General features: G+C 35.5%; 1 long non-coding RNA gene across 2 annotated transcripts; it reads right to left on the bottom strand.

Moving 5' to 3' along the window:
* Window positions 1-42,089: 42,089 nt before the first annotated feature.
* Window positions 42,090-62,168, bottom strand: LOC105375488 (uncharacterized). 2 transcript variants are annotated; one of them, XR_927935.1, is made up of 4 exons: window positions 62,126-62,168; window positions 49,024-49,105; window positions 44,515-44,587; window positions 42,090-42,163 (listed from the first exon to the last, which is right to left on the bottom strand). It is a non-coding gene; the product is annotated as an uncharacterized LOC105375488 (long non-coding RNA). The 2 variants fall into 2 exon arrangements; XR_927934.2 differs by lacking the exon at window positions 62,126-62,168 and adding an exon at window positions 61,855-62,005.
* Window positions 62,169-72,089: the final 9,921 nt, after the last annotated feature.

Here is a 72,089-nt window from a genome sequence, read left to right as displayed (position 1 = left end):
AGATTTTCTAGTTCATCTGCATAGAGGTGTTTATAGTATTCTCTGATGGTAGCTTGTATTTCTTTGGGATCAGCGATGATATCCCCTTTATTATTTTTTATTGTGTCTATTTGATTCTTCTCTGTTTTCTTCTTTATGAATCTAGCTAGTGATCTATATATTTTCTTAATTAAAAAAATACTTGCTCCTGGATTCATTGATATTTTTGAAGGGTTTTCCATGTCTCTGTCTCCTTCAATTCTTCTCTGATCTTAGTTATTTCTTGTCTTCTGCTGGCTTTTGGGTTAGTTTGTTCTTGCCTCTCTAACTCTTTTAATTCTGATGTTAGTGTGTCAATTTGAGGTCTTTCAAGCTTTCTGATGTCAGCATTTAGTGCTATAAATTTCCCTCTTAACACTGCTTTTGCTGTGTCCCAAAGATACGTTGTCTCTTTATTCTCATTGGTTTCAAATAACTTCTTGATTTCTGCCTTGATTTCATTATTTACCCAGGAGTCATTCAAGAGCAGGTTGTTCAATTTCCATGTAATTGTGTGGTTTTGAGTGAGTTTCTTAATATTGAGTTCTAATTTGATTGCACTGTGGTCTGAGAGACTGTTATGATTTCACTTCTTTTGCATTTGCTGAGGAGTGTTTTACTTCCAATTATGTGGTTGACTTTAGAATAAGGCCATGTGGCCTTGAGAACAATGTATATCCTGTTGATTTGGTGTAGAGAATTCTGTAGATGTCTACTAGTTCCACTTGATCCAGAGCTTAGTTCAAGTCCTGAATATCCTTGCTAATTTTCTGTCTCGTTTTCTGTCTAATACTGAGAATGGGGTGTTAAAGTCTCCCACTATTATTATGTGGGAGTCTAAGTCTCTTTGTAGATCTCTAAGAACTTGTTTTTATGAATCTGGGTGCTCCTGTATTGTGTGCTTATACATTTAGAGTAGTTAGCTCTTCTTATTGAATTGTTTCCTTTACCATTACATAATGCCCTTTTTTGATCTATATTGGTTTAAAGTCTGTTTTGTCAGAGACTAGGATTGCAACCCCTGCTTTTTTTTTGCTTTCCATTTGCTTTGTAAATTTTCCTCCATCCTTTTATTTTGAGCCTATGTGTGTCTTTGCACATGAGATGGATCTCCTGAATACAGCACACCCATAGGTCTTGACTCTATTCAATTTGCCACTCTGTGTCTTTTAATTGGAGTATTTAGCCCATTCACATTTAAGGTTAGTATTGTTATGTGTGAATTTGATCCTGTCATCATGCTGCTATTTGGTTATTTTGCACACTAGTTGATACAGTTTCTTCATAGTGTCATTGGTCCTTATATTTTGGTGTGTTTTTGCAGTGGCTGGTACCGGCTTTTCCTTACCATGTTTAGTACTTCTTTCAGGAGCTCTTGCAGGCCAGGCCTGCTGGTAATGAAATCCCTCAGCATTTGCTTGTCTGTAAAGGATTTTATTTTCTTTCACTTATGAAGTTTAGTTTGGCTGGATATGAAATTCTGGGTTGAAAATTGTTTTCTTTAACAATGTTGAATATTGTCCCTCAATCTCTTCTGGCTTGTAGAGTTACTGCTGAGAGGTCCACTGTTAGTCTGATGGTCTTCCCTTTGTAGGGGACCAGACCTTTCTCTCTGGCTGCCCTTAACAGTTTTTCCTTCATTTTGACCTTGGATAATCTGAGGATTACGTGTGTTGGGTTGATCTTCTCATGGAGTATCTTAATGGTGTTCTCTGTATTTCCTGAATTTGCATGTTGACCTGTCTTGCTAGGTTGGGGAAGTTCTCCTGGATAATATCATGAAGTGTGTTTTCCAGCTTGTATTTTCAGTCTCCCTGTCTCCTTTTGGTACTCCAATCAATCGTAGTTTTGGTCTTTTTATGAAGTGCCATATTTCTTGGAGGCTTTATTCATTCATTTTCATTCTTTTTTCTCTATTCTTGTCTGCATGCCTTATTAAGGCAAGGTGATTTCAAACTTTGATATCCTTTCTTCTGCTTGGTCGATTCAGCTATTGATACTTGTGTATGCTTCGTGAAATTCTCATGCTGTGTTTTTCAGCTCCACCAGGTCATTTATGTTCCTCTCTAAACTGTTTATTCTAGTTAGCAATTCCTCTAACCTTTTATCAAGGTTCTTAGCTTCTTTGCATTGGGTTAGAACATTCTCCTTTAGCTCAGCGTAGTTTTTTATCACCCATCTTCTGAAGCCTACTTCTGTCAATCCGTCTATCTGATCCTCCATCTAATTCTGTGCCCTTGATGGACAGACATTGTAATCATTTGGAGAAGAGGCACTCTGGCTTTTTGGGTTTTCAGCAATTTTTCATTGATTCTTTCTCCTCTTCATAAGTTTGTCTAGTTTTGGTCTTTGAGGCTGCTGACCTTTAGATGGGATTTTTTGGTGGCTTTTTTGTCATTGTTGATGCTGTTGTTGTTGCTTTCTGCTTGTTTGTTTCTCTTTCAATGGTCGGGTCCCTCCTCTGAAGGGCTGCTGCAGTTTTCTGGGGATTCAATTCAGGCCCTATTCATCTGATTTACTCCTGCACCTGGAGATGCCACTCAAGGGGGCTGGAGAGAAGCAAAGATGGGTGCCTGCTCCTTCTTCTGGGACCTCTGACGTCAAAGGGCACCAACCTGATGCCAGTAGGGTTGCTCCTGTATAAGGTGTCTGACAATCCCTGTTGGAGTGTCTCATCCAGTTGGGTGGCATGGGGAACAGGGCCCATTTAACAAAGCACTTTGTCGCTTGGTGGAGGGGGTGTGCCTCACTGGGAGGAAATCTACTTGTCTGGGCTGCCTGGACTCCTCAGAGCTACCAGGAGGAAAGACTAAGTCTACTGGTCTGCAGAGACTGTGGCCAACTCTCCTCCTGGGGGGTCAGACCCAGGGGGATCTGGATTCTGTCTCCGAGTCTGTGGCTGGAGTTGTTGGAGTTCCTGCAGGGAAGCCCCACCCAATGAGGAAGGATGGGTCAGAGTCAGGCCTAAAGAAGCACTCTGGCCGCAGACTGCCACCGCTGGTGTGTTGGGCTGTGGGGGACAAGTTTTGGGACCAAGCCGTCCAGCCTCCCTGGCTCCAGCAGGGGAAAAGCACAGCCTGGGGCTTTAGAGATGGGTGCTGCCCTTCCCCCACCCAGGGAGCTTAGCGTGTTAGGCAGTAGTGAGTTCCAGTGCTGGCTGCTGTCCCTCTCCCAAGTAGTTCAAATGGTTTAGACAGTGGGCAGCTGCAGCCATGGTGCTGGTTGCCCCTTCCTCCAGGAGTTCAGTAGGCTTAAGCAGATTCCAGCTGAGAGACTGTTAAGAATCAGCACCTTCTGGGGTTGGGACATTAGGCCTCGGTGGCATGGGTTTGTGAGAGGGAACTTCCGATCCGTGGGTTGCACAGTTCTGTGGAAAAAGCATGGTTTCCCCAGCTAGGTAGCACACTCACTCACTGCCTCCCTTGGCTGGGGGAAGGGGGCTCCTCTGCCCGTGTGGCTCTTAGGTGGCCTGCCACACCACATTGTTCTTCCTTCTCTCTATGGGTCATTCCAGCCTCCTAGTCTGTTCTGATGAGAGAACCTGGATACCCTGATTGCTAGTGAAGGATTCACACGTTTATTATGGTTTTTCTGATGGGAGCCTCCGAAGGCCACTGTTTCTAGTTGGCCATCTTGGCCCCACCCTCCCATTTTTCTTATTTTCATTTTTTTTTTTTCTGAGGCAAAATGGTGAAAAGAGGAACAAATAATAATGGCACATTACAGAAGCCACAACACTTCTGCTTGCATTTTTGTTTGATTTTAGTTGACCCTCGAGGTAAAACTGTCTGTCATGGGGAAGACATTTAAAAAAAATGTATGATTTTGAAATTTATATCCAAGAAAATATAGCACTTAAAGATTCTCAATCCATGGTAGTTTCCATGCCCACCTCAAACATAATTTGAAAGATATTGTGAAATGGTAAAATAGTAAAGGTTTTGCTCTATGAAAGACCTGGGGTTGAATCCTTATTGATCTACCTACTTCTCTGTGATACTTTGACAGTTTCTGCATCTGTATTAAGGAACCAATAAATTCTGAATGTAGAAAAGAGAGTGATAGAATTTAAACACACAGTGGCTTCTCAATAATTATTTGTTACCTCCCATTAAACACATAGGAGCACGACCTCTAATCTTCATGTTCTTCAAATTAAGGAATGAATTATAATATTTATTGAACATTCCCTATGTTCAAGGCACTAGACTAAGTGCTTTCATACATTAATTCATTTAATACTTATAGCAACTTTATTAATTAAGAACTATTATGATCTTATTTTGTGGTCAAGGAAAATGAGGCATGTAGAGTTGCAATAATTTGTCTGAGGTTTCACAACCAGCAGTCTCATTTTCCCATCTTATCTGTGCTGTTATCCACCAGACTACAAACTTAATCACTAAACCATCCAATCCAAACATTTATTTCAAATCAATATATAAAACTTAGGTAAATATTTGCCTCCCAAATAATAAGGCAGTTAATTAAAATATTTTAATCCTCTTCATCATTTGAATGTATTAAAGGATAAAGTTTAATTCAAGAGACAGATGAAAAATCATAAATTCCAATGCCAACACTAAAACTAGGTTGATCTTCAGATTACCAAATGTTATCTAGTCCATCCAGTTCCCTGCAGAACAGACACCAACATGGTCATCTCTGGAATGGGACATGCTTGATTATTGAAGTTAATCTCAGTAATCCCAAATTATCTTGATATAAATAAGTGAGAAATTTTATTTTTTTATTTTTTTTATTTTTATTTTTTTGAGACAGAGTCTCGCTCTGTCCCCCAGGCTGGAGTGCAGTGGCACAACGTTGGCTCACTGCAAGTTCCACCTCCCGGGTTCACGCCATTTTCCTGCCTCAGCCTCCCGAGTAGCTGGGACTACAGGCGCCCGCCACTGTGCCCGGCTATTGTTTTGTATTTTTTAGTAGAGACGGGGTTTCACCGTGTTAGTCAGGATGGTCTCGATTTCCTGACCTCGTGATCCGCCCGCCTCGGCCTCCCAAAGTGCTGGGATTACAGGCGTGAGCCACTGCGCCCGGCCGAGAAATTTTATTTAGAAGGATGCTAAACACATATGTATCTCATTAAGATTTAAAGATAATTAGGAATAGCTGAAAAGAAGGCATAAATATCTTGTTATTTCTAATAAGACATTTAAGTATATTAAAAAAATCTAAAAGTAGATGACAATTCAAATATATCAATTCTTTAGCAGTGGAGGGCAGATAATTATTTACTCTAAATGGTTTAGCCTTCACCTTCCTTTAGTTGGAGGTGTGTATGTCTCTCTCTCTCTCCCTCTCTATGTGTGTGTGTGTTTGTGTGTGTGTGTGTGTGTGTGTGTGTGTGATTGTTGGAGGTGAGATGGATGGTTAAAACTCTATAGGCCCACTCAGGTCTAGTAATTCTCTCAAGCTTCTTCAGCCATTGGTCTGAAGAAATTTCTCTGTGACCTAAGGCTGATGAATCTGATGACTGATTATACTTCTGCCTAGTAAGCTACCAGAGGTGAGAGATATGAGTATCCCTGAAACCCTTATCATCTTACACTCTATAGCTTTCCTGTATTTCTGGCACCGATATTGTACTTTGGCTCTTCAATCATCACCTTCACCTTCACATTCAAAACTCTTACTGGAGGGTTTCAAAATGTCACAAAGTTAAGAAACATGAATGCGTGGAGGAAATAGAGAATCCTCAGTTCTGTTTGTATTCACACTAATCCTTTCAATAAGAAGACATTGACACATATTACTTTCTGGCTGGCTAACTACAGCAAAGGGGGAATTTGGCAAAGGAACAGCTTTTTTTTTTTTTTTTTTTTTTTCGCCAGAAGAATAACGGATTTAAGCTTTTGAGAAATACCTCCTTTGTATGTGTGTGTAATAAATCCCAATAAATCCTAATTATAACAGAATATTGGTTTGTTGGTTGATTATCTAATTTACCAAAAAATTCTTAATATACTCTACTTAAAAAGAAATATTATTTTTAAGACGGGCTGATTTTGTTTCACTGTAGCACATATATTTCAGTATAGGTAACACTTTCTAGTTTTATTGTCAAGTGGATGTTAAGTAACACTTTTTGTGATGTGTATAAAATAGTTTAGACCAGATTATCTCTAAATTATCTTGGCAGGATTCATGTATCTTTGTGGAACTGGGCAACCAAAAGAAGGAAATTCAGAGGCTGGTCTGATTTTCCCATCGTTTGTCATGGTGGTTGTGGCATTTTTTCTTCATTTGACGTGGACATTGCTTTCTTCAAACTTCCAGGAGCCATCCTCAAAACATGTTTTGGATATCTTTGAGGATCTTTGTCAGGATGTAAAATCCTCCACTGGGAGAGTATTTCCAACTTGATAAACTCTTTCTTGTCTAACTTTCTGTTCTTCTCTCTTTCTGAATCTAGCACCTTCAGAATTCTGTCCCATTTATACTCTCATGACCCCTGCCCTTACAAGTTGGTTAGGCCCTGCAGCTTCTTCATTATCTAGTCCCATTCCTCCCTTAGCTGATTGCTCTTATCTCTGGACACCCTATATTGTTTCTCAACCACCTTATACATGTTACCCATCAGCACATTGCATTTCATTAGTATTCCATCTTAGCGTAACATTAGTGAAAAATGTGAAGTTAGATCACTACCTGGTTCCAAGGTGTATCTGTTCTCCATCTATCACCGCTGATGAGGTCTTCATTGCTAGGCAGGCTACAGGTGATCCAGGTCCAAAATTCTATCTTAGAATCTGCCTTCTTTAACCACATTATTTATTACCAACCAATGTAGCTTGGGGTTCTAGGAAAACAGACTTCAAGACATACATTAGCATGCAGGAGATTTATTGATGTGAGTTCTTGGAATCAATACCTACGATAAATGGAATAGAGCAAGAATGGGCAGATTAGAAATTGGGTGGAAGTGCAGTAAAAACAAAGCCTTAGCTAACCCATGGGAACCTTGAAACTGAATTAGCCTCTAGAGTTGACCTGATAGAGCAAGAAGAAGGCTAAATCAACCAGTCTTCTTGCATGAATGCAGCCTGCCTCTAGGATGAGCATGTTTCTTTGAAGAAGGTGACTCTTTTCAGCAGAGGGAAATTAGCAGAGAGGACTGATTTATATGATCTATTAGCCAGCAGCTAGAGGGATATATCCTTTAGTTTTAAGAAGAATCTGGGTAGCACAGAGAGTATTCACTGATCCATACTGTTTAAGTAGGAAATCTACAATTAACTTCTCTAATTTTGATTATTACATCTGTAAAGACTTTCTCTCTTTTTATCTCCATATTGCACACTCAATATCATTTTCACAAACTGCCAGGTTTTCTTTTCATTGAATAATATCACATTTTTTTCCCACTTTAGTCATACTGTGACTTCAGGGACACTTCATAACTTCAAGGACACTTCATGTCTGTATGAACACACATATTGAGAACTGATAGCATGGAGCAGTGTGTCAGTTCTACAGTGTTTTCTATAGAAATTACAAGTATAGGCACATTTTGGCTACTTGAGAGTTAGAATTGAGGAAGTCCTTTTGCACTCCCCAATTAAGAGACAGAAACCCAGAGTGAAATCTTCTTTTGTGGTCATTTCTTCTGTGTTGTTCTCCTGAATTAAGTTATGCTATTTAGCGAATAGTGTGCTGATTAAATTTTGCGATGTCTTTTTCTTACACAATTTTGTCTTCACCCTTTTCCTATTTTGATTCTAGTTTATGTAATTTTAATAGTCATCTGTTTTGTGGATGCCAACATGGTTAAGTATTCTAGTTATATCTCCATGGTGCCAAAAGATATTACCAAAAGCTTACAGTACAAAAGCTCAGAAAGAGAAGAAAAAATACAAACACTATGGTTTAATCACAGTCTCTGTGTCTATTTCACTCAACACGTGGACACACACACACAGAATTGCCCACATCTAATATATGCTTATTGATTAAAGATTATCCTGGTAGTTGGGATCTTGACTTATCTGAAGATAATAACCAAGAATAGATTTTTATTTGCGGATTTATTGATTTATTTTATATTTACATTTTTAATTATTATAAGATTTTCTATTTTAAAAAATTATAATTATTTAGCTATAGTTTTTATTTATTAAATCATTGATCAAAGCCTAGATTACAACAGTAACAATGTTATAATGTATATTTTTGACAAAAGTAATGAATGAAGGTCATCTGTCTCCTGTGCCCCAAATTAAATGATATTAAGAAAATATGTTTCTGACTACCACTTGGGGCTCATCTTTACAAAACTTTTTATTTTGATATATCACATTTATAAAAAGTTATAATATTACTAAGATTTCCCATGGATACTTTAAGTGAATTTCCCAGATGTTAACATTTTATAATATTTGTAGTATCTTTTCTCTCACCTACTTTCTCTTTATTATGTATAACTATCTTTTTCTGAACTATTTGAGAATAACTTCCAGACATGCTTCCTCTTTACTTCTAAATCCTTTAGTGTATCTTCCTATAAACTAGTACATTCTTTCATATAACCTCAGTGCAATTATAAAAGGTAGGAAATTAATATCGATACACCCATAGCACATGTGAATGGTAAATTTTCCTGACTGTCACAAAGGTGAGTTCATCTGTGTCTGTCCGAGGTACCTAGAGCATGCTAGTAGTTGAGTGAAGAGGGTATAGTCAATCAAATAAAAGGTCAGAGCTCTCATTCAGGAGACTTCACAAACCACAAGTGCTCGATACATTTTAGTTAAATAAATGATATTTGTATTGTCACTGATGTTCCACATTGGTTTGTATTTGGTATAGAAAAAATATAAATATCAATACGAACACTCCTAATTATGTTAAACATCTGAGGTGACATGCAGTTGCAATTACATGAATAGAAATAGAAAATGTCAAAAAGACTTCATAGAGTTGACCTCAATAGTTTTATTTATAAGAAATAAAAAAAATTCTTCAAAAGAATTGATTTTTTTCTATTTATTTTGTTAGTTTCTTTATATCAACAGAAATTTCATTTTTGTTTTTGGCCCAACTTACATTAAAGTGAAAATACGCATTTTGAGTCTGTGATCTGCATGCAAATGCAAACTTCTCTCAGGTTTTGTGAATATCTTCCAGCTGCTTTGTGATAGGAAGCCAATTATGTACAACATACCATAAAGAGGAAGCAATTATGTTCATTTTCTTGTGCACTGAGAAATTTGATAAGGTTGACACTTGGCACATTGAGCTGTGATAACGGTTAATTTTTTTAAAGGCATGAAATAAGGCCAGTTGAATTGAAGTCAGTTGTTTTTAAATTGCTGGAAATTACATTACCTTAGATGCTTTTAGATGATAAAGGGGGTGAAAAAATTAATTTAGAAAACATTCTACATGCAGAATGAGTACTAGGCTCACCCAATTAAAACAAAATCCTTCATTCCAAGAATAAAACAATTCCTAGAATCTTACAATAGCTTCAGATGGGGCTGGACCTTTGAAAAACTGTGAAGTCTTGTCTTTGGGCCTAATGCTTTTCAGAACTCTTATTTACTAATTAATATTTTATGTATAACTGATACATAATAATTGTATATATTTATACAGCATGATGTTCCAATGCGTGCATACACTGTATAATGGTCTGGACAATTACCATATCCATCACTTTCAACATTTATAATTTCTTTCTAATGATAACATTCAAAATCTTCTAACTGTCTTCAGATATACACTATATTGTTATTTGCTGTAGTCACCCTACTTTACAATAGAACACCAGAATTTATTCTTACTGTCTAACTGCAACTTTGTACACATTGAGAAACTTATCTTATTTCCCCTTTACCTCTTCCCTCCCTAGCCTCTGGTAATCACCATTCTACTCTATGTTTTAGTGAAATTAACTTTCTTAGATTCTGAATATAAGTGAGATCATGTGATGTTTGCCTTTCTATGTCTGCTTTATTTCATTAACATAAAGTGCTCCAGATTCATTCAGGTTGCTACAAGTGACAGGACTTCATTTTCTCTTATGGATGAATAGTATTCCATTGTGTGTATGTGTGTGTGTGTATAGATATTTCACATTTTCTTTATTCATCTGTAGATGGGCATTTAAACTGATTCCATATCTTGGCTATTGCGAATAGTGTTAAAATAAACATGGGGGTGCAGATATCTCTTTGACATACTGATTTCATTTTCTTTGGATACATACCCAGCAATGGAATTGCTGGATCATATGGTAGTTCTATTTTTCACTTTTTGAGGAAAGTTCCATATTGTTTTCCATAGTGGAAGTACTAATTTCCACCAACGGTGCATGGGAGTTCCTACTTTAACATAACTTCTTTTCCTTTGTCTGCAAGGCATACAATACCCACATTTCTTCTCTTCATTAAACTATTTCCCCAGTGAGACCAGCAACATTTGTTAATAATTTGAGATTAATGACTCGCACTTCTAAGTGCATGAGGTATGTTTCCATCCATTTATTTATTGGGCATCTTTAAGGGACAAATGATATACTTTACAATATATTCACCACACCATGTGTATGTTGAGAGGTCATGCATTAAGCACAGAAGTGGCACAGAAAGGGCTTGAAGCAAATTTGTCACACATGTGTGTTAAAATGAGGGGTGCGGTTCAGCCGAAGGGAGTAGCAGGATCAATGACATAGAGATGGGAACAGTGTGATGCATTCAGGGTATTATAAGTGATTCATGTCGGCTGGAAAAAGACACAATGTCCTGATCTTTCTGGGATCATCATTGTTTATACCTGTTGACCTCAGGAACATAGTTAATAAGAGTAGTCACTTTTTCTCCCAATATTTAGGTTTGGACACTATATTATATGATCACTTTGAGCATAGAAAAAAATTTGAGCAAGATGGATGATGAAGTTAAAGAGCCAGGCAAGGACTGTATTGTGGGTACATAATATGTCAAAGTAAAGTATTTGGGCTTATTTGAAGATAGCAGATAGCTTCTCTTTCATTTAAACTAAAACAAAATGAACTAAAAAAAGAAAATGACACATCTCATAGTGAGGTGTCAGGCATTAATAAAATGATGTAGGCATTTTATTGAAAGATCACTTCCTGACAACATCAGTGCATGCCACATAAATAACCTCTCATTTCAAATACTGATTTTCCTATAGTTATTTCTATCTTCACATACAAACATTAAATAAAGCCTTGCAACTTGGTTGTTGGCTTTCTTATTTTAAATGCTAAGTGTTTAAAATTTTCTTGGAATAAATAAGAAACAATTTTTTGTGTGTTGTTTTCTGGTATATTACGTATGGAAAGTACATGTCAGTGAATTGTTAAAGAACATTAACATTGATTTAAACAGCAATGGAGTATTGTATTCAATTCATCTTAATAAATATTTAAAATAAAGAGAAAAATTACAAATCATTTTCAGTATTTCCTTATCTTTCTCTAACATGAAGTTCACAGGTCCCCTGTAATCAGGTCTCCTTGGTTGCCTTGGTTGAGACTCATCTTGTTTTGGATTTCATTAAGGCTCTGCTGTGAAAAATATCTCCTTTCCAGTGAATGCAGAGAGTTCAGTGGACGCTGTACAAAATGAATAGGATAAAGACTGAGTAGCACTGACCATTTTATAATAACAATTCCAATGATGTCTTACTGACTTGACACTGGCATTTACTAAATACGGTCTGCTGACCCATGACAAGAATTTTGCTGCAACAGCAGCAAATTACACCTACGTGTACAGAAAACCAAATACAGTGGGTATATTATAAAACCACAGACATATTTACATGTGAAGAAATTTAGAGATCATAATTAGATGTAATGGTAGGACTGATCTGTGTCTTATTTGAGTCTTATACGACTTTGTTTGTTCTCTCAGGCATATATGTTTTTAGATTCTTCCATAAAATTCATATTATCATTTGTTTTCTTCACATAAATTATTTGCAATGAGATAAAGAAGAATGTTATTTTGAGATTATTTCTGTCTATTCCTTCAATAGAAGAAAGGAAATGAAGGGGGAGGCAGGATAATGGTGATCCACAGTGTAATTTGGAGATCTGAGTTTATCCACTGAACATTTCTTAGAGGTAGGTTGAACTGTGCCTTCAAATTTGTCCATTGTCAAGCTTTATTAGCCTATATTCACCCATGAGCATTCTTTTTTTGTAGACATTTTATTTACCATTATATACTTAGGTCTGCAGTAAAAGTAGCTTGCGTGGCATGAATTCGATAGAATACAAATGGGGCTTAAAATATAAAGACATGAATTTTAACATGTAGGGACAATGTCAACAAATGCCACAAAATAACACTGAAACTAACACAGATCTGCACTCTGTGATTAGAATTTACTATCCTCACAAATGTAGAATGAATTACTCATTCTACAATGTTCAGATGCAATGATGATGACTTTCTTTCTTTGGGGCAGCCATATTTAAAACCTAATCAATAGCAAGTACATATTAAATTATTACAAATGTTAAATACAGTAAAAGTAATATTTGAACTATTTGATATTAACATTTGAAGTAAATATTGAATGTTTACTTTTAGATGGGATCGGGTGTGTTCAGAGTGATACGGCCGTAGACCACATTTACTTTTAGATAGTGTATGTTACTTTTAGATAGTGAAAAAGTAATAAAACTTAGCAGAGCACAAACACCTCAACAGAAAAAGAGTCTAGACCGAAATAAGAAAAAAAAAAACAACAAATTACTAACAAATATCCAAAATATGATAAACAGTTGAAAGAAAATCAATTGAAAACAATAAAATACTAGTTTTCATTCATGAAGTCAGAAAAACCCAGAAAAATAAAAACAATGATCCTCAATTCCGGTAAAGGTATAGTGAATTGGACACTTTTGTACATTGCAACAAGCAGTATGAAATAGTACAACTTTCATATAATAATAAAAAAAGATTTTAAAAAATGGGCATATCCTTAATACCTGTAATTATATCCCTAAGAATCAAATAGTGATCTGAGATGTGTACAAATATAAATATAAAAAGACCACTGTATTATGTAGATATGAAATTTCTTCTCAACAAAAATAAACAATAAAAAAATCCTCAAAGAATGGTCTTTTCATTTAATAAGAAGCTTATGCTGACATTATGCATGCTGTTCATAAAAAAATTTTGGCATGAGAAATACTCAGAAAAAGTGTTAAAATAAAAATAGCAAACTATAATATAACATATAAAGTATAAATAAAGCACTAACAAATACAAAAGAGAGGAAATATGTCAAATTTTGAAATTTTTTTATGTTGGTTAAAGAAGCATAAATTGTTTAAATATTCTACTTGAAATTTGTGTATTTTTTTAGTTTTTGACAATGTGAATGTTTTCTTCATAACATAAAAATTTGATTAAAATATAAAGTACAGTCTTGAAATTGAAATAAAATATGTTGAAATTAATGATTAGAGGAAATAGTTGAGAGGACTGTTGTAGGGAATAGCTGGAATTATTAATAGATGTTCCTGGAAGCCCATAGACTTCTGAAAAGTATATCTAAATTTAGAAGGAAGAAAAATTAATGGTAATTTTATCAATGCTACTTAACTTTACACTTCTCTAGTTGTTTCTTCCATTTCTCTTTCTTACAAGACCACATGCTTTCTATGTCATAGGTAATTCAGAATTTGGCATGAGCTTTTGAGCTGTAATAAGTGCTTTACATTTTTGACTTACTGTACTAAACAAAATTGTCTACATTTCTGATTCTTCTTGTAGTTTTGAATTCCTTTAATTTCTGACACATTTTCAGATATGTTTCAAGACTCTAAGTCATTACTAGATACTTAGTTTGGTGTTTCAGGATAATATTCATTTTACTCTTCAGAGTCACTATTTTCTGAATTTCATTCAGAACCCATAGGGTTACATCAACTAAGTTATGGAAGAGCATAACTTGAGTTTTTGAACTATACATGGTAGAGTCAAAGATAATGATAAAGACTATTGTTAATAAAAATAAATTTGTAGATTTTATTGCCAAAAGTGAAAGGTCTTAAACAAATTAAAAAAAGCAGGGTTTGCAATCCTAGTCTCTGATAAAACAGACTTTAAACCACAAAGATCAAGAGAGACAAAGAAGGCCATTACATAATGGTAAAGAGATCAATTCAACAAGAAGAGCTAACTATCCTAAATATATATACACCCAATACAGAAGCACCCAGATTCATAAAGCAAGTCCTCAGAGACCTTCAAAGAGACTTAGACTCCCACACAATAATAATGGGAGTCTTTAACACCCCACTGTCAATATTAGACAGATCAATGAGACAGAAGGTTAACAAGGATATCCAGGGCTTGAACTCAGCTCTGCACTAAGCAGATCTAATAGGCATCTACAGAACTCTCCACTCCAAATCAACAGAATATATATTCTTCTCAGCACCACCTCACACTTATTCTAAAATTGACCACATAATTGGAAGTAAAGCACTCCTCAGCAAATGTAAAAGAACAGAAATCATAACAAACTGTCTCTCAGACCACAGTACAATCAAATTAGACCTCAGGATTAAGAAACTCATTCAAAACCACACAACTACATGGAAGCTGAACAACCTGCTCCTGAATGACTACTGGGTAAATAATGAAATGAAGGCAGAAATAAAGATGTTCTTTGAAACCAATGAGAAAAAAGACACAATGTATCAGAATCTCTAGGACACATTTAAAGCAGTGAGTAGAGGAAAATTCATAGCACTAAATGCCCACAAGAGAAAGCAGGAATGATCTAAAATTGACACCCTAACTTCACAATTAAAAGAACTACAGAAGCAAGAGCAAACACATTCAAAAGCTAGCAGAAGGCAAGAAATAACTAAGAGCAGAGCAGAACTGAAGGAGATAGAGACACAAAAAACCCTTCACAAAATCAACGAATCCAGGAGCTGGTTTTTTGAAACAATCAACAAAATTGATAGACCGCTAGCAAGACTAACAAAGAAGAAAAGAGAGAAGAATCAAATAGACACAATAAAAAATGATAAAGGGGATATCACCACCAATCCCACAGAAATACAAGCTACCATCAGAGAATACTATAAACACCTCTATGCAGATAAACTAGAAAATATAGAAGAAATGGATAAATTCCTGGACACATACACCCTCCCAAGACTAAACCAGGAAGAAGTTGAATCTCTGAATAGACCAATAACTGGCTCTGAAATTGAGGCAGTAATTAATAGCCTACCAACCAAAAAAGTCCATAACCAGATGGATTCACAGCTGAATTTTACCACAGGTACAAAGAAGAGCTGGTACCATTCCTTCTGAAACTATTCCAATCAATAGAAAAAGAGGGAATCCTCCCTAACTCATTTTATGAGGCCAGCATTATCCTGATACCAAAGCCTGCCAGAGACACAACAAAAAAAGAGAATTTTAGACCAATATCCCTGATGAATATTGCTGTGAAAATTCTCAATAAAATACTGGCAAACCAAATCCAGAAGCACATCAAAAAGCTTATCCACCATGATCAAGCTGGCTTCATCCCAGGGATGCAAGGTTGGTTGAACATATACAAATCAATAAACATAATCCATCACATAAACAGAACCAAAGACAAAAACCACATGATTTTCTCAATAGATGCAGAAAAGGCCTTTGACAAAATTCAACAGCCCTTCATGCTAAAAACTCTCAATAAATTAGGTATTGATGGGACATATCTCAAAATAATAAGAGCTATTTATGACAAACCCATGGCCAACATCATACTGAATGGGCAGAAACTGGAAGCATTCCCTTTGAAAACTGGCACAAGACAAGGATGCCCTCTTTCACCACTCCTACTCAAAATAGTGTTGGAAGTTCTGGCCAGGGCAATCCGTCAAGAGAAAGAAATAAAGGGTATTCAATTAGTAAAAGAGGAAGTCAAATTGTCCCTGTTTGCAGATGGCATGATGGTATATTTAGAAGACCCCATCGTCTCAACCTGAAATCTCCTTAAGCTGATAAGCAACTTCAGCAAAGTCTCAGGATACAAAATCAATGTGCAAAAATCACACGCATTCCTATACACCAATAACAGACAAACAGAGAGCCAAATCAGCTCTGAAGAGAGCAGTGGTTCTCCCAGCATGGTGACTGTGCTCTGAGAATGGACAGACTGCCTCCTCAAGTGGGTGCCTGACCCCCGTGTAGACTAACTGGGAGACACCTCCCAGTAGGGGTGACAGACACCTCATACAAGTGGGTGTCCCTCTGGGACACAGCTTCCAGAGGAAGGATCAGGCAGCAATATTTGCTGTTCTGCAATATTTGGTGTGCTGCAGCCTCCGCTGATGATACCCAGGCAAATAGGGTCTGGAGTGGATCTCCAGCAAACTCCAACAGACCTGCAGCTGAGGGACCTGACTGTTAGAAGGAAAACTAACAAACAGAAAGGAATAGCATCAACATCAACAAAAAGGACATTCACTCAAAAACCCCATCGGTAGGTCACCAACATCAAAGACCAAAGTTAGATAAAACCACAAAGATGGGTAGAAACCAGAGCAGAAAAGCTGAAAATTCTAAAAATTAGAGTGCGTCTTCTCCTCCAAACGATTGCAGCTCCTCGCCAGCAATGGAACAAAGCTGGATGGAGAATGAATTTGATGAGCTGACAGAAGTAGGCTTCAGAAGGCTGGTAATAACAAACTTCTCCAACCTAAGGAAGCATGTTCTAACCCATGACAAGGAAGCTAAAAACCTTGAAAAAAGGTTAGACAAATGGCCAACCAGTATGAACAGTGTAGAGAAGACCTTAAATGACCTCATGGAGCTGAAAACCATGGCACAAGAACTTTGTGACGCATACACAAGCTTCAACAGTTGATTCTAAAGTGGAAGAAAGGATATCAGTGATTGCAGATCAAATTAATGAAATAAAGCAATAAGAAAAGTTTAGAGAAAAAAAGAGTGAAAATAAATGAACAAAGGAATGAATGAAGCCTCCAAGAAATATGAGACTATGTGAAAGAACAAATCTAAGTTTGATTGGTGTCCCTGAAAGTGACGGGGAGAATGGTACCAAGTTGGAAAACACTCTTCAGGATATTATCCAGGAGAACTTCTCCAATCTAGCAAATCAGGCCAAAGTTCAAATTCAGGAAATACAGAGAATACCACAAAGATACTCCTCAAGAAGAGCAACCCCAAGATACATAATTATCAGATTCACCAAGGTTGAAATGAAGGAAAAAATGTTTATTTCATATCCAGCCAAACTAAGCTTCAAAAGTGAAGGAGAAATAAAATCCTTTACAGACAAGCAAATGCTGAGAGATTTTGTCACCATCAGCCCTGCCTTACAAGAGCTCCTGAAGGAAGCACTAGACATGGAAAGGAATAACCTGTACCAGCCACTGCAAAAACATGCCAAATTGTAAAGACCACCGATACTATGAAGAAACTGCATCAATTAACTTGCAAAATAACCAGCTAACATCATAATGACAGGATAAATTTCACACATAACAATATTAACCTTAAATGTAAATGGGCTAAATGCCCCAATTAAAAGACACACACTGGCAAATTGGATAAAGAGTCAAGACCCATCAGTGTGCTGTATTCAGGAGGCCCATCTCACGTGCAGACACACATAGACTCAAAATAAAGGGATGGAGGAAGATCTACCAAGCAAATAAAAAAATTCTTAATTATTTAAAGGAGATGAGGAGTCACAAAAGTATTAATACGAGGGGAAAATATTATAATGTCTATTAATATGAAAAGAATATCATGGAAAAAGGACTATAAATGACTAGTACCTTTTATAAAAAAAAAATTCTGAGGGTAAATAACCTATTCACCATCCTATTGAATCTTGAAGAATACCTTTAGTAATACTAGATCTCTCTTGTTCTGATTCCACATTCATAATAGAATTATGATTCAACCTAATTTGGGGTTTTGTTCGAACTGTCCATCAGAAAGAGCCATGTGCAAGTGGTAATATCTAAGTTTGCTGGCAAGTTTAATATGCCTTATCATCAGCTGGATCACAAATCAATTTTTTATGAGCCTTCTTATAATCAGGTAGCCTCTCGTGACCTCTTCAAGCAGGTATATCCTGATACAGTCAAACACAATATTGTGGTTAAGAGCATAGGCCCTTGAGTCTGATTTTCTGTGTTAATAGTCTATTTACTAGTTAAGTGAGCTTAAGAAAAATAATAAACTATTTATCTGAGAGAGATAACAATATAATAATACATACTTTAAGAGATTGTTGTGAGAATTACATAACAGAAGACATAACTTAGTACACATAAAATTTGTAGAAAGGTATCTGGCACATAGTAAGAGCTCAGTAAATATGAAACTGCTGCTATTTTATAAATGCTATGTTATCATCTAAATCTGCTTCTGTATTTACTATAACCAGAAATAAATAGCTTTGATTGTTCTCTGCTTAAATAGCCTGTTAGTTTTACCAACACATTAATAAGTGGAATTTGGGATGGAATGAGATCTACACTTTAGTAAAACCATTCTATGTGAGGTTTTGCTCTTTATATAGTTATTAAAGTAGCTGGCTGGAATTAGGTTTAAAAATCATATATATTGGCACATTCATATTTTAGTTTAGCTTTTAATCATTTAATGATAAGCTTTGGGTTCTATAACCTATGATTTGTTTTTTGGCATTGATATGGTTTGACTGTGTCCTCACCCACATTCTCATCTTGAAATGTAATCCTCATAATTCTCATAATGCCCATGTATCAAGGGTGGGACCAAGGGTAGAAGTGATTGGATCAGGGGGGTGGTTTCCCCCATGCTGTTCTTGTGATAGTGAGTGAGTCTCATGAGATCTGATGGTTCAATAAGCATCTGGCATTTCCCCTGCTTGTACTCACTCTGTCCTGCCATCCTGTGAAGAAGGTGCCTGTTTCTCCTTTGCCTTCTGCCATAATTATAAGTTTCCTGAGGCTTCTGCAGCCATGCATAACTGTGAGTGAATTAAACCTTTTTCCTTTATAAATTACCCAGTCTCTGTCTCTGGTATTTCTTCATAGCAGTGTGAGAACAGACTAATAAATTGTTACCAGAAGTGGGGTGCTGCTATAAATATATCCAAAAAGGTGGAAGCAACTTTAGAACTGGGAAACAGGCAGAGGTTGGAGCAGCTTGGAAGGCTCAGAAAAAGAGAGGCAAAGTTTGGGACTTCCTGGAGACTTGTTGAATGGCTTTGACCAAAATGCTCATAATGATATGGACAATGAAGTCCAAGCTGAGGTGCTGTCAGATGGAGATGAGAAACTTGTTGGGAACTAGAGTAAAGGTGACTCTTGCTATGCTTTAGCAAAGAGACTGGTGACATTTTGCCCCTGCCCTAGAGATCTGTGGAACTTTGAACTTGAGAGAATGATTTAGGGTATCCGGTGGAAGATATTTCTAAGCCAGAAAGTGTTCAAGAGAGGAAGCAGAGCATAAAAGTTTGAAAAATTTGCAGCCTGATGATGTGACAGAAAAAACAAACAAACATTTTCTAATGAGAAATTCAAGTAGGTGGCAGAAATTTGCATAAGTAACTAGGAGCCAAATGTTAATTGACAAGACAATAGGGAAAATGTCTCCAGGGCATATCAGAGGCTTTCATGACAGTCCCTCCCATCACAGGCCCAGAGACCTAGGAGCAAAAAATGGTTTCATGGGCTAGGCCCAGGGCTTTGCTGCTTTGTGCAGTCTTAGGACTTGGTGCTCTACATCCCAGCCACAGCTAAAAGGGGAAAACATATATCTCAGGCCATTGTTTCAGGTGGTGCAAGCCCCAAGGCTTGGTGGCTTATACATGGTGTTGGACCTGCAGGTGCACAGAAGTCATGAATTGAGATTTGGGAACCTCTGCCTAGATTTCAGAGGATGTATGGAAAGGCCTGGATGTTCAGACAGAAGTTTGCTGCAGAGTTGGAGACCTCATGGAGAAACTCTGCTAGAGCAGTGCAAAGGGGACATGTGGGGTCAGAGCCCCCACACAGAGTCCCCTTTGTGGCACTGCCTAGGGGAGCTGTGAGAAGAGGACCACTGTCCTCCAGACCCCAGAACTGTAGATCCACCAACAGCTTACACTGTGCACCTGGAAAAGATGCAAGCATTCAACACTGGCTCATGAAAGCAGCGGGAGGGGTGCTGTATCCTGCAAAGCCACAAGGGTGGAGCTCTCCAAGGCTGTGGGAGCCCACCTATTGGCTTAGTGTCACTTGGATATGAGTGATGAAGTCAAAGGAGATTATTTCGGAGGTTTAAGATTTGACTGCTTCACTGTATTTTGGAATTGCATGGAGCCTATAGCTCCTTCATTTTGGCCAATTTCTCCCATTTGAAATGGGTATATTTACTCAATGCCTGTACCCTCATTGTATCTAGGAAGTTACTGCTTGCTTTTGGTTTTACAGGCTTGTAGGTGGAAGGGACTTGCTTTGTCTCAGTTGAGACTTTGGACTTGGACATTTGGGTTAATGCTGGAATAATTTAAGACTTTGGGGGACTGTTAGAAAGGCTTGATTGTGTTTTGAAATATGAGGACATGAGATTTGGGAGGGGCCAGAGGTCGAATGATATGGTTTGGAGGTGTCCCCACCCAAAATCTCATCTGGAATTGTAATCCCCATAATTCCCATAATCTCCATATGTTAAGGGTGGGACCAAGGGTGGAAGTGATTGGATCATGGGAGTGGTTTCCCCCATGCTGTTCTTGTGATAGTGAGTGAGTCTCATGAAATCTGATCATTTAATAAGCATCTGGTGTTTTCCCTGCTTTCACTTACACTGTCCAGCCACCCTGTGAAGAAGGTGTCTGTTTCTCCTTTGCCTTCTGCATTGATTGTAAATTTCCTGAGGTCTCTCCAGCACTGCAGAACTGTGAGTCAATTAAGCCTCTTTCCTTTATAAATTACCCAGTCTCTGGTATTTCTTCATAGTAGTGTGTGAGCAGACAAATACAGGTATCCTCAAATTGTAAGAAATATATATATACATATATATATATATTACAATTTGAATAATAATAAAGTAGAACCAGCATAAATAAGTTCACTGTATCACAATCTCAGGCTGCTTCAATGAGACTGGCACTTGCTGAACATTTTATGATATCACTCTGAAAATTTGCTTTGATTTATGTCACTTAAGAGAGATTTCCATATTTATTTCAAGCTTTAATTAATAGTATTTATTTCAATAAATGCCCCCAAATTACATTTCAATGCTTTACAAATTAAATCATTTGTACCACTAAGTGGAAATTTAAGTCAAAATTATTTCCGTTTCGTATTTTGGTATCCTAATTATTCATATATTTGTGCTCTGAAAACACTGAAGAAACTTGCAGGGTTAGGCCCCTTGCAATGTGAGCAAAGCAGCATCTCAGAGAAGGTTTATCACAGTCACAATCCTAAGAGACCCCTTCCATTCCACACTGCTGCCTAATCAGACAGTTATCTCTTTTCCTCTTATTTCCTGATAATTGCATTGAAATATCACTCACTTATAGTGTAAGGTTGTGAAAAAGAAAGATAATTGCACAGTGATGTAATGGACTAGAATTGGAGTTTGCAATATTAGCCCTAGAAGAAAAGTAGTTCTATGTTGCTTCATATACAATGAAATAGTTAATAGGCAAAACGTGAGATAGACATTTTAAAAACTTAAAGGTTCATCAATTTTGTTTCTTAAACAGAGAATTGGACTCTTAAAGTATCAATTTTTAAATTCACTTATGGAACAAATATTTGTTTTAATTTTAGGCAGAGAGCTCAGCAGTTGCAAGGATTAATGGTAAACTTGCAAAACCGAGTGAAACTGATATGGTTTGGCTCTGTGTCCCCACCCAAATCTCATCTGAAATTGTAATCCCCATAATTCCCACTTATTGAGGGCAAGACGTGATGGGAGGTGATTTGATCAAGGGAGCAGTTTCTCCCATGCTGTTCTCACGACAGGGAGTGAATTCTCATGAGATCTGATGGTTTTATAAGGACCTCTTCCCCTTTCACTTGTTCACTCTCTCTCTAGGCTGCCTCCATGTAAGATGTGCCTTTGCTTCTCTATCCCCTTCCACCATAATTGTAAGTTTTCTGAGGCCTCCCTTGCCATGCAGAACTGTGAGTCATTTAAATCTCTTTGCTTTATAAATTACCCAGTCTTGGGTATGTCTTTATAGCAGTGTGAGAACAGGCTAATACAGAAACCGAAGATATGAACAGAGGCCCCAACATCAAGGGGCTTTTGGGGGCAGGTTAAAGGGTAAAAACATGGAGAAGCTACTAACTATAAAGGAGGAGAGCAACTTAACCAGACAAGAAAGAATGAAAAAAATTTTAATTATGGTTTTAAAGCAAATTTTCACTATATTAGTTACATGGCTAACTGTTAGTTAGGTGTTTAACTATTAGTTAGATATTTTCAAACTAGAGCTAATTATAAAGTTTGTATCTTATATAAAAGAGTTTGTATCTTATGTACAAGACACATCACCCAATTTGAAACCTGAGAACTGGAATGCATGCATCAATGTCAACATTTATTTCCTTTCTCATTTGCTCTTATTAATAAATAAGAACAAGGTCTTGTTAGATGCCTTACACTGTACTAGGTGGTGTGGATAGATAAGGAAAAGTAAACATGAAGGTGCCTGCCCCTCTAAATCTTCCTGGCTCACTACCTTCACTGTGGTGGAAAGCAAGAGCTGGGAAGCTAGAGACCCATGTCTTTTTGCATTATACTGTGGTGATTACTGTCCCACTTTTACCCACATAGTAAATTTTCTGCAAGAAAATCCTATGTGGGTAAAACCAATAATAAAAATGAAAGTGAATCTCATTTTTAGGGCAGCAAACAATTTCCTAGAATTATTTTTTGTTACTACAATTTGTTATCCAATATTAGTTATACATTTAATATTTCTTTCCTACCAATTGGTTGCTAGGTTAATGGTTAGATATAAAAATATTAAATATAGCACACATTTGTAGCCCAAGCTACTCAGGAGGCTGAGACAGGAGGATCATTTGAGCCCAGGAGTTCAGGGCTGTAGTGTGCAACAATCATGCCTAGGAATAGCCAGTGCACTCTAGCCTGGGCAACATTGTGAAACCCTGTCTCTAGAAAAACAAATAAATAAAAATGAACTTGATTTGCTCTCATGGAGTTCACTTAATACATTGATTCATGTATAAAATTATATGTTTGAAATTGAAAAATATTTTGATTAGGTAATTACAACACTAAGAAGGAGGAAATTCTAATTTACCCTGATACTTTGTTTTGTCTCACACATGTTGTTATTCAAAAATTGGCCACTCAGTGTGCTGGACTCTCAGTTCCTGAGCACATTCTAGATTCTGAAAAAAAATTATCAAATACTTGTGATGCCTAAAAGTGATAAAAATTGTCCAAAGAGCTACCAATACAAAATTTATAAAACATTGTCAACTCTTTCATAATAATACTAGTCAATATCATCATCAGTTTATGATAAAAACCAGCACTTATAGATCCATTTTTAAAGACCAGGCATTTATCTTTATTGCTTTACTTATATTTCCTTATATAAATTCACAAACCTGACTGAGACAAAAAACGTCTCTAAATGTTTTGTGACTTTATTTTAATTCTCTCCAACCTAAGATTTTAAGATAGTTTATTATTAATATTATTATTGTTGTTATCATTATTACCAGATGGAGCATTTTCACATGTTTATTCATTTCCTTTGCTCTATAATAATGCTAGTAATTTCTGGTTACCTTATGTGATGATCACATAATGCCATTTATACTATTTCTACTTTGGTAAATTAATTGATGATGTACTTATATTTTAATACGAGGTTGATTTTCGTGAATGTTTTAGAACAGCTGAACATAAAGGTTAGAAATTTTTGTGGATTATACCTTTACTATTATAAATTTTATAAGCCATTTCCTAATGTGATTTGTTCTGAGTTTAAACCTTCGTATTGTACCAAGAAGTGATATTTGAATATTTGCTCTTGTCTCCTGTATATATTCATTAGACATATCCTTTGAATTTTAACCTTTTGATTAATTTAGACTCAGATTGTTTTTTTTTTTTCTTTTGAGAGAGAGTCCTTCTCTGTCGCCCAAGCTGGACTGCAGTGGCGTGATCTCGGCTCACTGCAACCTCCATTTCCCGGGTTCTAGTGATTCTCCTGCCTCAGCCTCCCCAGTAGCTGGGATTAAAGGCATGTGCCACCACACCCAGCTAATTTTGATCTGGATATTTTTAGGGTGATAAACTCTAATGCCCTGAAGGAGGCTCATCTCCTGTCACCTTTAGGTAGTTGAGCAAGAAGCTGGATCAGTAAATTTAAATTTAATCTGAGATAGAGACACACACACACACACACGTATATGTGTGTGTGTGTGTGTGTGTATATATATATATATATATATATATAGAGAGAGAGAGAGAGAGAGAGAGAGAGAGAGAGACAGAGAAAGAGAGAGAGAGAGAGAGCTTTATCCCCAAGATAGGAGATGGGACTTTTGGGAGAGAATTAGGTTTAGATGAGGTCATGTGAGTGGAGGCCCATGATAAATGCCCTTATAAAAAGAGGGAAAGATGTAAGACCTCACCTTGGCATCAAGGAATGACCATGTGAGAACATAAGCAAAAAGAGGGGCCTCATCAAGAACCTGACCTTCTAGGCACCCTGATCTCAGGTTTCCAGTCCCCAGAACCATGAGAAATAAATGTTTTCAAGCAGCCCAAACTGACTAATACGTATTTCTAATATTTAATTGATCTGACTGAACAAACAAATTGATGTAAGTTAGAGCTGTGGAGACCTTGCTTAGTAAGGCCATTTCCTTGATTAGAAGATTCCCCATGGTTGCTTCCCACCTTTCTCTGTAAATATGAAAGTGTTTTGGGACATGTTTCCTCTCATATAACCTTTACAATGGTGTGTCAAGCCCAGAAATATTCTTTGCTACAAAATGGCGAAAAGATGAGGTCTAAAGCACTTTGTTTCTTCTCTGCCTATGAGTTTTGTTGACAATTCATATTTCATTTCACATTTTCAGAATGTAGTGCCACTGTTGTACATGTGTCCTCGTGACCATGTCACGACACTACCTCTTACCTGAACCACATAGCTTGGTTTTACTGTGTAAGCTAAGCTTAATCTCCACATGTATATATTAGAATAACATATTTATCTAATTTTTATTATAGGTGAATTTGACCGAAGCATTATCATCTTTCTTTTTGTTGTCTTCTTTATGCTACTTTCTTTTTTCAACTTTATTAAGGTATAATTGACAAATAAAAATTGTTTGCATTTAAGGTGTAAAACATGATGATTTGATATAGTGAAAAGATTTGATATGGTGAAATGATTACCATAATCAGGCTAACACATTCATCACCTCACAAAGTTACCATTTGTGTGTGTGAGCATCTAAGACCTACTTTCAGCAAATTTTGAGTATACAATACAGTATTCTTTTTTTTTTTTTTTTTTTTTTTTAGACGGAGTCTAGCTCTGTCACCAGGCTGGAGTGAAGTGGCACCATCTCAGCTCATTATAACCTTTGTCTCCTAGGTTCAAGCAATTCTCCTGCCTCAGCCTCCCGAGTAGCTGGGACTACAGGCATGCGCCACCACACCCAGCTAATTTTTGTATTTTTAGTAGAGATGGGGTTTCACCATATTGGCCAGGATGGTCTCAATCTCTCGACCTCGTGATCCACCAGCCTCAGCCTCCCAAAGTGCTGGAATTACAGGCGTGAGCCACTCCACCCGGCCTATAATACTTTATTCTTAACTAAAGTCACCATGCTGTACGTTAGATTCCTAGAATTTATTCATCTTACAACTTGTACCCTTTGACCAACACCTCCCCATTCCCTCACACCCAGTCCCTGGCATTCACCATTCTACTCTCTGTTTCTGTGGGTTTCCCTTTTTAAAACCCCACAATACATGAGACAGTACAGTATTTTTTATTTCTCTCCTTGACTTATTTCACTTAACATAGTAGCCTCCAGGTTCATCCATGTTGTCGCAAATGGTAGGGGTTCCCTTTTTATGGATAAATAGTTTTATTTTGCATATGTGTGTGTATATATGTATGTATTTTATTTATTCATTCATCCATTGACAAACAGATTGTTTTTGCATGTCGGATATTATGAATAATGCTGCAGTGAATGTGGGAGTAAGAATGCCCCTTTGAGATAATGATTTTATTTCCTTTGGCTATATACCCAGAAGTGGAATTGCTGAATCATATATTAGTGTTATTTTTATTTTTTTGAGAAATATCCATACTGTTTTCTATAATTACTGCACTAATTTAAATTCCTGCTAACAGTGTACACAGGCTCCCTATTCTTCACACTCTAGTCTTCACTTATCTATTGATTTGCTTGTTTGTTTTGATAATAGCTGTCCTAACAAATGTAGGATATTGTCTTATGGTGGTTTTGAGTTGTATTTCTCTGATGATTAGTGATGCTAAGGATGCTTTCATAAGCATGTTGGCTATTTGTATGTCTTCTTTTGAAAAGTGTCTATTCAGATCCTTTTCCCTTTTTAAAATTAGGTTATTTGGGTTTTGTTTGTTGGTTTGCTGTTAAGTTGTATTCATTCTTTATATATTTTGGATATTAACACCTTATTAGATATATAGTCTGCAAGTATTTTCTTTTATTCTGTGGGTTGACATTTTAATTTTGTTGATTGTTTCCATTTCTGTACAGAAATTTTTAGTTTGATATAGCTTATACATTTTTCCTTTTCTTTCCTGCACTTTTGGTGTCATATCCAAAAATCGCTGTCAAGACCAATGTCAAAGAGATTATTTATTATGTTTCCTTTTAGGAGTTTTATGGCTTCAGATTTTTACTTTTAAGTCTTTAACCCATTACAAGCTCATTTTTGTGTATGGTACACAATAAAAATCCAATTTCATTCTTTTATACGTGAACATCCAGTTTTCTCAACACTATTTATTGAAGAGACTGTCTTTTCAAATTATCTTTTATTGGCGCCTTTGTCAAAAATCACTTGACTGCATATGTACGGGTATAATTCTGGCATCTCTGTTTTGCTCCATTGACCTATGTGTCTTTGTGACAGGAACATACTGTTTTAAATTACTGTTGCTTTGTAATATATTTTGAAATCAGAAAATGTACTGCTTCCAGTTTTTTCTTTTTTCTCTAGATCACTTTGCCTCTCCTGGGTCTTTTGTGGTTCCACATAAATTTTAGCATTTTTTTTTCTATTTCTGTACAAAATATGATTGGATTTTTTTATGGGGTAATATTGAATCTGTAGATTGTTTTTGATGGTATGAACATTTTTTTAAGTCTTCCAACCCATGAACACAGGAGGCCTTTTCATTTTATTTGTGTCTCATTTAATTTCTTTCATCAGGGTTTTATAGTTTTCAGTGTACAGGTCTTTCACCTTCTTGGTTAAGTTTATTCCTACATATTTGCTTTTTGGGATGCTATTGAAATTTCATTTTTGGATAGTTCATAACAGAAACACAGCTGATTTTTATATGTTAATTTTGTACCCTGCAATTCATTTATTAGTTCTAATTGTTTTGGGTGGAGTTTCAGGAAATTTTATATATAAAGTCGTATCATCAGTACACAGAAGATTTAGCTTTTTTCTTTTAAATTTGGATGACTTTCCTTTCTTTTTCTTGCCAACTTCTCTGTCCAGGGAGTTTACTACTATGTTGAATAAAATAAATAAGAGTGAGTACCCTTGTATTATTCCAGATCTTAGGAGAAATATTTTTCTCCATTGAGTATAGTATTAGCTATGGGCTTGTTTTATAAGGTGTTTATTAGGTTAGGGTACATTATTTCTATTCTTAACTTGTTGAGAATTTTTCTCATAAAAGGATGTTGAATTTTGTCAAATGTTTTTTCTGCATCTATTGAGATGCTCATGTGATTTGTATCTTGCATTCTCTTAAGGTAGTGTATTATTTTTATTGATTTGTATATGTCAAAACATCCTTGCACTCCAGGGATAAAACCCAATTGATCATGGTGTATCATCATTTTATCATGCTGTTGAACTTGATTTGCTGGTATTTTGTTGAAGCTTTTTGCATCTATGTTAATGAGGAACATTGGCCTGCAATTTTTTTTATTGTACTGTCCTTATCTGGCTTTGGTATGAAGGTAATGCTGACTTCATAAAATTAGTTTGGAAGTGTTCCCCTTCTTTAGATTTTGAAAAATTGAGAAGGATTGGCATTAATTCTTTAACTGTTGGGTAAAATTCATCTGTGAGGCCATCTGGTCCTGTACTTTTCTTTGTTGGAAGGTTTTTGATTACTGCTTTGATCTCTTTAGTTATTATTGCTCTGGTTCAGATTTTCTATTTTTTTCATAATTTAGTCTTGGTTAGTTGTATTTAAAACATCCATTATTGTGGAAGTTATTGATGTTTTCCTGGATTATCCAATTTGTTGGAATATAATTTTCATAGTAGTCTCATGATTTTTTGTATTTCTATTGAATAAATTATAGTATCTCCTCTTGCAATATAATTTTATTCTTTTTCATTAGTCAAGCTAAAGACTTGTCTTTGTGTTTATCTTTTTTAAAAAACACAGTTTAAAAAAAAATCTTTTCAGTTGTCTTCCTACTCTCTATTTATTTCTGCTTTAATCTTTATTACTTTCTCCTGTTAACTGTGGGCTTAGTTTGTTATTTTTCTAGTTTCTTGACATATAAAGAGATGCTGTTTTTTTGAGATATTTCTTTTTTAATGTAGACATTTATCATTATGTATTTCTCTTTCATGCTACTTTTGCTGCTTCCCATTAGTTTTGGTATGTTATGTTTTCACTTTTATTTGTCTCAAGATACATTGTTACTTCCCACTTGAGTTCTTTGACCTATTGGTTGTTCAGGAGGGTGTTGTTTAATTTCCACTTATTTGTGAATTTTCCAAGAGTCCTCCTGTTATTTATTTCCAGTATTATACCATTGTGGTCAAAAAAGATACTCCATGAGATTTCAATCTTCTTAAATTTTTTAAGAGTTGTTTTGTGGCCTAACACATGATCTCTCTTGGAAAGTGTTCCAGATGTGCTTCAGGAAAATGTATATTCTGCTGCTGTTTCATGCAATGCTCTGTAACGTCTGTTAGGTGCTTTTGGTCTATAGTACTTAAGTTCTCTGTTTTTTAAATTGATTTTCTTTATGAATGATTTATCTACTGGTGAAAGTGGAATATTGTAGGTCCCTACTACTGTTATATTGCTGCCTACCTCTCACTTCAGTTCTGTTAATATTTTTGTTTGTATTTGGCTGTTCCAGTGTTGTATGCCTATATGTTTACAATTGATATATCCTCTGGCAATAATTACCACTTTATCATTATAAAGAGATATTCTTTGTCTCTTGTTACAGTTTTTGATTTAAAGTCTATTTTGTCTGAGATAAGTATTCCCACCATTGCTCTGTTTTGGTTACCATTTGAATAAAACATCATTTTCCATGCCTTCCCTTTCAGTTTATGTGTGTTCTTTAAGCTAAGGTGAATGTCTTGTAGGCAACATATTGTTGGATCTTGTTTATTATTTCATTCATCCATTCTGTATTTTTTATTAAAAATTTAATGCACTTATATTTAAATAATTATTCATATGTAAGGATATACAATTGCCACTTTGTTTTCTGACTGCTTTGTTGCTTCCCTCCAGCAACCCACTGCCTTTTTTTCTGGCTGTCTTCTTTTGACATTATTGATATTTTGTAGTAATACACTTTAATTCTTTTTTCTTTATCTTTTCTGTATCTGCTTGAAGTTTTCTTTGTGATTACTATGAGGCTTACATAGAGCATTTTATAGTTACAGAGTTTATTTTAAACTGAAAACAGCTAAACTTCAATCACATACAAAAGCTTGACACTTTTACTCCTCCCCACATTTTATGCTGTTGCTGTCACACCATATATCTTTCATATTGTGTATCCATCAACAAATTATTGCAGCCACAGTTATTATTAATACTCTTGACTTTTAATTTTTATGCTAGAGTTAAAATTGATTTATGCAACACTATTACGCTATTATTCTAAATTTGAGTATACGTTTATGTTTAACAATGATTTTTATAATTTCATGGTTTTCATGTTGTTACTTAGCATCCTTTTGTTTTAAGGCAGGTCTAGTGGAAATGAACTCCCTTAGCTTTTGTTTATAGGGAACTTTGTTTTTTTTTTTGAGACAGAGTCTTGCTTTGTCACACAGGCTGGAGTGCAGTGGTGCAATTTCGGGTCACTGCAATCTTCACCTCCTGGGTTCAAGCAATTCTCCTGCCTCCCTTTGGGAGAGGAGACAGGCAGGACTTCTGGCAGGTTCATGGGTAGGGGAAACAGGACTTCCCCCAGACAATGGCTGAATGGGGCTGGTGGTGGGTCAGAGGGCTGCTTCTGTAGGCAGAGGTCTGTGGGGCTTAGGTGTAGAGTTATGAATGAGTGCATCTCCATTCAGGTCTCTGGATGAGCAGGGCTGCGTCCAGGCTGCAGCTGAGAAGGACTGAACCAGAGTCACGAGCTGCTTCGTGTTCTATGGCCAGAACAGAGTTTGGTGGACCTGTTACCCAAGACATGGGCAGGTATAGCTTCTCCAAGGTCTTTTATTGGAGGTTGCTGGTGGCAGAGCACGGAAAATTAAGGCTACATCTGAGTTCACATGGGGACAGAACTGTTTTTGTGTCTGCAGCCAAGGCCATCATCAGCAAGTCTGCCATTTGGACACAGGCCTACCTTCTCAAATCGACCTTCCTCATTCTTGGACTCACCTGGGTTTTGCACCCTCCTACCTGGATCCCAAAGCTCCCACAAGGCACTTTGATTTGGTGGCTGACTGTCAAATTATTATTGTGAGAGTTTACAGGTGGAGGACCTCTTATTATACCATCTTGCTGACCTCACTTCGATACTAGTGTTTCTTGCTTTTGATTCCCCCCAACCTTCTCTTCTTACCTTTCTTCTTCATCTTTCTTTCACTGTAAGATGGTTCTTATTTTGCTTTGTTTTGTGCCATGTGCTCTTACAGAAAATTTCAGTTTTTTTTTTTTTTTGGTGAACTTTATAGAGCAATATTATAGTGTATAATTTTTTATTTTTTGAGAGTATGTATTAATTCTCCACTCTAGGTAATGACATAAGTATACTTCTACTGCCTTCTACCTTACTTTCTCCCCTTCCTGAGGCTAATTTATTATATTCTTAGGATGTTATATTTTTAGTTCACTAGTGGCTTCCTGTAGAGATAAAATATATGTCCATATTTGTAATGCTTAATTTGCTAATTTTAAATATATTTGCCTCTCCCTTCCTATACCTCATCCCTCTCACCTTTTCTATATTTTCAGAATATAAATTATAAAACATAAATTTGTAATTTCTAAAATTTTATTTTTATGTAAGAAAAATTTCCATTGAAATTTAAACTTAGCCCTATATTTAAATATATTCAATGTTTACTGCCAGTTTTCTGTCACCAATTTCTTTATTCATGTCACAGATCTCTTTATTCCTTTGTCACAGATTTGTTTATTCATGTGTTCCATGGCTGATTTGTCCTCTTGGTCTTTTCAAGGAGGACTTATGATCACTATATTTTATAGCATTTTTATAAAATTATTTTTAATTTACATAGTAATTTTACATATCTATGGGGGTCCAGTGATATTTTTATACCTGTATACAATGTGTAATGATCAAATTAGGGTAATTAGAATATACATAATCTCAAATAGTTAGTTCTTTATAATGAACATTCAAAATCCTCTCTTTTAGCTATTAAAAATAGAGAATAAATAATTGTTAACTATAATCACCCTACAGTGCTGTAGAATACCAACATTTATTCCTTTTATCTAGTTGTAATTTTATATCCATTAGCCAAATTCTTATCCCCTCCTCCCTGCTAGCCTTATCAGCCTCCAGTTACCACTATTCTACTCTCCACTTCTATGAGATTACTTATTTAGCTTCCACATATGATTGAAAACAAAAAATGCAAAAATCCTCAAGAAAATACTAGCAAACTGAATCCATCAGTACATCAAGAAGATAATATACTATGACTAAGTGCAATTTGTCTCACGGGGCAAGGATGATTCATTGATAAATATGCTACATCATCACATCCACAGAATAAAGAAAAAAATTATATGATCATCTCAAAGACGCAGAAAAAGCATTTTATAAAATTAAACTTTCCTTTATGTAAGAACTTTAAACAAATTAGGTATAGAAATATGTACCTCAACACAATAAAGGCCATATATTACAAACCTGTAGGTAGTGTCACACTGAACAAGAAATAACTTGAAAAGACAAAGGTGCTCAATTTTACCACTCTTATTCAATATAGTACTGGAAGTTCTTGCAGAGCAATTAGGCAGAAGAAAGACATAGAGTGCATCCAACTTGGGAAGAAGGAAGTCATATTGCCCCTCTGGAGACATCATTTTTTATCTATCGAAAAACCTAGATCCCACAAAATATGCTTAGAACTGATGAATACATTCAGTAAAGTCATAGCGTACAAAATCAACACATAAAAGTTAGCATTTCTTTTGACCAATAACAGGATTTACCTGAAAAAGGTATCAATAAAGCAATCCCATTTACAACAGTCACACAAAATAATTGCTAGGAATACATTTAATTAAAGAGGTGAAATATCTCTACAATGAAAATCATAAAGTTCTGATTAAAAAAATGAAGAGAACACAAAAAATTGAAATATATTCCTGGTTCATAGATTGGAAAAATAATTATTGTAAAACGACTATACTACCAAAAGCAATCTACAGATTCAATGTAATCCCTATCAAAACACCAATGATGTTCTTCACAAAAATAAAAAAAAGTCTGAAATTTCATGTAACCATGAAAAACATCAAATAACAAACACAATTCTGAACAAAAAGAACAAAGCTAGAGGCATCACACTACCTGACCTCAAAATGTACTGTAATACAAAAAGCACAAAGCTATAGTAAGCAAACAGCATGGTATTGGTATAAAAACAAACACATAGACCCATGGAAAAAAATAAAGAACCCAGAAATAAGTCCACGTATTTCTAGCAAACTGATTTTCAATTAAGGTGCCAAGAACATACACTGGGGAAAAGATACTTTTCTCAATAAGTAGTGTTGGGGAAAATAGAAAGTCTCATGCCGAAGAATAAAACTAGACCCTTATCTCTCACCACATACAAAAATCATTGCATCTTGAATGAGTAAATGTATTGTCTATTGCTTCTTCTCTTATTCAGGATAGGAAATTCTGAGGGACTCACACTTTCTTTCCATGAGGATTTTGTAATAATTACCCTGCTATTTTCTATATTAACAAAAGTCTGATTATTTTATTTAAGTTCTTTGTCTAAATGTCCAAATATTTTTTAAAAAATCTTTAAAACCCTATATGTCTATTAATTTATACCTCAGTTTGATTTCTCTCTGTCACTTTTTCTTTGAACATGTTGCATTCTTTTAATCTCCTAGCTCTAAGCTCAAGAAAATTTCATCTAGTTGAATCTTTACATATTTTTCTTTCATTTTTTTAGTTTTCTTTTGTGGAGACACCTTTTACATGTGAGTTAGCTGTCACCTGTTGGCTCTAGTGATTGCTATTAATCTATTCTTTTTACTTTTGTATTATTTTTCATTTCATTTTCAATTTCATTTTCTCTGAGGCTTGTTCTACGTGGCCTTATTGTATAGTTTAAAAGTGCTTGTTTTCCATTGCGTTGCTTCTTATATGGTATTAATTACTGTGATGATTTTTCCTTCTTTCTCTGTTTCTTGAACTTCACCAGTATCTATTTTCACATTCTGTTTTCTTCTTACTTTTTTCTTGAGCCTTGTAGCTTTATGTTGCAATCTTATTTTATATAGTCACCCTTCCTCCTTTAAGCAGATATATTTAAAAACAAATTAGGGATTTTATTGCGAATAAATTAATGTATGTTCAAAATATTATGTTGTTTTAAATATTTCAAGTTTAATAATTTCTAAAATATAGAATATACTTATGTATGTATATTTAGAATAAGTCTCTCTTATAGTTAAGAAAAAAGGATTATGTCGTGTTTATTATTTTCTTTAAAAAGCTTTCATAAGAGACTGTTTTTCCATAATATAGAAAATTCTCAGAATATTTAACTCATTGAAGGTGTCTGATTTCTATCTCTGCTTTGCTAGTGACTGTCTATGGAAACAGACAATTTCTTATTCCTTTCCATTGCTTGAACTACATTGTGAAGGACATAATTAATAATTTCTGTCAAACAATATCAGTTTTAACCTTTGCATAAATTAAATAGTTATATAAATTGAAATCACTTTTCAAATGGCTAGAGCCTGGCATCTTTCTCTGATAATTTAACATAACGTAACTTTAAGGATTTGGGATATAGATATTTTCAAATTTGAAATGATGTTGGGAGCAGACAACTTTATGGCATTGCCTCCATAGCTGTATTGTTCTGGTCCAGTTAACTTGAATTGCAAGCCTGAAGAATAGTTTCTTCTTTCTCACTTATGTGGAGTTGCTTTGGGCATTATAATCTTGTCTAACAAATGATTCACTATCCCTCAAACTGCTATGTGGTAAAGCAAACATAGATAATTTGCTACTGGCTAGCTGTCTGCATAAATTTCAAGGTAGATTTGAAACCTAGAACTGGCTACATAGAACTTTAGGGAATGTGAAAAATTAGTGAAAATATCAGAATAGAGAAAAAAGCAAGAAAACTACTAGAAAAAAAAAAAAGAAAAACTCTTGTATGATCAAAAGTGTCACCTCCTGCAAAGGGGATTCCAGGATTGAAAAGAGGCTTAGAGGCAAAATGTACAAACATCTAATGGATCACAAAAAGTTTCTGTACTGATACACTTGAAAATTTACATTGTTTTATACAAAGATAATCAATGAAAAGTTGAAAGATCTTTTTATGATTCTTGTTAAGTCTTCCCGTGAATTTTTTAGTTTTAGGGATTTTTTTTTTTAATTTTCAAAGTCAATCCATTTACTTTATGACTAACTGTCTTGAATGAAAAGTCCAGATGAATATAACAGACCATTCTCAGCAGAAAAGAAGAGTGGGAGGGGCTATGACAGGTAGAGCCAGTCTTAAGAAAAATTCCTTGTTTTGCCCATTAGAATCAAGCTAAATCTCCATAAAAGGCACAAGGATTGATAAAGATAGAAAGAACAGGATATGCTAATGGATCTCCTTCCCTATGGAAAAGAAACATCTGAAATAAGAAATATTTGTTTCACTGTCAATATATAGCACATGCAGAAAACTTAGAAAAATTTTAGAATTCAGGGCTAAGAATTGAGTATCTGGGGACATTCTCACTTATGGATGTGAGAAGGAAAGCAAGCCTGCAGAAGATGTACAGAATACCCTTTATGGTCTCAGAAAAATAATCAAGATTATTTAAGTACCAGTAAAAGAACATATGAGAGTGAAGGATAATATTTCAAGACTGGGAGCTGCTAAATACAGAACAGTGTCACTCATTTGAAGTCATCTAGCTCATTGTAATTATTTGTTTGGCTTAAGCTAGTGAAAGACCAGAATATCACCTTACCCCTACCAATTCTCTACCAGTCATATACATTAGAGACTATAGAATCTGCACTAAGACTTCAAAATTGACAAATATGTTAGCTTTTCTTTGGAGCGGTAATGTTATGTGCAACTCATCATGTAATTAGTTTCTACCTTGAAAAATTTACTATTTGAGGTTATTTGGTTGGTGCATATTCTAAGAGAGCAAACAGTGTAAAATGGACCTGTAATATGTTTCGTATCATATGGATTTCAAGATGTGCTTCTTTTTTTTTTTTTTTTTTTTTTTTGAGACGGAGTCTCACTCTGTCGCCCAGGATGGAGTGCGGTGGCCTGATCTTGGCTCACTGCAAGCTCCGCCTCCCAGGTTCACGCCATTCTCCTGCCTCAGCCTCCCAGGTAGCCGGTACTACAGGTGCCCGCCACCACGCCTAGCTAATTTTTTTTTGTATTTTTAGTAGAGATGGGGTTTCACCATGTTAACCAGGATCGTCTCAATCTCCTGACCTCGTGATCCACCCACCTCGGCCTCCCAAAGTGCTGGGATTACAGGCGTGAGCCACCACGCCCAGCCGTTAAGATGTACTTCTTAATTGAATAATGACATAATTCCCTTTTGGCCACAATTATTTGCGTGGGCAGTTGACAGTGCAGTGGCAGACAGAATTTTGGAAAGAACACAACCGGGTGACCATAATGGAGATGCAACTTAACATAGTAATCCTAGGTGGGTTTTTAGAAATGAGACCAATAATTGGGTAAGTGCAGAATGTTCACTTCACGCTAAGTATATGTTCACTTAAGCTGTTCCTCAGATTGAGTATTCCTACTCCTAAAAAAGGCATGGCTTTATGGATTTCACATGATGCTCAAAGGAGACAAACTAGTTCTCACTCACCTCAGTAGATCACATACTTTGAATGTGGCCTAGTGACTTAAACTTACTTGATTTTACCCTGAATAAAGAAGGACATGTTAAGAAATGATTACTGAGCAGTCAGTTTGTGCATTAATGCTGTTAATATCATGATTTCATGATTTTGCCTGGAGCAATCCTGGCAACAGTTGATGTGGTTTGAGTCTCTTAGTCACACCCTGAGAAAAGAGATGAGACAGACATGACAGCATCTCCTTGTCTCTCTTTTGCCCCAAAGACCATATTTCAACTTTCTTTTTTTTTCTTGAGATGGAGTCTCGCTCTGTCACCCAGGCTGGAGTGCAGTGGTGAGATCTCAGTTCACAGCAAGCTCCACTTCCCGGGTTCACGCCATTCTCCTGCCTCAGCCTCCCCAGCAGCTGGGACTACAGGCGCACGCCGCCACGCCCGGCTATTTTTTTTTGTATTTTTAGTAGAGACGGGGTTTCACCGTGTGAGCCAGGATGGTCTCCATCTCCTGATCTCGTGATCTGCCCGCCTCAGCTTCCCAAAGTGCTGGGATTACAGGCGTGAGCCACTGCGCCCAGCTCTTCATGCTCTGCAACTTTCTGCAGAGCATGAAGAAAAAAAAATTATTTGGTTGGAAAAAATAAATGATACTAAAAACTAACTTTGAACTTATCTGTCTCATTTTTCTTCACTCAGATACTAATATCTGTACAACATGGATAAAGAAAAAAATTTATACATACTTAGATCGTATCAGTTGGAACCAAGCACAATCTGAACATAAAAATACCTGTATTATATAGAGGGATGAATCAGGAAGCTCCCTTGTTCAGCAAAGATTAAGCAGCCAGAATGCTGAGTGAAATAGCACACTGGTATCTCTCTATGATCTGGCAATGTCATAGATTCAAGTGTTGCCTTAAAGACATGTAAGCAGGAATAAATGCTGCATCAAATATGATGAAAACATATAAATGCTGCATCAAATTGTTCAGCTATTATTGACTTGCATACATATAGACTGAAGAGATGAATCCAAAAACATCTCTAAAATAATTCTGTAACATCTGCAAAACTGTAAAATATGCCCCAGCTTTGAGGCATGCAAAATTTATTTTAAGTTTTTATTTTCATCCTTCTGTATCCTCTTTTTCTGCTCCCTACTCTTTCTGCCTGATGGGTCTTCTAAAGTTGGCCATAAATGCTCAGCCTTTAGGGATAATCCCCAAAGATGCTACTCTACTGTACTCGTCTTGCCTTCTGTTCTATCAAAACTGATAAGCAAGTCTCTAAGATCCTGCCAAATATTGAGTAGATGGCTGAAATAAGTAGATGGCTGAAAAAATGACTTAAAGCTTACCTTCTCAGATAACATGTATATGTCATACAAAGGACTCCCATTTTTAAAATGGGAGTTGTATATGTGAGTAGTATCTGGATTGTAATTCAGCTGGTAAAGTCAATCAAGGAAGGGTTTGTATGTGCCACTTTCTCCAAGCACTTCAAATCACACAAGATAGGAAGCTATTGATTTTGCTTTTATGCACTGAAGGCCTTGTTCCTTGGTGGCCATTTAGATTTGATTAAGCCCATCCAAAAAGCATTTCTATTATCAAATCTTAATCTTGCCAAAGAAAGGTATGCAAATGGGAACCAACTTTACTTCTATAAAAGAAATCTTAACATATTCTTACTGAAGTTGAAGTTCTGTTTTCTCTCCGAGATTTACTGATGATATCAACTAGTTCTCAAGAAGTACAAGAACTGAGTGGACGAGGTGATCACCTATTGTGGGTTCATTAACTGAAACAGATTTTTAGGAGGTCATATTAACATGTAAGTGGTTTGGGGATCTCATTCTATCCTAGAATGGAATGGTAGAAATCTACCAGCAGACATCAAAAGAAGGAACTGTAAAGTTGGGTCCAGAAATAGGTGCATTACCAAAGCACAAGTTGTAAATATTGGAGTTGGGGAAGTTGGTATCAACAAGAAGTGAAACTAAGGCTAGTCTTAATCCAGGTAAATTGAGGTCATATCAGTCTGGGAAAATCATGATCAGACCCTGGGAAATTTCATGCAATGCAGGATCTAAAAAGTACACCAGAGCCAGGATGATGAACTTAATATGAGTATTTGATTTAGTAGCTAAACATTTTTCCCCCCAGGTAACAAAGATCTAGTCTTTATCACTACTGGTATCTTCACTATTTATTTATTTATTTATTTATTTATTTCGAGACGGACTCTCGCTTTGTCACCCATACTGTAGTGCAATGGTGCAGTCGCAGCTCACTGCAACCTCTGCCTCCCAGGTTCAAGCGATTCTCCTGACTCAGCCTCCCAAGTAGCTGGGATTACAGGTGCCCACCACCACACCTCACTAATTTTTGTTTTTAGTAGAGATGGGGTTTCGCAATGTTGGCCAGGCTGGTCTCAAGCTCCTGACTTCAGATGATCTGCCCGCCTCTGGCTCCCTTCACTATTTAAAGAATCATTGTCTTCCACATAGGCAGTGGCCACAGTAAATCTGAGATGGTTTAAGGCAAAATCCTTGAAAAAAACTGAAGCTAGGAAAGGCCCTTTTTATGAAGAAAACTTGACGTTATTGTTGAATGCATGTGCTTTCCAAAATCTAGAAAAGAGTTATTCCTGGTACCTGAGGTTAATTACCCTGGGTACAGCCAGGTGTTGATTCTCAAAGCAAAAGTCGAATTATCTAAAGGAAAGATAATTATGCATGATAAAGAGAAGATTTAAATTCAAGTTTTGTTACATAACTATCTGCATTAAATAAACTCAACGTGATCACTGCAGGACTGTTTTCTTACTTTATTTTCAAATTGTATTTTATTATTTCATTTCATTTACTATCTGATTAAAAATAGTACATAGTTATAGGATACATGTGATATTTTGATTCAACCATAAAATGTGTAATGATCAAATCAGGGTAACTGGGATCCATCACCTCAGACGTTTATCATTTCTTTGTGTTGAGCACACTTCAAATCTTCTCTTCTGGCTATTTTGAAATACGCAATAAATTATTAAAAACTATAGTCATCCTACTATGTTATCAAACATTAGAACTTATTTGATCTATCTAACTGTATTTTTGTTCCCATTAACTTGTGTCTCTTCATTCCCCCCACTTCTTTTATCCTTTCTAGCCTTTGTTAACCACCATAACATTCTCTGTCTTCAAAAGATTAGCTATTTAGCTCCCTAATATGAGTGAATATACACAATATTTATCTTTCTGAGCTTGGATTTTTTCATTAACGTATTGACCTCCAGTTCAATCCATATTGCTGTAAATGACATGATTTTATTCTTTTTATGGCTGAATAATATGTGTACATACCACATTTTCTTTTTTTTTTTTTTTTTTTTTTGGTGAAGAATGTTACCCAAATTTATTCACGTGCTTTATAATCGGTAGAGCTACCACATTTTCTTTATCCATTCATCCACTGATGGACACTTAGATTGTTTCCGTGTATTTGCTATTGTGAATAGTGCTGTGATAAACATGGGAGTGCAGATGTCTCAATATATCAATTTCCTTTCTTTTGGATATATACCCAATATTGGGATTGCTGTCTGTTTTTAGGCCAGTTAGTTATGATGTTGTTTTGGTTCCTGTTGGTTTGTACTATATTTTGAAGTCAGGTAGCATGATGCCTCCGGTTTTGTTCATTTTGCTCAGAATTTGCTTTGGCTATTTTTGGTCTTTTATGATTCCTTAAACACTTTAGGATTGTTTTTTTCTGCTTCTGTGAAGAATGCTAGTATTTTGAGAGAGATTCCATTGAATATATAGATTGCTTTGGGTAGTATGGACATTTTAACAATATTAATTCTTCCAATACATAAACATGGGACATCTTTCCATTTCTTGTATACCTTCTTCAATTTTTTTCATCATTTCATAGTTTTTCTTGGAGAGATTTTTTTTTTTTTTTTACTCCTTGGATTAGATTTATTTCTAGGTATTTTTGTAGTTGTAAATGGGATTGATTTATTTATTTTCTTCCTAATTGTTCATTGTTGGATATGCTACTGATTTTTGAATGTTGATTTACATCCTGCAACTTATCTGAGTTTTTAATCAGTTCTAACAGTTTTTTAATATAGTTTTTAGGGTTTTCTTAATATAATATCATATTGTCTGCTAACAGGGACAACTTGAATTTTTCATTTCCCATTTGGAAGCCCTTTATTTCTTTCTCTTCCCTAACTGCTCTTGCTAGGACTTCCAGTAATATGTTTTTAGAATTCTCTTTTTGTCTGTGACTTCGACAGCTTCACTGTAATGTGCCTTAGAGAGGAATTCTTGGGCTGGGATCTGTTTGGAGATCTTTTCATTTTCTGTATTTGGATGTTTACACTTTCCTAAGACTTGGGAAGTTTTTAGCTATTACTTTATTAAATTGGGGTTCTACGACTTTTAAGAAAATCTCTTCTCCTTATGGAAATCCCAAAAATCAATATCTATTCACTTAATTGTGTTCCATATGTCACATAGGTTTTCTTCATTCTTTTTTTAATCTATCTTTCTTTTTATCTGAATAGGTTATTTCAAATGACCTGTATTGAAATTCAGAAATCTTCTCTTCTTCTTGCTCCTGTTTATTGTTTACAATCTTGATGACGTATTTCTGTTTCAATCATTAAATCCTTCAGTTCTGGGGTTTCTATTTGGTTCTTTTTTTAGAGTATCTATCTCTATTAAATTTCTCTTTGATTATAAATTGTTTTCATGATTTATCTGTATTTTTTATTTGTGTGCTCTTGCATCTCACTGATTTTCCTTAATGTCTTCATTTTGAATTATTTTTCAGGCATTTCACAGATTTTCTTTTATTTGGAGTCTGTTACTGAAGAATTATTTTATTCCTTTGGAGGTGTCATGTTTCCTTGCTTTCTCATGTTTCTTATGTTTTCATTTACATCCATACATTTCTTGTAACCGTCACTTCTTTTAATTTTATTGAGTAGCTTCCATAAAGAAACAGATTTTTCCTGTAGATTTTTTTTTTCATAATGCCACTTGGATAAGATACTTTGGCTTTGGTTATTAGTGGGCACTGTAGTGTAGTTTCTGTATGATTTCTTTGGCTATAATCAATGTCAGTGGTGTCCGCATGTTCCTAATGGCTTAGGCTGTGCTTGTTTGTAGAGGCTGTAGTAAGGCTTTGCTGGGGACATGTTTCTCAAGAGAGCCAGGGAGCATGTTTCTCAAGACCCCTATATTGTGTATCCAGGCACTGGTGTTAGTAGTATGTCCTGGGCAGGCCAGTCTCTGCGAGCTGGACTGGGTGTGCATACACTGTGGTAGCAGTGGCAGACTGGACAGGCTAGTGCTCAGGTCCCTAGGTGGTGAATGTGGATCATGGAAGACCAGTTTTCAGGCACCCTGACATTGCACATGGGTGCCAGTGGTGTCAGTGGTAGGTTGAGCAGGCTAGTCCCAAGGCGCAGCCTAGGCACGTGGACACTGGTAGTGTTTGTTGTGGGGTACGTATTTTATTTGTTTTATTTTATGCATAATTATATCTGTGTCACCAACCGGAGTTGTCTAAAAAGAGGTTAAAGAAAAAAATAAGACAAGAAATTCATTAAATTAAATAAGTTAATATATAATTTTAAATAAAAGTGCCTACTCATAACAAGCATTAAACATAACTTAGTGAAATTGATTGGTTGTGACAAAAATGGGCCAAAGGGAGGAAAACGCATGGGTATTTGATAAATTTGGAGGCACATGACCCTCTAATAAGGGTGACTACCACTCAAGTATAGCCTATTGTTGCCAAGTGGGAATACATTTAAAAAAATACTTTGATTTTTCAAATCAGACTATAAATCACAATTTTATGTGAAATTATTCAATTTCTATTTTTATTTATTTTATTTTATTTATTTATTTTTTGAGACAAAGTCTCCCTCTGTCATCAAAGCTGGAGTGCAGTGGCCCCATCTCAGCTCACTGCAACCTCCACCTCCCAGGTTCAAGTGATTCTCATACCTCAGCCCTCTGAGTAGCTGGGATTACAGGCGTGTACCATCACACACTCAGCTAATTTTTGTATTTTTAGTAGAGATGGAGTTCACCATCTTGGCCATGCTGGTCTCAAACTCCTGGCCTCAAGTGATCCACCTCCCTCGGCCTCTCAAAGTGCTGGGATTACAGGTGTGAGCCACTGGGCCCGGCCAGAAATTATTCCATTTTTAAATGTTGATAATTACATAAACTAAAAAATACACACATGTAGATATACTGACTACCCCCTCAAAACACACATACACACATATGTGTACATATACACACACAAACAGGCACACACATACATCTTCACATATACACACATACCATCTGGAAAAATAGGGCTCCATTTCTGCTAGTTTGTGGCACCCTGAGTTGATGGTTCCCATACTTCCCTTGTATAAATGTTTGTTGAAATTAAGGCTGTGGTTGTTTGTAACACCACAGGTATCTCAGGGGTAAAATGATTGCAGTAGAGCTTCTTGAATCTCATGTTCTCTATTTTCCTTATTATGTTCCCAATGGCCTATTATTCTTTGTGATGGTGCTTGTTTTTTCAATATTTTCTCAGCATGGTCATACTGCAAAGTTACAAAATGTAACTTTTGGCACTATCTTTCCCTTGTTACTTTATGTTTCCTTGTTTGTTTATTTGTTTAAATTTATGAAAAAGTCATATTTTCTTTTGATTTTTAAAATGTATGGTTTTATGATTAGTTTAGAAAATAGTTTGATCTTGATGTTTTACAATTTTTAAATTCTTATAAACAGATATTGTTCAGTGCAGTTTTTATAGGCACATCTGGCTAATAAAAGAGAAGTCAATAAAATAGGATTTCTCTGGTTACCTCTTAGTGGGCAAAGTTTCTCTATCTTGCCTGCTAACCATTCTATATTCCACTAGAATTAGGAAGGCTACATGAGTCTTGGAGTCATGATGGCTAATCAAGAGAATCTAGTGGTAATTGGGTTTTTAAAAGAGGTAAGATAGGAAATATAGGCCTAGGATTCTCAAGTATGGACTCCAAGCTCATAATTTCAATCCAGAGAGGAAAAAGTTATACATTTTTATCACATCACATATCCACCTAAGGATATTAGTTGTTTAAGTCAACAAATATTTACTTAGTTTCTACACGGGGCCAGTGCTGTAGGTACTGGAGATAAAACAAGAAGAAAACATATAAACTCTCTCCCTTAAGAGAACTTTCATTTAAATCAAAAAGGACTGACAATAAATTCATAAACAAATTAGTTGTGCTATGTTAGGTGTTGATAAGTGCTATGAAGAAAGCTAAAATAATCTCAAGGTGATAAGGGAAAACTGAAGAGGAATGGGATTGCAATTTTATAGGGTGATTAAGAAAAGCACTTCTGCCAAGGTGATATTTAAGTGGAAACCTGTGGGAAGGAAGGGAGTGAGCCAGGCAGATATATAGAAAAATGTAGCAGGTAGAGGTCAGCTAGTGTAAATGGCCTGAAGCACTAAATGTTGTTGTATAATAGCAAGGAAGTCTATGTAGCTGGGGCCTGAATGAAGGAATTGGAAGGAAATTAGCTTAGAGAGGTAGCAAAGCATATTTAAACTTGTATAGCATTGGGAGCACTGATTTTATTTCTCTTGGTGAAACAGAAAGCCATTGAAGAACTTTGAGTAGAAGAGTTTTCAAAAAACAAATCTGACTGTTCTGTGAGGACTAAATGGAAGAGGAATCAAGATAGTGACTGTGATATTGGTATAGGTGGGATAAGAAATGGTGCTATAGAAACATTAAGTCAATGGATAATGACAGCTTGAATCAGAGTAATAATAGTGTAGATGTTATCAGAGTAATAATAGTGTAGGTGTTGGGAAGTGATCAAATTCATACACAACAACTCACCAATAAAATGTATTGAAGTATAACGTACAGGAACACACACAAATCAAAGTGAGCACACTCACGTAACCAGCATCTGTATAAAGAAATAATATACTGCTAGCACTGCAGAATTCCTCTTATGCACTCTTGCAGTCACAAGCTCCCCAGCACAGCATAAACCACCATCCTGAATTCTAACATCATAGATCAGTTTGCTGCTTTTAAAATTTTGTATGAATGGAAACTACATTATGTATTATTTTGTGAAGTTTATTTTGCTTGCCGTAGTTGTCTTATTTCCAATTTTAGGCTGTTGAAATACTGCTTATATGAACTTCTAAATGTGTTTGTGTATGCGTATGTGTTTTGACAAACATACATATTTTGGGAAATATATACCATAGGGTGGAATCACTGTATTGTAGGCTGTGTCTGTGTTCATGGATAATAGTGAGCACTTTTTCAGATGATGTTGCAGACTCTCCTCAGAAGCATATGAGAGTTCTAGTTGCTGAATATCCTTGCCACTGCTTTGTTATTTTCTTTTTTAACTTTTTTTTTTTTTGTCATTTTAGCCTTTCTGGTGGGTGTTTCATGGTATTTCATTGTGGATTTAGAGCACCTTTTCATTTGTTATATTTCAATATTATATTCGTTAAATGCTTGTATATTTTGTACATTTTTGGGTGGCGTTTGTCTGCATTTTTAATTGGTTTGTGCTATTCAGGATACAATTATTTTGCAATACATATGTATATCAAATAAATTTTCCTTCCAGTGGCTTCATGATTTGTTCTCTCAATGGAGGGAAGTTCTTAATATAATGTATCTCAATTATTAGGGATTCTATGTTTAGCATATTAAATATTTACCTATAGCAAAGTCATAAGGATTTTCGTTTTTTTCTTTTAAAAGTGAAGAGATGTTTGATTTTTCAATTTTTTATGTTTAAAATTAAAATATATAAGGTAAATAATAAATTAAGTTTCTTCATATAGACAATTTCTCAAGCACTGTTTATTAAAAAGATCATCCTTTTCTTATCATTTTATATGTTATATTTGTCAGGAATGTATGCAGATCTGTTCTGGGCTCTGTATTTCTCTGGCATATATGTCTATCCTTGGGAACAAATCAACAAAATGAAAGTTGGTTTTTGGAAAGGAAAAACAATGATAAACTACTACTTAGACTATCTAAGAAAAAAAAGAGGAAAAAAACCCAGATGAATAAAATCAGAAATGAAAAAGTAGACATACCAGAGAAACACAAAAAATCATGATAACCTATTATAAAAAACTATATGCTAACAAATTGGAAAACCTAGAGGAAACAAATAAACTCCTAAACACATACAACCTACCAAGAATAAACCAGGAAGAAATAGAAATCCTGAGCACACCAACACAAAGTAACATGACTGAAGCAGTAATAAGATGTCTCCCAACAAAGGAAAGCTCAGGAACAAATGGTTTTACTACTAAATTACACGAAACCTATAAAGAAAAACTAACATTATTTTTTCTCAAACTATTCTAAAAAATTGAAGAGACTATAAACCTTCCTAACTCATTCTATGAACCATTGTTATCCTGATACTAAAACTAGACATGGACACAACAAAAAAGAAAGCTACAGGCCAATATTCCTGATAAACCAAGTTGAAAACACCCTCAATAAAATACCAGAAAACTTAATTCAAGAACATATCAAGTCTGGGCACAGTGGCTCATGCCTGTAATCCCAGCACTTTGGGAGGCCAAGGCAGGCGGATCATGAGGTCTGGAGTTCGAGACCATCCTGGCTGACACGGTGAAACCCTGTCTCTACTAAAAATACAAAAATGAGCCAGGCATGGTGGCATGTGCCTGTAGTCCTAGCTACTTGGGAGGCTGAGGCAGGAGAATTGCTTGAACCCAGGAGGTGGAGGTTGCAGTGAGCCCAGATGTCGCCACTGCACTCCAGCCTGGTGACAAAGTGAGACTCCATCTAAAACAAACAAACAAACAAACAAACAACAAAAAAAAAAAACAAAAGATAACACACCACACCATGATCAAGTGGGACTTACTCCTGGGATGCAAGGATGGCTCAACATACACAAATCAATAACGACAATATATTGCATCAACAAGATGCAGGACAAAAATCATATGATCATCTCAATAGATGCAGAAAATGAATTGGATACAATTCAACCTCCCTTCCTGATAGAAACGCTCAACAAATTAGGCATAGAAAAAAAAACATACTTCAACATCATAAAAGATATATATGACAAACTAACAGATGACGTACTGAATGAGGTCTGAATGCCTTTTCTGTAAGAACTGCAACAAGACAAGAATGCCAACTTTCACTCCTGTTAGTCAACATAGTACTGGAAGTCCTACCCAGAGTAAATGAGCAAGCAAAAGAAATAAAAGAGGAAGTCAAATTGTCCCTTTTCATTGGTGACATGATCTCATATATAGAAAAATCTAAAGACTTCACCAAAAATCTCAGAACTATATACAAATCTTAGTAAAGTTTCAGGATTCAAAATCAGTATACAAAAACCTATAGTATTCCTATATGCTAATTTTAAAAACTAGCTGAAAAAGACATCAAAAAAGGAATCCCATTTACAATCAGTATAAGAAAATAAAACATGGGAATAAGTTAAGCAATAAGGTGACTGTCCTCTATAATGAAAGCTACAAAATACTGATTAAAGAATTTTAATGGCTGGTCTTGGTGGCTCACGCCTGTAATCCCAGCACTTTGGGAGGCCGAGGCGGGCGGATCACCAGGTCAGGAGATCGAGACCATCCTGGCTAACATGGTGAAACCCCATCTCTACTAAAAATACAAAAAATTAGCCAGGCGTGCTGGCAGGCACCTGTAGTCCCAGCTACTCGGGAGGCTGAGGCAGGAGAATGGCGTGAACCTGGGAGGCGGAGCTTGCAGGGAGCCGAGATCGTGCCACTGCACTCCAGCCTGGGTGACAGAGCGAGACTCTGTCTCAAAAAAACAAAAAATAAAAAAAATAAAAAATAAAAACAAAAGAATTTTAAGAGGACACAAAAAATGGAAAGACATGCCATACTTTTGGATTGGAAGAATTAATAATGTTAAAATATCCATAATACCAGGAAGAAATAGAAATCCTGAGCACACCAACACAAAGTAACATGAGTTAAGTTATTTACATATTTAATGCAATCCCTATTAAAATACCAATGGCACTCTTCATTTTCTTAGGAAGAAAACACCTTAAAATTCATGTGGAACTACAAAGGCCCAAGTCACCAAGGTACCTGAGGGAAAAGAACAAAGCCAGAGGTGTCACACCACCTGACTTGAAAATATGCTACAAAGCTATAGTAACTGAAACAATATGGTATTGCTATGAAAATAGACACATAGACCAATGAAGCAGAATAGAGTGCCAAGAAAGAAATCCATGTATTTAGAGCCAGCTGATATTGTCAAAAACACTAAGAACATACATTGCAGGAAGGACACCTTCTTTAACACATGGTTCTGGGAAAACCGATTAACTGTATGCAGAAGAATGAAGCTAAACCCCTATCTCATACCATATACAAATATCAACTTAAAGTTGACTAAAGACTAACACATAAGACTCAAAACTATAAAATTACTAGAAGAAAATAATATGGAAAACGCTTCAGCACATTAGTGTAGGAAAAGATATTATGGCTAAGGATTTAAAAGCAAAAACAACAAAAACAAAAATAGACAAATAAGGCTTAAACTAAAAGCTTCTGCACAGCAAAGAAAACAGTCTAGATAGTAAAGAGACAATCTATGAAATGTGAGAAAATATTTGCAAACTATTCATCCAACAAGGGACCAACATCCAGAATAGACAAAACACTCACACAACTCAACAGCAACAAAACAAATACTCACAAAACAAATGCTCCCACTAAAAAGTGGTCAAAGCATCCGAATAGCTATTTCTCAAAAGAAAACAGAGCCAGAAGATGTATGAAAAAAGGCCCAACATTACTAATAACCAAGGATATGCAAGTTAAAACCACAATAAGATCATATCATCTCGTCCCAGTTAGAATGCCTATTATCAAAAGACTAAAATAACAAATACTTGCAAGTCTGAAGAGAAAAGGGAACCCTCATACACGACTGGTGGTAATGTAAATTAGTCCAGCCATTATGGAAAACAAATAGAGTTTTGTTAAAAAATTGAAAGTAGAACTATCATGCAATCCAGCAACAACACTACTACATATTTATCCAAAGAAAAGGAAATTAGTATATCATTGGGAACCCTGCACCCGCATGTTTATTGCAGCACTATCCACAATAGCAGGAGATACAGTATCAACCTAAGTGTCCACCAATGGATGAATGGGTAAAGAAAATGTGGTATATATATACACAATGAAATGCTATTCAAAAGTTTGTAAAAATAATGAACTTCTGTAATTGAAGGCAACAAGGATGGAATTGGAGGTCTTTATGTTAAGTGAAATAAACCAAGCATAAAAAGATAAATATTACCTGTTCTCAGGCATATGTGGGAGCCACAGAAGTTGATCTCATTGAAGTAGAGAATAGAATGATTACCAGAAGCTGGAAATGGCTGGTGTGGGAGAAGGGAACATGAATAGAGATTGGTCAATGGGTGCAAATACAGTTAGAAAGAATATGTTTTAGTGTTTGATAGCATAGTAGAGTGACTATAGATACAAATCATTTATTGTATATTCAAAATAGCTAGAAGAGAAGACTGGAAATCTTCCCAACACAATCAAAAGACTAAAGTTTCAGGTGATAGATATCCTAAGTACCCCAGTTTGATCATTACACACTGTATGAACGTTTCAAAATATCACATGTACTCCAAAAATATATATTATTATTACATATCAATAAAAAATAAGGGAGAGCAATATCATCTTTACATTCCTGATATTAGCAATCTTGTTTTCTGTGTTTTTATTGATTTATTTCACTCATTTATTTTACTTATGGAGTGAATTGTTAATCTTTACAATTTACTAAATTTTGTATTAATTTCTCTACTATGTATTTATCACTATTTTATTTCTACTTTAAAAATTTTTTATTTATTAATTTTTTAGCTTTTTAAAATCGGAACAACTAATTAATTTTCGGTCTTACATTCCTGACAGTGTGTACGTAAGACCATACATTTTCCTCTGTAATGTGTTAGCTGTTTTGATATGCGTGTCTTCATTGTCATTCATTTCATAATGTCTTCTACATTCAGTGGTTGTTTTTGACCCTTGCACAATAGAGTTTATTGCTTAATTTTCAGGTAGTTATAGATTTTCTAAATGTACTTTTGTTAGGTATGTCTACCTTAATTCATTTGTTAATGGTCAGATAATATATTCTTTTTTTTTTTTTTTTTTTTGAGACGGAGTCTCGCTCTGTCGCCCAAGCTGGAGTGCAGTGGCGCTATCTCGGCTCACTGCAAGCTCCACCTCCTGGGTTCACGCCATTCTCCTGCCTCAGCCTCTCAAGTAGCTGGGACTACAGGTGCCCGCCACCATGCCTGGCTAATTTTTTTGTATTTTTAGTAGAGACGGGGTTTCACCGTGTTAGCCAGGATGGTCTCGATCTCCTGACCTTGTGATCTGCCCACCTCGGCCTCCCAACAGAATCGAGTGAATATTATTTAAGCTTTCTCTCTAAACTACAATATGAGCAATATTGGTAAATGTTCCATTTGCACCTGAAAACTATATGTAGTCTTTAATTTTTGAGTGCAGTGCTTTATGTATGTCAACTGTGTCACGTGTATTAGTTATTCATACCTACTTGATTAGCAGTATTGATAGTTTGTATATTTTTTTCTATCAGCTATTCAGAATAGTCTGCAGAAGTTTCCCACTATAATTGTATATCTATTTATTATTGTATTTCTTAAGAGTATGAAATTGAGTATACACATGTGTTATAGCTTCCACATGGACACATAGAGGAGAACAACCTATTGAAGGTTGGAGAATGGGATGAGGGAGAGGATCAGGAAAAATAACTAATGGGTACTAGGCTTAATACCTGGAAGATGAAATAACCTGTACAACAAACCCCCATTATACAAGTTTACCTATATAACAAACCTGCACATGTACCCATGAACTTAAAAGTAAAAAAAGATAAAATTGTTATAGCTTCCTAGAGAACTGTCATTTTATGTCTATAGTAATTTTTTGACCAAATCAATTTTCAAAATATTACAGGGCTGAATGTGGTGGTTCATGCCGGTAATCTCAGTTCTTTGGGATGCTGAGGGGAAAGGATCACTTAAGGACAGAAGTTTGAGACCAGCCTGGCCAATATGGCAAGAACCTGCCTCTACCAAAAAAACAAATATATATATATATATATAGCCAAGTAGAGGCAAGTGGCAAATGCCTTTCTTCTTGGCTACTTGGGAGGCTTAGGCAGGAGTGTCACTTGAGCCTAAGAGTTTGAGGCAGCAGTGAGCTATGATCAGGCCACTGCACTCCAGTCTGGGCAACAGTGTGAGATCCTGTCTCTTAGAAATAAAATTATATAGTAATATCAGTCTTCTTTTGGTTACATTTTGCATAACCTTTTCCTCTTCAAAATTTTTCATTCTTTTACTTTCAACATATCTGGCTCCATATATTTGAGTTGTTTTCCTTATAAGCAGTATAAGGATGAAACTTTCTATGTATTTTTTCTATCAGGTATTGAGATAGTTGATATTTTTTCTATCAGCTATTGAGCACTATTTTAGTGCTTCTCTTCAATCTTGTATTGGCAGTTCTATTAGTGTGATAGGCAAGAAAATAAAACAAGGTACATACCCTTTGGAAAGAGGTACCATTTGGGAAGAAGGATCATTTAGATAGATTGTCTTTACTGGCATAAAACATTATTATGAACATAGAAAACTAAAGTGTACCTACAAAGATAGTATAAAACAAACAATTGAGTTTAACATGATCACAAGATACAAAGCGAATGTAAAAATTAATTGTATTTCTAAATATGGAAAAATGAAACTGGGAATTGAAGGTTAAACAGCATCAACAAGCATAAACTACTTAACACAAATTTAACTATACCCATGAAAATTTGTTCATTCAAAACTACTGATCCTTGCTGGGAAAAATTTTTAAAAATTATGAAAGTATATAAGATTCATGAGTAGGAAGATTTGATATCTTTAAGATGGATAATATTTCTAAATTGATTCATGGATTCCATAAAATGCCAGCCAAAATCTCAGCAAGCTTTTCTTTGCAGAGTTGACAAGCCAATTCTGAATTTATATGGAAACCTTAAGAGCTTAGAAAACTAAAACAATTTTGAGGAAAAAAGAAAAAGAGAACTTACATTACTTTTTTCAAGACTAATTACGATGTTACAGCAATCAAGACTGCATAGTATTGGCTAAGGAAATACATGTCGATGAATGAAAAGTAATAGAGAGTGCATTAATATAACCACACATATATGGTCATTGATTTTCAAAAGGTGCTAAAGCAATTCATTGGAGAAAGATAGTCTTCAAAACAGGGTTCTAGAACAACTACATATTCATATTTTTAAAATTCCTTTACTTTACATCATATGTAAAAATTAACACAAAACTGATCATTGGCCTAAACATAAAGATAGAAACTGTAACACTTTTGGAAGAAAAGAGGGAAGAAAATCTCCCTAACCTTGGATAGATTAAGATTTCTTAAATAAACACAAAAAATCAGAAAAGAAACTATACAGTAAAAGTTGTACAAATTTGATTTGGTAAATATGGAAATCTATTATTTGAAAGTCACTTTTAAGAAAATGAAAAGAAAACCAGACCATAGGCTGGAAGAAAATAGTTGTGCAATACATATATTTTATTTGTATGCAGTAGATGTAAGGAATAAGTAAAGAACATTTATGACTGTATAATAAACAAAGACATTCAATAAAATTTTTCAACATATATTTCATACAGGGTATAAAAAGAGCCAATAAACCCTAGAAAGGATGCTTCTTTTTTCATCAGGGAAATGCAAAATAAAACCAGAAGAAATACCACTACACAGAAGTCTCCAATAGTGTTTTTGAAAATGAAAGTAGTACCACCAAGTTTTAAAATAGTTTGGAAAATCCATTAAGTTAAACTTATCACATAATCTTGAAATCCCATTCAATTAATTATTTACCCAAGAGTTATGAAAACATATGTTCATTTAAAAACTTGTGTGCAAGTATTTACAGTAGTTTTATTCATAAAAGCCCCAAACTGAGAACAATCCAACTGTCAATCATCAAGTCAATGATTAACACATTATGGTATGTCATAACATAATAATACTACTAAGTTTAAAAAGAATTTTTTAATACACAAAAACATGGAGTATTTCTCAAAATATCCAGAATGAAGGAAACCAGACATGATGCAATAGAGTGTATGATTCCATTTATATAAAACTTTAGAAAAGCTTAATTTAATCTATAGTGATGTAAAACAGATTAGTGTTCTCCAGGGACTGGTGTTGGGGTGAAGAATATTGCTGTATTATTTCATCTTCACATTGCTATAAAGATACTACATGAGACTGGGTAATTTATAAGGAAAAGAGGTTTAATTGACTCACAGTTCTACATGGCTGGAAAGGCCTCAGAAAACTTACAATCATGATGGAAGATGAAGGGGAAGCAAAACACATCTTACATCGTGGCAGGTGAGAGAGAGTGACGGGAGAAGTGCCACATTCTTAAACCATCAGATCTTGTGAGAACTCACTCACTGTCATGAGAATAGCATGAGGGAAACTGCTCCCATGATGCAATCACCTCCCACCAGGTCCCTCACTTGACATGTGTGGATTACAATTGGAGATGAGATTTGGGTGGGGACACAGAGCCAAACCACATCACCTGCAAAGTTTTGGGTTTTGGGTTGATGTAAATGCTTTATAACCTAATTGTGGTACAGTTACAAAGGTGTGTACATTTGTCAAAATTTGTCAAACTATGCACTTAAAATTCATAGTTATAATATGCATTTATGGTTATAATACAAGGCATAAAATTTGATTAAAAAAGCAATGAGCGCACACATACACTTACATCTATATCACATTATAATAATCACAATGTATAAACAGAAGTAAAAACAAAAATCATATGATCATCTCAGCAGATGCAGAAAAAATTCATAAAATTCTACATCCCTTATAATGAAAACCCTCAATAAACTAGGCATTGAAGGAACGTATCTAAAAATAATGAAAGTCATATATTACAACCCCAAGGTCAAAATCATACAGAATGGGGAAGAGTTTAAAGCATTTCTCCTAAGAACTGAAACAAGACAAGGATGTCCACTCTGACCACTCCTGTTCATAGCACTGCAAGTCCCAGCCAGAGCAATCAGGCAAGAAAAAGAAATAAAAGGCGTACAAAATGTGAAAGAGTAAGTCGAATTATCTCGGTTCACTGATAACATGACTGTATACCTGGAAAGCACTAAATACTCCTCCCAAAGACTCCTAGACTTGATATACATGTTCAGTAAAGTTTCAAGATACAAAAGCGATGTATAAAAATCAGCAGCGTTTCTACACATCCATAACATTCAAGCTGCCAACCAAATCAGTAACTCAATCCCATTTACAGTAGCCACACAGTATTAGTCCACTCTCAGGCTGCTAATAAAGACATACCCATGATGGGGTAATTCATAAAGGAAAGAGGTTTAATTGACTCACAGATCAGCTGGCTGGGGAGGCCTCAGGAAACTTATAATCATGGCAGAAGCAGAAGCAAACATGTCGTTTTTCACATGATGGCAACAAAGAGAAGTGCAGAGCGAAGTAGAGGAAAGGCCCCTTGTAAAACCATCAGATCTCCTGAGAACTCAATCACTATCACAAGAACAGCAGGAGGTAATCACCTCTATGATCCAATTACCTCTTACTGTGTCCCTCCCATGACACATAGGGATTATGGGAACTACAATTTGAGACGAGATTTGGGTGGGGACACAGCCAAACCATATCACACAGACACAGAAAATCTGGACTACATTTAACCAAGGAGGCAAAAGATCCCTACAAGGAGACCTATAAAACACTGATGAAAGAAATTGTAAATAACACAAACAAAACATCCTATGCTCATGGATTGGAAGGATCAATATTGTTAAAATGACCGTATTGCCCAAAGCAATCTACAGATACATCACAGTTCCTGTGAAACTATCAATATCACTTTTCACAGAATTAGAAAAAAAATCCTAATGTTCATATATAAATAAACAAACAAAAAGTGCAAATAGCCAAAGCAATCGTAGGCAAGAAGAACACATTTGAAAGAATCACATTGCTTAACTTCAAGTTATACTACAAGGCTATGTTTTGGAGCCTTAAAATCAAGAAGAAAATCATTGTTTATACAATGATCTAATTATATTGTTTATTTCTTATTTCCAATTAGATGAATGTCTTAGTACAAATTATTTTTACATAATGAGATTAAACATTTGAGACTTTTTCTTATATTATTTGGAAAGGCATATGTTGCTCAATTTTGGAAGTTTATTAATGCACAGGCCACTAGGGTAGTGCTTAAAACATTACATTTTTACATATATCAAATGATATCTATGTGACTTTTCAGATGCTAATATTCATTAAAATAATGTATTCATTCCTTGTTATGACTGAATCATACAAGGCTTATATTACAAAGAATCTTTATGTCTGTTCTGTAAAAATTTGAAAGTGACTACCTGCTTGTTTGTTAATCACCTAATACAACATTTTGATCATTGAACATATTCTGTTTTCTGTATGTCCAGTGTGATACCCACCAATTACATGTGGCTATTAAGCCTTGAAATGGGGCTGAAGAACTGAGCATTTAATTATATTTACTTTTGAGTAATTGAAATTTAAGTAGCTACATGTGGCTGTTAGTTATCACAATGGACAAACAGATCTAATGCCTGGGATGGATGAGGTTGGACACTCTTTGCATATATACAACTTTACTATCTAACATTATGGGGGTCATTCTATCTACATCTTCTTACATCCACATCTAGGAGGAAATACCTGATTTAGTCACATTCTGAGCACTTGCTAGACCAACTTTACATTGGTAGAATTATTATTTATTAAATGATACTCTTTTTGAGTATGGTCACCTTAGAGTTTTTCTGCACACTGATATGGCTTATTGAGAAAGCTGAGCCCAAAACTGTCTCGCTGGGCAGAGTTTGAATGAGCATATTTCCTAACAACTTTTCTCACACAAGTTGTTAGGTGATTGGGAGTTTTTGGTATCTGGTTAGTATTAAGATTTAAATTTGAGAAACGTTAGAAGCCCATTGGCTACTATAGCTCAGCCATTTGTTCCACTTCGTATTTTCAGAGTTCACTGTTGGGAATAATGGGCATTGACTATTAACGAACAGTTCATTGTTTCCTATTTTATATTGCCTTAATGGATACAGAAGATATTCTACTTAATAGTAGGTTAGATTGTGAAACATTTTTTTTTTAGTTTTACATCGCTAAAGAAGAGTTTACATATCTTGTTCCTGAATATTTTAAAATGAGGCAGTCATATTCTTTTAGTATTTGTACCTTGCCTTTCAGAATGGTTCCTCCTGTGGGATGTTTTATCATATATGATGTAACATTCATCATGTTCTCAAAACACTTTCATTTTTTCTGTTCTCTCTTCTTCGTTTCTATCATTATATCCTCTCTACTTTTGCTGGTGTTGGAAAGAATAGAGTTAATGGTGCCTATATAGCAATATAGTCTCAGCATATCCACAGTAAACAGGGAAGAGACCATAGATCTACTAGTCTATTGGTGTTCAAACTAGGGTATTCATTTCATATTGTACAAAAGATAGGGATGTCTCTCAAGGCATTAAAAGTAACCGTAGAGGCACTTAAGTAAGTGTCGGTTTTGAAAAAGTGAATAAGTCTAATGTGTACTAATCATTGTTCAAATAAAGTATTTATACTTCATTTATTCACACAAAATTAAAACAAAAAACAAGCTGTCTACTAACAGATGATAAGAATAAAGTCTGATGAAAGAGGTCCCGGTGATATTTGGGATACAACTCAAAAGTTCAGAGAATTTAGTTGCAAAGCTCTTTCCATACTCATCTACTTATCTATGCAAACAAGATTTCCCAGATCTCACATCTAGGGATGGTATAGCTGCTGAACACTTTCATATTCTAGCAACGAATGATATTATTTAATGGCACATTGACTATAAAAAAAGCCCCGTTATCTTAATTTTAAGAAAATTTTAGTTTTTACTTTATAATTATTATAAAATGTAATATAATTATATTTTTTACTAACAATGTGCTAGTCATTATTGACTCCAATTCCAGATAAATTTTGTAAAACTTTAGGATGTTATGTTCATGGAAGTTTTTTTAAAAAATATTCAATTAGCATGCTTTTTTAAATAGAGAATTAAGAAATAATATATATTACAGAAATGTCCTTTGGGGTTAGGTAACATGGTGACCTGAGAAGTTCATCAATGAAACTGTCCAGAATAAAAATATATTGCATTACCACAGTGCATTAGTATTATATCAGTTCTGTGAAGGAAGTGAAATATAAATGAATTTAAGGAGGAAAAAAATAATGTAAAATTTATGACCATTAGGAAAAGCCTTGGAGATACACACACACACACACATACACACACACACACACACAAAGAGAATTCACAGAGGAAAATTATATATATTCAAGGTGTACAATGCAATATTTTGATATACATATACGTTGTGAAATCATTACCACAATCGAGGTAATTAATATCTCTATCACCTCACATAATTACCCGTGTGTGTGTGTGTGTGTGTGCGTGTGTGTGTATGTGGAAATATTTAAGATCTGTTCTCTTAGAAAATTTCAAGTATATAGTACATTATTATTAACTACAGTCACCATGATGCACATTAGGTTTCCAGAGTTTATCTTGTAGCTCCAAATTTGTATTCTTTGACCAACATTTGTCCATTTCCTCTACTCTCCAACCTCTGGTAACCACCTTTTAATCACCTTTCTACTCTGTTTCTATAAGCTCCACATTTTTAGATTCCACATGTAAATGAGATCACATAATATTTGTCTTTCTGTGTCTAGCTTGTTTCACTTAGTATAATATCCTCCAGATTCATGTACATCTTGAAACGTTTGATGGTGGGTATTAATTCTCTGTTGTAGACAGGGGCCATTGAACACATTTATTTGTTATTCTAAAGAAATCCCATTTTTACAACTACTTAAGTATGTGATAGAAATTTAGGACTCAAAATTAAAATTCATTTGTGTATGCATGGGTTTAAAAACCACTTTAAGAAGATATATGAACAAAGTTTTTGAAGGTCAATGACCTAGACCAAAATGGCTAGCAAAACCTCAAACTTCGTTTATGGGGTTTGCAAGTTGAGTTTATGTGTGGAGATTTGGTAATTCTATTGACACTTTACCTGGAGGATGACCGACAAAGTGATCTGAGTAACCTGTTCCTAAAACCATTACAATATTTATTTATTTATTTATTTATTTATTTAGATGTTCTTGCTCTGTCACCCCAGCTGGTATGCAGTGGTGTGATCATAGCTCACTGCAGCCTGGAATTCCTAGGCTAAAGTGATCCTCCCACCTCAGCCCCCAAGTAGCTAGGACTACAGGTTCACACAACCATGCTCAGCTAATTTTTAAATTTTTTTGTAGAGATGCAGTCTCTCTATGTGGCTAGGCTGGTCTCAAACTCCTGGCCTCAATTGATGCTCCTGCTTTGGCCTCCTAAAGTGCTGGGATTATAGGTGAGCTACCGTGCCCAGCCAAACCATTAAGATTTTATACTGATTTTAAGTATGTAACTGCGGCAATGACTGATCGATGATAAGGAATATATAGAGACATAAAGGTTCTCACAATCACAGGGCAATTCAGCCCTGAGTCACAACCCTGAAACATAAATGGAAAGCACTGTTATATAATAGCACTTAGTACAGTGCTTCATGCAATCTGGGTATGAAATAAATGTTTTTAAAATAAAAAGTAATCTTGGACTGCTGATATAAAATTTGATAATTTTTAAGGTACATAAAAAGAGCCCCTTTCTTGTATACTATAAGACATAGACACAATAATTTGTATGTATGTACACAAATGTAGACATCTTTGGACATAATCTTACTTTTCAATTTACAAAGACCCCCCTTGGGATTTTATTTTTTATTTTTGAAAATAATAGCATATAGATGACTCTTCTTTCTCAGCTGTGAAACCCTCTTTCTATCATTTCCATTCCTACCTTGCTGGAGAAACTGGTTTTGAGAAATATTTTGCCTTGAGGTTTTCCTAAAAGTTTAATATTGTAATAATAAGGACATTTTATTTCCTTGTATCAAATTATTATTTTAATAATACTTATCTACCTTGGATAAGTTGCCTTTTCAAATTTAGCTTTAGAAAATATTTAAGGACTGATAATTAATTAATTATATTAATTTGTATACATTTGGAATGAATAATTTTACTAGTTCAATAATTTATTTTGTTGTATTATTCCCTAATTCTTAGTGAATACAACTTTCACTAGATATTCTGTTAAAATACTACAAGAAATAATTGATATCCACTTTACCAGGAATTTGGACGAGAAAGAGCTCTCACTATGTAACAATTTATTTTTCTATATCTTACGGAAACGGAAGAATCCCAAGCATTCCCACGTGGTTAACGCCATCTGTTGTAACTACCAAGATGCTATGGGCTGCTTCTTCCTCAGTCTTTATTTACAATCCAAAATGAACATTTGTCATGTATAAAATCTATAAACAGAAACATGAACTTCCATGCAGAATGTGCAGAAAGGGAGATTTCTCTTACTTTTATGCACAGCTGCCTGTTGTGTGGTATTCTGGAGCTTGGGGAATTCAGGGTTTTAGGTCCTTTTGCAAATCAGCTATAAGAGGATAATGAAACTCATCATAATAAACCTGAATTATTAGGACTGTTGATTCAACAAAGACAAATTATGTTTTGTTTGGTATAGGCTTAATGTCAAAGGTATTTACCTGAATTCTAAAGCTTGGAAATTCAATTATCTGAGAAATAGATATAGCTACTATTAATCAGAATGCCTGATTAAGCAGAACTGTGATGAGCCACCCAAAGATCACACCTGATGAAGAGAATTAGGCAAAAATGTGTATGAAAAAATACTCACAGATGGTTTCTATTTGTGTATCTGTGAGTCTGAAGATCGAGGTCTCACAGTGAGAGCTACATTCTCACATACAAGTTTGCATTTATTAGTATATTTATCACTCTATTTACACAACAAATGTATGTTCTAGCTGCAGTCAGTTCCATAGTTCTCAGGCAATTACTGGAATTCATGTTCTGCCTTTGGATATCATGCAATATTCTCTTCCTTTCACTTTTATACTTTCTTCTGCCTCAAAGTAGAGGAAGTGGGCAAAGTGGGCAGGGAGTCAGGAGTTCGTAAACATGCATCTTTGCCATCGCTTTGTCAACAACTAGCTCTATAATTTTCATCAAGTGACTTTACTTAGTCTTAGGTCAATTTTCTCATGTAACAGTGTGTTGGAGAAGATCACTGTGTGGTTTAACAAAAAAAAAAAAAAAAAAAAAAAAAAAAAAAAAAAAAAAAAAAAAAAGAAGAAACATTTGTACCCTTAAAAACCTTACCAAAAAAATTCTACATTAGATCCTTGTGTGCGAGGCAGATAACAGGAGATTGTTCTGGGTTGAGATCAGAAGACTACAGCCCTGCCCTCTCAGCAGTGCATACGGTACATCTGAGAAGCCCTAAAAACATACTTTCAAAGCATTTGGACGCAATTTTCTCCAAGATTCCTTCCATTCTCCATAAATTATGATTTAGAATAAAATGCAGATCAGTTATTGGAGACTTGAAAGGAAGAGCAGTTGAAGTTAATGAAAATTGCATTTTATATCACTTGTAGATTTCTTTTACTCATATCTTGACATTACCTCTTGGAACACACAATTAAGAGTTACCTTATTTCTATTACTACTGCTTCTGGAATCACTTGTGTTTTGCCAAATTTTCTTTATTTATGAGTGAAAAGAATATCACTTCTATATATTACTGAAAAAATGCATTTTATTTTCTCATTCATTAAGTGAAGGGGCTGGCTTAAATGGTCTCAAAGTCTTTTTCAAAAGACTAGCATTCAACACTTATCTAAATCTATAATAAAGTTGACCAAATTTAGATATAGATTACTGCACCAAGGATGTTTCAATGTAAATGAATTTAATTTAATCTATATTTAAATTAGAGTTAATTACAATAAATTTTAGAGAAAATTTTGCTATTTCTATAATCAATAATTTACCTAATCTTGTCCACTCTTTCTTCTTTTCCACTTACCCTTTACTCCTGCTTTACCACGCTAGACCACCAAAAGCTTAGCTATTTCATTAACCTCCACACTCTGGATTAATCTTTCCACTGATACAACCTATCTGCTCATGTCAGGCAATTCTTTTTAAAGTAGTCCGACTCTGAAATCTCAGAGGCCCTCTTAAATCACCACTGTGGTTTATTGCAAAAGTGACCAGAATTCTTTCCCTCTCTCTGTCCATGCTTTTTGTGATGTAACTTTGCAACGATTCTGATCATGAGATTGGAGTCTATTTTCTGACCCCTTGATTCTGGGCTGAACTTGTGAAACATGTTTTTATTCAACATAGCAGATATAATGATGCAGATCTAAGCCTGTAAGATGGCTTTTTTATTTGTTTCTGCTCTCTTCTGGTACTTTGCCACCTCCGTGTATTCAAATCTGAACTAGAATGGTGGATAATAAGATATTCATGGTTCTGTGACCTTCACCTGCCCAGCTGACAGTCAGCCAGTATATGAGAATGAGGTGATCTGAGACCAGTGAGGCTCCAGTCTACCTACTGGTACATCACGGATGAAAGAGAAGCTCAAGCCAAGATCAGCCAATCCTGGTCCAGTGAGACAGAACTGCTTAACTGACCAACATGTAGCAAATGACTGTTTTCCAAGAAACACATGGAATTCGGTAATTTTAAGAGGATCAGTTTCCAGAGCCTCCATTTCCATGAGTGACTCTCTCTAGAACTGACATGCCTGAGGATAAATGATTCTGTGATCAAAGTTTCATGCTAGTAATTCTCTCCCACTTCCTCCTCACAAGATCCCAATTCAAAATACTGGTTTTGGGAAGCATCTTTATAATGACTACATTATTGTCCCAATAGTTTTAAGAAGTATGGAAGCAAAAATGTTTGACAACCATCACCTTATTGCCAAGCACATTTTCCAACATGCAAACTTTGTTAGTTTTCTTGCTAGTTTAAAACACTCCAGCAGCTTCTCATTATTCATAGGATAAGAGTCAAAATCCTTGGCTGGGTGTGGTGGCTCATTCTTGTAATCTCAGCACTTCGGGAGGCCTAGGCAGGCATGTTGCTTCAGCTTAGGAGTTCGAGACCAGCCTGGACAACATGGTGAAACCCCATCTCTACAAAAAATACAAAATACAAAAATCAACTGAGCATGGTGGTGTGTACCTGTAGTCCTAGCAATTCTGGGAGCTGAGGTGAGAGGTTCTCTTCAGCCTGGGACTGCACTCCAGCAAGACCCTGTCTAGGAAAAAAAAAAAAAGTCAAAATTCTTTACGTGGTGCTCAAGACACACCAAAAACTAGATCTCCTAATTTCCCTATTGTATTTCCTTTAACATAACTGTTTTAGTTGCATTGTATCACTTTTAAGTCTCTGGGGAATCGGATTGCTCTGTCTGTCCTCCTGCTTTTGCTTTGAAAGCCTTCTCCTTACACCTTCCTCTCTGTTTTTCCAAAGCCCACTCTTCCTTACCACTGTTGAAAGCCCAGCTCACATGCTTGCTCCTCCATGAATGCCCATCTGCATCATCCACCACCTCTCAGGTGGAAATCATCTCACTTTTTAAAAATTTTCAGAAGACTTTATTTTAATCTGTTTCAAACTTTTTTTGCTCATTTTATTTTTATTTCTATGTTTACATCTCATGATTGTGATTTTCTAGGAGAGTAAATAGTTCACTCATCTTGTTATCTCCTTAGTGGCTTCTTAAAGGAGACTTAAGTATTTGTTGAATGACAAATCAGTGAATAAGTGATAAACACTTTACCTAGTGAGAAGAAGAAACAAGGGTTAGAGACTTTTTAAGAGCTGGAGTGGGAAAGATCTTAGGCCATTTGTGTTTGCTAATTGGGTTTACTCAAAGGAAAAGTAACTATCTAGTATCTTCATGGCAGGAGGTGATTTTACAACTTGGACCAAAGATACCCTAAGGACGTTAGCCTCCTACTGAAGTTATATGTCTATCTTCCCACCGAGCCTGAGAAATAGGGCCCCATCTTCCTTGTGGATTACATTTCAAAGGGATGGCTTCCAGGTTCATGAGAAAGACAGTCCTGGGTTGTAAATCTGGCAGAGGGTTTTAAAAATATTTATATTTCTAAATGGCAAAATTACAAATAGCAAATTTTCTAAGGTAAATACCTAAGGTGTGGTCAAAGGCCTAGAGGCAAAAAGAAGCCTTCTTAAAGTTTGGCCAAGCCGAAAAAAATAAACCCTAAGGCCATCTTGGTCAATATGAAATGATACTTTGAAGTACAATGTCTGCTAAGGTATCTAAAAGGGTTTTAGAACTAGTTCTTTTATTTAACTATCTTTACGAAAGTCTAAGAATTTTAAATGTCATCTGCTCCAAACTTTATCCCAAGGTAGGAATTCCCTCTTGGTTGACTCTGAGAGTTAATTATTCACAAAATTATTCTCAATTTTACTGACAAAGTTATTATCTCACAAAGCAATTATTCTAATTCTACCTAATTCTAATTTTTTAATATAAACTCTCAGTTTCACTTTCTAACTTTAATACAAAGGCACCTGACTAGCACCTTTTAGGTTAACTATTCCATGGAACATTATGCAAAAATAATATAGTTAAGTAATCCATACTTCTATTTTCAGAATAAAATGAGTACATTACCAGTTCTCTTAATTTGAGAGCATATGTGTAGAACTTACTTTCATCAGAAAATTGTCTGGTGATGCATGTTTTAGAGGCATGTAAAGAAACTTTGATAAAACTTTGGCCAGGCTTAAAAAATATGATTAATTCTTTTTCTTTCTCTAAGTGGTGAATAATATATGAAACTCAGACAATTAACACAGAGGTGTCAAAATAATTGATAGAGATGTTGCCTTATCATAGTTATCAGTACAGTACCCTGCTTGTTTTTGTTACACTTTCCAGTAAATTTCCTTCATGTAATTTTAGGCAGCAAGCAAAGGTATCTAGGGAAATGTGTGAGGCTATCAAAATATATTGCTGTTCTAATGTGCCTGAAACCTCTGTTTTAAATGCAGTTAGTTAAATTTGCCTACTTATGAAGCATTTTCTCCTTACCTCTGTTCCATTGCAAAGGCTATAGTAATCGTTATAAATATTAAGGTGCCATCATTTCCTTCTTTATCTATTAGCTGGAATCCATAAGTCCAGATATCTGCAAGCTCATGCATACTAGATTTATCTTGACCACACTAGGTAGCACATTGAATTCCAATGACACACACTTTGGTAGAGTTAATAACTAATGCAGGATGGAGTTCTATGTTCAACATGAACATAAAATGAAAATCACAAATAGGAAAGCAAGTGACCTTTGAAAACCCCCTGAATCTTCCAGGTTTGAAAGATCCTGCCATTTCTTCATTTGAACACCAGATAAATTTCTTTGTGTTAAGAAATCATTTTATGAAAAAAATACTTTAAATATACAAATCATATGGTCAGCATACAGTATTGACATAACAGACAGAATATCAGAATTATATTTGGCAGTTCGGGAACTCTCAGGAAGAATTATTGGAATAACAGTCCCCATTCATGAAATTATAATTTTCTCTTAGTCTCTCTTTCAGCCTCTCTCTCTCACTCTTTCTCTCTCTCTCACATACACACATACAAACACACACACACAGAAACACACACACACACACACACACACACACACACAAACACAGAGCCACTGGAATTCAATTCTTCTAAGCTATGGGAAATGAACCCAAGATAATTCCCTGTCCTTGTGTTAAACTATGCTGGAACTAAGGAAAAATAATTTTCTGCTTGCCCCAGGAAATACCTGCTTCTGGAAGATAAGAATGTGAACCAACTAAATGGATTACTTATCAGGGCTAACAGCTTCTTGATCAAAACTTGCTTCAAGACCCTTGGCTCTATACACCCATCAATCCAAAGTTGTAACATCTTAAATGCTACCAAATTCTGTTTAGTTTCTAGTCTTGCAAGTCTCCTAGAAAATCACTTGGTTCAGACCCTAAAACCCACAAGTACCTTATCTTAGTTTTCCATGTTGAGACTACTAAGAGTTTGTCAAATTGTGTTTGCCTCTACTGCAGTAAATCTAATAAACACAACTTTGATCAACACATTCTTTTGGTGTCCTTTTTGGGATTCAACAATTGAAAGCCAAATGTTTCTATGACGTGTTTTTACTATATAAGTATATTTAAAATTCTAACTTTTCTCATTTCCCAACTATTTGTACCCTAAGCATGCAGAATATCTTCTCCTAAACTCTTAACCATCAGGATTCATACAAATTAGCTTCTGATTTTTTTTTCAATTAACACCAATATAGTTTGAAATTTGCCCTGAGCCCTCAAAGACTTTGATGAGGCCCAGATTCCCAGCTACCTGTCCTCTTCACTCCTTCACACTTCCCCCTAGAAAGTCAAGTATTGTTCCATGATTCCATGATGTTGCTGCTCAATTATACTTTATAATAGGGGTGTGGACTTGTAAGTAGCCTGCTAGGAACCAGGCTGCATAGCAGGAGGTGAGTGGCGAGACAGCCAGCTTTACCACCTAAGCTCCACCTCCTGTCAGATCAGTGGCAGCATAGGATTCTCATAGGAGTGCAAACTCTATTGTGAATTGTGATGTGAGGGATTTAGATTGTGAGCTCGTTATGAGAATCAAATGCCTGATGATCTGAGGTGGAACAGTTTCAAACCGACCAACCACCTTTGGTTCGTGGAAAAATTGTCTTCCAGGGAACTGGTCCCTAGTGCCAAAAATGTTGGAGACTGCTGCCTTATAATACACATTACTTAGAAATCCCAGTTCTTTGTCTATCTGCTAGACGAGATCCAAAAATTTCAGCCATTTCTCATGCTTTCAGGGGCAATTTTATGGGCAATACTCTTAACCCCTCAACCCATGAATCTCTGATAATTTCCCTTTGCCAATATCTTAACTATGGAATAACTGACTTTGACCATTATCATTATATGGTTTTTACAAATAGAGTTTATTTATATAAATAAAGTTATCATAAATATAATTTATAAGCATGTTTGAATCTATAACCTGATTCTTACTGTGTAAAATTTAGAGCTACAGAAATTCTCTAAACCTAAATTTTCTCCATTATAACAGAAAAAAATAGCAAAATGGTTTAAACGATATCTGCGAATATAATTTACAAGCATACAGTTTCAGAGATATAGTATTTAGTTAGCAATCTATCAATTGACTAGCATGCTTTGTTTACCACAAAACACAAAAAAGATTCATAACCTTGTAAAGTGGATGAAAGAACTACTTTGTTAACTTGAGCTGCATTATTTATTGAAGACAGAGTGTAAGTATGTTATACTCACATATACTAAAATGACAATATCTTCTTGAGTGTTCTAGAACCAATTATTCAAATTTTTCCATCTTTTGGGACCCTCACTTCTCATTCCAGGGCTCTTGCTGCTGACCTTCTGGCTGTGGTGTGCTCATTAGCATCAGAGTCTGAGCCTGAACAAAGCATGTGAGCTGAGATAAAATTCTATTCTCTATGTGACTTCTTGTTAGCAGCCTTGTAAAATATTTGTTAGAGGAAAGACTTTACTTTTGCATTTCTTCTCTCCTCATTCATGGAAGGGCTAAGCAAGGCATAGGCTATAAATACTTAACTTTACGGTCTGTGAACTATGACATAAAATGGCTTCAAAGGGATAGCTGTGCCAAAATGTGTTATACTTAACATCATTAATTTCTTCCATTTGGGGATGTAATTTTGATTGTTGATCTTTGCAATTTATATGCACATGATATTATGTTTACATTACATATAAACATAAATATGTATGTGTATATCTTAAAGAGATCGATATTTAAGGTTAATGGTACTAAGAGTATATGTATATTTTTGTGTAAGCATGTAAAGAGTAGATACCGATACTTTGCAGTTACTGAGGTTAAAAAGAAAATGAAACAGAAATATGTGTAGGCTTTCTATTCTGGACTGACTTGACCCTGATTTTCAAATTCAAATGGACAAAGGATATAAAATGGAAAATCTCCAGATATGATAGGGGCCTTCTAAAAAAGTTTTAAAATTCTTCGTCTTTAAGTGACTGAAAGAGGATTTTCAGTAAATAAGTTTTGATTCAGCTATTACTATCAAATGAAGCACCTTGGGAGGTTTAAATAGCTGGAGGCATTATTCAGAGACAGAGCTTCTCACTGTTCCCTCAGGGCACACATTGTTAGCAATCAGAAGCAGTTAACAAGCTCTCTGCTGTGTTCTCCCTGGTTGCAGCTCTGGAAACTTATGAGTAGTTCTTCAAGAAACACTTGATTAGAATTCCTCACAGTAGTCCAGCTTGGAGGACACAAAGGGCAAATCCAGCTGTGACCATGGCTGTATATAATAAAAAGTTTGGTGATTAAAAAAAAAATAGCTCGTATTGCTGAAGCTAATCCCATAAAAACACAGTGACTTATTAATGAACACTTAAATCTTCCTTTTTTTGTTTTTTGGTAAGTTGAAAGAAAAAATAATAATATGCTTACTGAAAAAGAAACCTCTATATTATTTTATTTATTTTTGATAATTATATAATGCATGGTTACAACAATCATTTAACATTAAATATGCAAATTTATGAGCAGTGCTTTAAAACTAGTAAGTTTATTTTAGTAATTCAACAAGGAGAAATATATTCACATTTCTCTCAGACTGCTGAGGGTCACTTGGACAATTCCACGGGGTCAGAAGTTACTTCAGGACCATGGCAACTTGAATGTAAGTGGTTCTACATTTCCAAGATTAATCAGGAGTGAACCTGTGCACAGGCTTCCCTCATCTGCCTTTCTATTTTCTGAGAAACTGCCAAAGTCATTGCACTATATAATACTCTATGGGAGAAATCCAAACCAGGCTTTCAGAGATAAAGCAAAGAATTAAATTAAAAGACAACATTAAGAAGATAAATAGGCAACCCACATAATGAAATAAGAAAAATTCACATTACATTTATCTGGCAAAGGATTTGTATCTGGTCTGTATAATGAACTCCTACAGATAACCATAGAAAGGCAAACTGTCCAATAAAAATGGGCATAAAGATTTATATAGATGCTTCAAAGAAGAGATATGCAAAAACCAGCAGGCACATTCAAAGTCGTTCATCATTATTAGTTATTAGGGAAGGTAAACTAAAAATATACTAAAATGGCTAAAATTAAAGACTGGCAATAGTAAATATTGACAAAAAACCCAGAGCAGCTAGAACACTCAAATGCTGCTAGGAGTGAAAAGTGGTACACAATTTGAAAAGCTAGCAATTTCTGTAAAGGAAACATGCTTTTACAATATAATCACCCTTACATATTCACCTAATTATATTTCTATATACTTATCCAAGAGAAATGATAATATAGGTCCTCAAAAATCTTTTATAAGAATGCTCACACTAGCCTTATTTATAGTAGCCAAAAATTGGATACAGCACAAAGAATAGTCAATTAAAAATCAATACATAACTTATGGTATATCCATACAATAAAATAATACTTAGCATTGAAAAGGAATGGGTTACTGATGCACACAAAAACTTGGATGAATCTCAATAACACCATGTTGAATGAAAACAAATGGAATATTAATATACACATCAATATGGTTCTATCTAAAAAAACATTATTCCAAGTGAAGTCTGAAAATGGTTGCCTGTGGAAGGGGGTAAATTTTCCAGAAAGGGGCATGAGAGAACTCTCTAGAGTAATGGAAGTGTTCTATATTATGTGTTGGATATTGGAATATAATTTTAAGAAATGTATTGTACTAACACTTAAGGTTTGTCTATTTTGCCAAAAAAAGTTACCAAAAGAAGAAAAGATAGAGGAAAGGAAAAAATAAAATTACAGAAAAATCTAAACAACAGCAAGAAAGAAACATTTTTGACATACCTATTCTATGAATTAAGCATAAAGACACACTTCCAATCATGCAAAACACATTCATGTACACAATATTATCCACTGTGGAATTATTTGTAATTCCAGAATATAAAAAACAACCTAAATGCCCAAACATAAAAAAATAGTTGATTGAACTATTTTACTGCTATTCAACATAGCACCATGGCAGATGTTTTTTGTTTTTGGTTTTTTGTTGTTGTTGTTGTTGCCAGAATCCAGAAACAGCAGCTGTTTTAAAAACTGATGAGTGATTTCCAGTGTGTGTGTGTGTGCACATACATATGCTTACTTTTAAAAAAGAACACAAGATGATGAATAAACAAAAAATTAATAAAGTTTATTATCTATAGAATGGGCCCAAAGAAGAACGGGGGAATATACACACAATTCACTCTGGGTGTGTGTATATGTATGTATCTGAAGGGTTTTGTCTTTTCAAGCCATGCAAAGGCTTTGCCTAGTTTAAAAATAAATGTAATCAGTGGGATGGTAACAACTATAAATTTAAAACAAGCAAAAAATACATGAAACTAACTGTATATCCAAATGATAACAACATGTAGGAACAAAATAAACTACTCTAAGCACTTCCATAGTATAAGCTCAGTCCAAAGATAGAAAGAAAAAAAAATAGAAAAATGTCTTGAACATTACTTTGTATATTCTAAAGCTATTGTGTGTGTATATGTGGGTGTGTGTAGTATACAATCTAGCAAATGAGTAAACATATTGCTGCTCTTTGGAGTCAGGGTTTTTGCTGTAGGATAAAGTGGGTTACAACCAAGGAAAGAAATTGGGAAAGGAGAGGCAGAGCCTTGTTGTATTAGACTAAAATTTGAGGCATCAGGATGAACTAGTGAACCTGCAAGTGAACTATATATAAATAACTATATATACAGAACCACATAGTGAATACACCTGTTTTCCAAATCTTGGTTTCTAAGTACTATGCTCTATTAAAGCCATTCCCTTGCATGATGATTCTAGGGTTGGGAAAGGAGAAATGGATGGATCTGGGAGATCTTTTTGTTTCAGAAAGTAAGATAGTACTCTCTATTAGTCTGATTTCACACTGCTATAAAGAACTGCTTGAGAATGGATAATTTATAAAGAAAAGAGGTTTAATTGACTCACAGTTCTGTGTGACTGGGGAGGCCTCAGGAAACTTACAATCACAGTGGAAGAGGAAGTAGGCATGTCTTATATGGTGGCAGGTGAGAGACAGTGAGCAAGAGCAGGAAAAATACCTTATAAAACCATCAGATCTCGTGAGAACTCACTCTTTATAATGAGAACAGCATGGGGAAACTGCCTCCATGATCCAATCACATCCCTCCCTTGACCACATGGGGATTACAAGTCTCTCCCTCGACACTTGGGGATTATAATTCAAGATGAGGGTTGGGTGAGGACACAGAGCCAAACCATACCATACTTGTAAAATATTGGTAAATAATTTCAAAAGTACATAGGAGCCAGACTTCAGGAAGTTCACACTGGCTAAGTTAAATATATTTATATGTTAAAACATATTTATATGTTAAAGATATAAATACAAGTTAAAAATATATGTTTAACTTTGTCAATTTAATATATTGAATTAAAAAAAATCCATGAGTCAGGTGTTACTAAGAAAATACTATATACATACACACTTAAATGGGGGAAGGACAAAAGCTCTTCTTTGCAGCAACATGAGAAATGAAAAGTGTAGAATAAGTAATAGAGTGAGAAAAGCACTATTTTGTAATTCTCTATTAATAATTTATTCAAGTAAAAATCACACACAGTTGCATTTCTTTGCACAGTTGTATGAATTATGCCTCTAATTGCAATTTTATTGAATGTTCTAAATCATTTCTAAATAGTTTTTACTCAATGACAATACTCATTATCATACCTGCGTGATCTCTCAAACTCTATATAAATTTTTAAGTTGAGAGAATTTAATAAAAAGGTACCTTCTCCACTCAAATTTTGTTACATTAAAAAATTCATAGGCCGGGCTTGATGGCTCACACCTGTAATCCCAGTACTTTGGGAGGCCGAGGCAGGATCATGAGGACAGGAGATCGAGATCATCCTGGCCAACATGTGAAACCCCATCTCTACTAAAAATACAAAAATTAGCTGGGCGTGGTGGCACTTGCCTGTAGTCCCAGCTACTGGGGAGGCTGAGGCAGGAGAATCACTTGACCCCGGGAGGTGGAGGTTGCTGTGAGGCCAAGATCGTGCCACTGCACTCCAGCCTGGGTGACAGAGCAAGAATCTATCTCAAAAAAAAAAAAAAAAAAAAAAAAAAAACATAAATTTTAGATTCTGGAGGGAAAACAGCAGATAGAAGACAGGACTAACGTGCAACTCCCATTTGGATGGAGAACAGCATCTGGAGACTCATACAGTTGTATTAGACTTGAAGCTTTTGCTCCAAGAACCAACACAGGAACATACCAGGAAAACTGAAAGAATTCACAGACCATTTGAAAGAAGTGGCTTGCTGCTGAAAACTCAGCCAGTTGAAAACTGAGTTCCCAAAGAGTGAGAGAGGGAAAAACCTGCCTCCGAACACACATCTTCACTGGGGAACCTGAAAATCCAGATCATGGGAGAAGGATTTAATATTACCTAGAGCTGATATGGATTTAGAGAGCCAAGCAAAATATAAAAGTAGAAGAAACAGCTGGAAGAGCCCTGTAGGCATTCCCAGTCCCCAGCTCAAGCCCAGGGAAACCATCAGTGGTTTTATCTCACAAGAGTCCTTCAGAAAGGCAGCCAGGAGAACTGGGGAAGAGCCACAGGGTGAAGGAAGCTTCTAGCTGAATTTCATAATAATTTTGAATGAGCATGAATTTCCCTGAGCAGAATCCAGGAAGTGCAAGCGGGAAATGCAGATATGAGCTCAGATGCCACAGCCAATGGTGCAGGCAGATGGGGAGGGGCAAGGCCTGAGAACCCTGCTTGCTTTCTCAGTGGAGAGGGTTGTAGCCTGGGAGAAGATCTCAGTCCTGCTCCCCAGATGCCTGGATATAAACTCAGCACTGTTGGTTGAGCACAGTGGGAATGAGACTGGCCTTGTTGGCTGCATGGGAGCTGCGTGAGGCCTGTCACTGCCGGCTTTCCCCCACTTCCCTAGTGACCTGTATAACATAGCAGAGGCAGCCATAATCCCCTTGGGAACATAACTGTATTGGCTTGAGAACC

Source organism: Homo sapiens, chromosome 7 (assembly GCF_000001405.40).
Source record: "Homo sapiens chromosome 7, GRCh38.p14 Primary Assembly".
In the NCBI taxonomy this organism is placed as follows: Eukaryota; Metazoa; Chordata; class Mammalia; order Primates; family Hominidae; genus Homo; species Homo sapiens.
The sequence above is the reverse complement of the archived record's forward strand: the minus strand, read 5'-3'. Positions and strand labels throughout refer to the sequence as shown.